Raw genomic sequence first — 72,089 nt, 5'->3', positions numbered from 1 at the left:
CTTTAAAGTCATGAATTTATCAAGGCAATATTGTGAGAGGCAGATTTCACAGCTATCTCGAAGTCTTCCACAACTGCAAGAAGATAATAAGTTGTGGAAAGCCATTAGGCATGCTGTTGAAAGCAAAACGCTAAGTCACTCTCAAGAACAGTATCATTTAAAATCCGGAATATTGTATCGGAGGAAGGATGAAGAAGATGTTTGGAAAGTTTGTGTTCCAAATAAATATTTAGAATCACTAGTATGGTACACTCACTTGAATTGAGGTCATTATGGTGCCGCTAAATGTACAGCCAAAATAGCACACTACTGCTATCATCCAAATTTGGGACGTATAGCTACAAATATTATTAAGAAGTGCAAAATATGTCAGAAGGCGAAACCCATAACCTATTGTCGGATGATAGAATTACATCCTATCATCCCACAACAACCTTTAATGTTGGTGTCATGTGACGTCTGTGGGCCATGTCCCATGACACGTGGACGGTTCAAATATGTATTGGCTTTCTATGATCTCTTTTCAAAATATGTGAAATTATATCCTTTGAAAAATCTCCACGTTCGACCCATGTTACGCAAATTTATCAACAACTATATAACTGAGCTTGGCAAACCTATAATGATCTTGACAGACAACGCTGCTTATTATACAAGCAAAGTATGGAGAGACACTATGAAAGAACAAGGAATCCAGCACATTTACATCTCAAGATTTTACCCTTGTGGAAATCCGGTTGAAAGAATCTTCCGAGAGTTGAACCGATTTTTACGGACGTACATACCCAAACAACATTATAAATGGATCGATTGGATTTATGAATTTGAGAAAGTGTATAATGACTTACCACACTTATCGACAGGTTATTCACCTAACCAAATAGTATTTGGTGAAAGTATTGTGCCAGAATGGATGAAGAAATTACCTGCAATAGAACAAAAGATTACCAAGAAAGAAGATATGGTGAAGAAGGTCTAGGAAAACCTGAAGCATCAAGCACAATTGAGAAAACCCCGTTTTGATAAAAATGTGAAGAAAGTAGTCACATATGATGTAGGGGAAGAAATTTTATTGAGAAATCACCCAAAAGCATCAACCAGGAAAAGACTGAATAAGAAATGGCAATATTTATATACAGGTCCATATAAAATAATGATAATACCTCATGAAGGGAGCTACCTCCTGGCAGATTGTGACACTGATGTAATTAAAGGCTTGTTCCCTCACATAGACCTGAAGAAGTATTATCAATAATGAGCAAAATATATATTCAAGAAACACTGAATGATACCAAGACTACACTCAGTGGACTAAATAAAAGCACCAATGGATAAATACGTACTTATACTAACTTACAAAGAAAATTAAAGAATGTACCGATGATTTCCATGAGATACCTTCTTGGTATCAGCAACAATGACGACGCTGAAATACGATTTATCCTCTCACTGAACGGCGAGGATGGATGATTTGAAAGTGGAATTAAGAGGAAAAGAAAAGGACCAAATCCTCTCTGGTTAAACAAGTGGCCTGATAAGGTTTTGGCCTAGGATGCCAATCGTCGAACCCGGCTGTGATCCCTGCCTTGCACAGTCGGTTGAAGAACTGAGGGCTTCATCCAAGAAAAAAAAAATGTGGTGTGAATATGAAGTGATTAGTGCGAAGTGCTTCTAAGACAACCTATAAACAAATGTGGAATTTAGTTAAGGGCATTTTGTCTAGGCCCATTAACTCAACTTAAATATTGTAGAATGTATGTACTGACTTGTTGAGTGAATCTGAGAGTGAGTGTATTCGCCAAAACAAATACCCTCTCCTGTCACAGTACACACACACACAAAAAAAAAGCCTGTTCTGTCTGGAACCCTCTTCAAGACATCACAGTCTGGGGGGCCGTGTAACATTACGAGTCAAGACAGCTGTAACGGAACTTGAATAGCGTAAAGTTATCGTTAAAAACGCACGCCGCGCGATTTGTTATGATTTGGTCGGTCATAATAGTAGTAACATGCTTTTGAATACAATTAAAATATAACGGCGATACCTGTTTAGCGTTATTGGAAATAATATGTAATAAATTAATGATTAAGGTAGCCGATCCTATAAGAAGAGGTAAAATTGGGCATATTAAGGTGTTTTGCTTTATATCGACTAAGCCGATGATACGGCGTCTTTTTTTTCCGTTTACTCTTAGAAGAAAAAAAAGAAAAACAAGTAACGAAGTGCTAATTGTGCGTTGTGAAAAATATAGGGGCGAATTTTAAATAGCTACAGTGTATAATCAGACTAACAAATGGACATTCAGTTACGCGAAATAGCGGACAGTGATGTGTGGTCATTGAATTGAGTACACCTACAGGGCGGTCAATTCCAGGATAAGTCTATTCGCGTCTCACGGGGCACGCGGTATTGAGACCGGTTTTTTTATTATATCACGGAGAGCGGGCTTCAATTTATGAAAAGGAGAAAAGCTGTATCATTATCATTGACTGTTGGTGTTATGCAACCAAGACTGTTCATCAAAGGGTTTCGGTGAATGAGTAGTGAATGCGAAATGAAACTGTGAACGAAGTTATGTTAAATAAAGCAGAAGAGACAAGACAGTTTGGTCGTATCTGTTATTATTCCATAAACCGTAACATGTAGTCTCGTTGTACGAAGCCTTTATAGACGATCGTTATGACAATTTGCTTTGAAGGGATCTCGTTACGAGTTAAGTTTTGGGGACCTGGTCAACAGGGGATAGTTCGTAGATCTTAACTACTGCAGCTATTCTGGAATCAGGTGCTACCGTGACCGTTGTGTGTTGTCTATGGCTTAAGGTCATCATATCTCATGCTCTAAGATCGACGCGCCTTTCCTCTTGGTATAACGGTGTCTCACGGTAACCACGACAACGCTGACGGCGAAGGAAGATACGGTAGACCTTGATGCCTCAGAACATGTCCTACCAACCGATCCCTTCTTCTAGTCAAGTTGTGCCACAACCTCCTCTTCTCCCCAATTCTATACAATACCTCCTCATTAGTTATGTGATCTACCCATCTAATCTTCAGCATTCTTCTGTAGCACCATATTTAGAAAGCTTCTATTCTCTTCTTGTCCAAACTGGTTATCGTCCATGTTTCACTTCCATACATGGCTACATTCCATACAAACACTTTCAGAAACGACTTCCTGACACTTAAATCTATACTCGATGTTAACAAATTTCTCTTCTTCAGAAACGCTTTCCCTTGCCATCGCCAGTCTACATTTTATATCCTCTCTACTTTGACCATCATCAGTCATTTTGCTCCACAAATAGCAAAATTCATCTATTACTTTAAGTGTCTCATTTCCTAATCTAATTCCCGCAGCATCACCCGAGTTAACTCGAATACATTCCATTATCCTCGTTTTGCTTTTGTTGATATTTATTTTATATCCTCCTTTCAAGACACTGTCCATTCCGTTCAACTGCTCTTCCAAGTCCTTTGCTGTCTCTGACAGAATTACAATGTCATCGGCGAACCTTAAAGTTTTTATTTCTTCTCCGTGGATTTTAATAGCTACTCCAAACTTTTCATTTGTTTCCTTTATTGCTTGCTCAATATACAGATTGAATAACATCGGGGAGAGGCTACAACCCTGTCTCACTCCCTTCCCGACCACTGCTTCCCTTTCATGCCCCTCGACTCTTATAACTGCCATCTGGTTTCTGTACAAATTGTAAATAGCCTTTCGCTCCCTGTATTTTACCCCTGCCACCTTTAGAATGTGAATGAGAGTATTCCAGTCAACATTGTCAAAAGCTTTCTCTAAGTCTACAAATGCTAGAAACGTAGGTTTGCCTTTTCATACTCTAGCTTCTAAGATAATCGGCAGGGTCAGTATTGCATCACGTGTTCCAACAATTCTACGGAATCCAAACTGATCTTCCCCGAGGTCAGCTTCTACCAGTTTTTCCATTCGTCTGTAAAGAATTCGCGTTAGTATTTTGCAGCCGTGACTTATTAAACTGATAGTTCGGTAATTTTCATAATTGTCAACACCTGATTTCTTTGGGATTGGAGTTACTATATTCTTTTTGAAGTCTGAGGGTATTTCGCCTGTCTCATACATTTTGCTCACCAGATCGTAGAGTTTTGTCAGGACTGGCTGTCCCAAGGCTGTCAGTAGTTCTAATGGAATGTTGTCTACTCCCGGAGCCTTGTTTCGACTCAGGTCTTTCAGTGCTCTGACAAACTCTTCACGCAGTATCATATCTCCCATTTCATCTTCATCTACATCCTCTTCCATTTCCATAATATTGCCCTCAAGTACATCGCCCTTGTATAGACCCTCTATATACACCTTCCATCTATCTGCTTTCCCTTCTTTGCTTAGAACTGGGATTCCATCTGAGCTCTTGACATTCATACAAGTGGTTCTCCTTTCTCCAAAGGTCTCTTTAATTTTCCTGTAGGCAGTATCTATCTTACCCCTAGTGAGATCAGGCTCTACATCCTTACATTTGTCCTCTAGCCATCTCTGCTTAGGCATTTTGCACTTCCTGTCGATCTTATTTTTGAGACGTTTGTATCCCATTTTGCCTGCTTCATTTACTGCATTTTTATATTTTCTCCTTTCATCAATTAAATTCAATATTTCTTCTGTTACCCAAGGATTTCTAATAGCCCTCGTATTTTTACCTACTTGATCCTCTGCTGCCTTCACTATTTCATCCCTCAAAGCTACCCATTCTTCTTCTACTGTATTTCTTTCCCCCATTCTTGTCAATTGTTCCCTTATGCTCTCCCTGAAACTCTGTCCGACCTCTGGTTTAGTCAGTTGATCCAAGTCCCATCTCCTTATATTGCCACCTTTTTGCAGTATCTTCAGTTTTAATCTACAGTTCATAACCAATAGATTATGGTCAGAGTCCACATCCGCCCCTGGAAATGTCTTACAATTTAAAACCTGGTTCCTAAATCTCTGTCTTACCATTATATAATCTATCAGAAACCTGTCAGTATATCCAGGTTTCTTCCATGTATACAACCTTCTTTTATGATTCTTGAACCAAGTGTTAGCTAAGATTAAGTAATGCTGTGTGTAAAATTCAACCAGGTGGCTTCCTCTTTCATTTCTTACCCCCAATCCATACTCACCTACTATGTTTCCTTCTCTTCCTTTTCCTACCATCGAATTCCAATCACCCATGACTATTAAATTGTCGTCTCCCTTCACTACCTGAATAATTTCTTTTATCTCATCATACATTTCTTCAATTTCTTCGTCGTCTGCAGAGCTAGTTGGCATATAAACTTGTACTACTGTAGTAGGCGTGGGCTTCGTGTCTATCTTGACCACAATAACGCGTTCACTGTGCCGTTTGTAGTAGCTTACCCGCACTCCTGTTTCTTTTATTCATTATTAAACCTACCCCTGCATTGCCCCTATTTGATTTTGTATTTATAACCCTGTATTCACCTGACCAAAAGTCTTGTTCCTCCTGCCACCGAACTTCACTAATTCCCACTATATCTAACTTTAACCTATCCATTTCCCTTTTTAAATTTTCTAACCTACCTGCCCGATTAAGGGATCTGACATTCCACGCTCCGATCCGTAGAACGCTAGTTTTCTTTCTCCTGATAATGACGTCCTCTTGAGTAGTCCCCGCCCGGAGATCCGAATGGGGGACTATTTTACCTGCGGAATATTTTATCCAAGAGGATACCATCATCATTTAACCATACAGTAAAGCTGCATGCTCTCGGTAAAAATTACGGCCGTAGTTTCCCCTTGCTTTCAGCCGTTCGCAGTACCAGCACAGCAAGGCCGTTTTGGTTAGTGTTACGAGGCCAGATCAGTCAATCATCCAGACTGTTGCCCCTGCAACTACTGAAAAGGCTGCTGCCCCTCTTCAGGAACCACACGTTTGTCTGGCCTCTCAACAGATACCCCTCCGTTGTGGTTGCACCTACGGTACGGCTATCTGTATCGCTGAGGCACGCAAGCCTCCCCACCAACGGCAAGGTCTATGGTTCATGGGGGGGATGATATATGTAAAAACATTTGAAATTTAAGAAACTCAAAAATTACACTTCGTATCGAGGACATGTAATCACTCACGCACTCGTATTAATTTTGTCTTTCTAAGCGTGTCGCTGGTTTCTCTGTCACTAATTATATTTAGTTTTTACTAGATTTGGTCTTATTTGTTCTGGCTAGTGAGTTTGGCTAGGGCAGCTAACCTTCCGTGTTTCACCCCAACGGCTGGGTTTTCCTGACCACGCAGCCAGAGCCTTCGTTTACCTGACCTGCGGTGTAATCTTCTCATACTCAGTGTCTGCCAATCACTGCGTGTCATAGGGTGCCGACATCTATCGATAACACCACGAAGCTCATGCGGCTAGTCTGCCCTGCGTGCCTAGACTTCCACGCCCTCCTGGCTGACAAACACTCTCCGCTTCGGCCGCACCTGTTCCGAATGTCACAACAGGATGTGCGCACACAGTCGTGTCTGTTTTCAAGTATCTCGTCTCAGTTTCTGGGATGGTCCGTCTCAACTGTTAATATCGCATAACGTCAAATTTTGAATTGTCGTATGTAATCAAATCAGTATTTGGTCCATTTATCGGCAAATAACTGCATTTAAGTTACCACGTGAGAGGTTAAGGTTAGATTGTTCTCTCCGGTGTATTTATCCTTGTCTGATGCCTCGCCCCATGGCGTTCCAGGATAGTGAGACTACGATAGCTCTGACTTTGGTTTTCTTTCGTGGCACTAGCGTTCAGCGTGTGTGTTATCTTTCCTGCTTCAGTCCGAGAACCGAGGTTTTAAATTTGCATGTACGTCGCCTGTCCGTTGCAGTTTGCTTTGAAAATGGCGGGGTGACCTCCCGCCGAAACATCGTCGGTCGCTGAAAGTGTTACCTGGCTGAATTCCCGGAAGTTATTTGAAAGTTGTATACGCCAGGAGAAACTCAGGTCTCACAAATGGTCCTCGTTGACTGTCAAAAGAAACAATTAACCAGCCTTGTAACTCTTTCGTAACAGGGAAATAAGTTCACAACTAAACGGAAGCAGTTGAACAACAAAAGGAAGGCTTTCACAGCCAGAGTTTGTTCACTACTAGTAGACTATCAAATGTTTAAGTCCTCGCTCTCCCTGAGCAGAACACATTGGAACAGATTAATACTTAGGTTACAGTCTGTGCGAATTTACAGTTTCCACCGTCTCGCCAAGTGAGTCTGACAGAATAGCCGGCCGCGGTGGTCTCGCTGTTCTAGGCGCTCAGTCCGGAGCCGCGCAACTGCTACGGTCGCAGGTTCGAATCCTGCCTCGGGCATGGATGTGTGTGATGTCCTTAAGTTAGTTAGGTTTAAGTAGTTCTAAGTTCTAGGGGACTGATGACCGCAAATGTTAAGTCCCATAGTGCTCAGAGCCATTTGAACCATTTTTTTTTTTTTTTGACAGAATACCAGCAGGCCCACGAGCTAGTTCCGAGGGCCCTTGGCGCCGACGGCGGCGCGCGGTCGGCGATTCTATATACGGAGCAGACTTCCTCTCTTGGCTGGCTGCGTCGTAACTGCAGTGATCTTCGCGGGCGCTGTCCTAAATGCCCGCACGGTGGACGTACACTTCTTCCTGTTCGGCTACCCGTGACACTGGCGGATGCAGCAGAGGGTTCCTGGTATGAAAGACCTCTCTCGCTGATTTACACCCCCTCTGGAGTGTGGTCCGGCGCACGCGAAGGCCCTCTGCAGGTCGCGCTGCAAATGACGGACTCGGAACGTCGTCTAGTCACAGGGGCTGAGCTGGCAACCAACCTGACGGCGGTGTGTTGCCGTGTGGCGTCGGCGGTTGATACATTTTGCGACACGCCAAACGTTTTGCAGTGTCGTTTTCCTGGTTGACTGGTTTCCCGATTTGAAAACATTCATTGACCAGCATGCCCTGCCCCTCATTTTTCCTCATGGAGGTGAAATTGTACGTTACACGCCCTCATACGGTGGCTGAATTCAAGGACATTATACGAACAGCTACGGAAGAGATCCCATTGAACATGCTGAATGTGGTGACTGAAGCTTATGTTCGCCGCTTGGAGGAATGCACGGAGCGTGATGGTGCGTATGGTGTTGTTCAAAATCAAGTAAATGGCGTATGTAACTTGTAACGTCATATATTTTCTTTTTTTTTCATGCTGAAATTTCTCAGTTTGTTTCGAAGTTCTGTCTTTTTTATATCCTACTACTCGTTGTGCGGAACCCTGTACCACACCTTAAAAGAACGAAGAAATTGCATTTTATTTGCAAACAATATGTAGCATCACTGTCCGCAGTAGCGATATTTCCAGTTTGTACAGTGCTACACAGTGTTACACAGCTGGCTGCAGGCATTTGAAGAGTCGCTGTTTAGCCTTGAAAGTGACCCACAGAAGTGAGAGAGTGTTTCATAACAGTTGCTAAAGAAGTGGAGGAAGAATCAGTCTAAGAGGGAACTACTGGTAGGTGTTGTTAGTTACCAATAGCCGCGCGGGATTAGCCGAGCGGTCTCAGGCGCTGCAGTCATGGACTGTGCGGCTGGTCCCGGCGGAGGTTCGAGTCCTCCCTCGGGCATGGGTGTGTGTGTTTGTCCTTAGGATAATTTAGCTTAAGTAGTGTGTAAGCTTAGGGACTGATGACCTTAGCAGTTAGGTCCCATAAAATTTAAAAAAAAAAAGTTACCAATAATAGCCAACAATATTCAGTTCAATTTGAAATTCTCAGTCCACAGTACTGTACTAAGCTGCAAGAGGAGCGTAATAAAATTGACGCTTCTCATCTATATTTACAGTGCAGGACCCTTCCTGACGCAGAGAGCTGTAGCCCATTTATTTTAGGCCACTTACAAACTGTCCGCCTCTTCAGCCGAGAGATCAACGAGACATAGCCGCATGCAGGGGACCCCGGTTCGGTTGCTTGTCTGCCAGGGATTTCCCCTCGATGCAAGTGCCAGACCGGGGTGCACTCAGCCTGATGATGCCATCTGAGGAGCTACCTGATTGAGAGGGAGCGGCTCCAAAGTCTAAACGTCGACAACGGCCGGGAGTGTGTTATGCTGACCCCATGCCTTTTCTTACTGCATCCGATGATGAATGATTGAGGATGCCAGCAACCGTTCCGAGTTCATACACCGGGTCCTGTCATGTCACTGACGTTATGCACGGTATAGAGTGGCCGGTACTTGGATGGATGACCGTCTGGGTGCTGCTGACAGTTTTCCCTCTGTCAGGAGAGGCAGGAGAGGCAGGAGAGGTGGTGGCGTATAGTCCCTGGTCACCAGTCTTTGCGCCGATCTTATGGATTAAATTCTAAATACCGCTGCAGTGTATCGTGAAGTGAGGGATGCAACACTGTTGTTGGCGCTCCGTCAGTCGGACGGGGGCATTAAACTCGAAGGCCCGCTTGGTACTCTTCGAGAAGAGTAGGCTAGCTGCCGGCACTGGGTTTTCACTCTCTCCCTTCTCTTATCATCTCCAACACGAACTCAACACTACACTACACATACAAACCGTTACAGTCCTCTACACTTATACACTCACAGACAACTCTCATACACTACTGGACATTAAAATTGGTACACCAAGAAGAAATGAAGGTGATAAACGGGTATTCATTGGACATGCATATTATACGAGAACTGACATGTGATTACATTTTCACGCAGTTTGGGTGCAGAGATCCTGTGAAATCAGTACCCAGAAAAACCACCTCTGGCCGTAATAACGGCCTTGATACGCCTGGGCATTGAGTCAAACAGAGCTTGGATGGCGTGAACAGGTACAGCTGCCCATGCAGCTTCAACACAATACCACAGTTCATCAAGAGTAGTGACTGGCGTATTGTGACGAGCCATTTGCTTGGCCACCATTGACCAGACGTTTTCAGTTGGTGAGAGATCTGGAGAATGTGCTGGTCAGGGCAGCAGTCGAACATTTTCTGTATCCAGAAAGGCCTGTACAGGACCTGCAACATGCGGTCGTGCATTATCCTGCTGAAATGTAGGGTTTCGCAGGGATCGAATGAAGGGTAGAGCCACGGGTCGTAACACATCTGAAATGTAACGTCCACTGTTCAAAGTGCCGTCAATGCGAACAAGAGGTGGCCGACACGTGTAACCAATGGCACCCCATACCATCACGCCGGGTGATACGCCAGTATGGCGATGACGAATACACGCTTCCAATGTTCGTTCACCGCGATGTCGCCAATCACGGATGCGACCATCATGATGCTGTAAACAGAACCTGGATTCATACGAAAAAATGACGTTTTGCCATTTGTGCACGCAGGTTCGTCGTTGAGTGCACCATCGCACGCGCTCCTGTCTGTGATGCAGCGTCAAGGGTAACCGCAGCCATGGTCTCCGAGCTGATAGTCCATGTTGCTGCAAACGTCGTCGAACTCTTCGTGCAGATGATTGTTGTTTTGCAAACGTCCCCATCTGTTGACACAGAGATCGAGACGTGGCTGCACGATCCGTTACAGCCATGCGGATAAGATGCCTGTCATTTGGACTGCTAGTGATAAGAGGCCATTGGGATCCAGCACGGCGTCCCGTATTACTCTCCTGAACCCACCGATTTCATATTCTGCTAACAGTCATTAAATATCTGACCAACGCGAGCAGCAATGTCGCTATATGATAAACCGCAATCGCGATAGGCTACAATCCGACTTTTAACAAAGTCGGAAACGTGATGGTACACATTTCTCCTCCTTACACGATCCATCACAACAACGTTTCACCAGGCAACGCCGGTCAACTGCTGTTTGCGTATGAGAAAACGGTTGGAAACTTTCCTCATGTCAGCACGTTGTAGGTGTCGCCACCGGTGTCAACCTTGTGTGAATGCTCTGAAAAGCTAATCAGTTACATATCACAACATCTTCTTCCTGTCGGTTAAATTTCGCGTCTGTAGCACGTCATGTTCGTTGTGTAGCAATTTTAATGGCCAGGAGTGTGCTTCGCGAAGGGAAGGTGCCTGGGGGTGCGGGTGATGAGAAAAACCTTTTCAATTAGGCGACTCAACCTGGTCTTCGAGGTTTCTCAGCCATTCACGCCATACGACTTTACTTACTTTTTGACTGAGGATGATAAGGTGGTTTGTAGACTACAGCGCGGTCTTCAGGGCCTGATCGCGGGGTTTCCGATTTCTATTTCCACCAACACAATGAAGTACTCTCGAAGCTTTCGTTTCTGCAAGTCTCCTAGCTTCACTTTAATGTAACTGTTGTGTTGAAGAGAGTTATCGGCGGAAGGAAAGCTCTTGGCGGACTCTGCAGGTCCTCGGAATCACTTGATCGTAACTCAATCTGTTGTCGAAACAGAGTGCATCTCTGCCAAGACGATCCGCAGAGAAATTTTCTTCCAGCGAATTCGCCGGGAAAAACTTTATTCACTTTTCCTTCCAAATTTCGCTCTTCAAATTTTTTTCTCATTTTTCCCGATGTTGACTGAAGGTAATGGCTTTTGGTATGGTACTAGTACATTTCTTCTTACTTGTTTTAGATGAGACATTTCAATTATGACTCTTATTCAGTAATAAAATTTCCGAGCGCTGTTGTAGAGCAATATCTCCGGGCATTCACGATTTCATGGTTACGTTTAAGACTTTCGAACACCTCACTTCTATTCGTGCGGGCACTTGATGCTGAAAGTTGCGAAAAACATGGGAGTAGGCGCGTTGTTTGGTGCTTAATGCTACTATTGCCATGACCAGTCGGAGATTCACACACACAATCTTTATTCTTCCCTCCGAGCCTCCTGTAGAATATATGCGAGAGGACTTTTTCTGTGCGGGGACGTCTTGCCCGGAGACTCGCGCTGACTCCCTTGTCTCAGAGCGATTCGTCAGACAAGTTACTCAATAAGGCGCGGAGCGGCGGCGCGGCGCGCTGCTGCGCCCTGCTCTGCCCCGAGTCTGCAATCCTCGAGCTGCGCTGAAAAAGCGGTGCATATTTTAAAAATGTAATATCCTGTTTCTGAGGGGATTATTACAGGCGGCGGCGCGCTGGCACTCGTAAAACGCCGCCATTATTGTACGCGCCGTGATATAATAAGCGAGAAGCGCCGGATTTATACCTCCGACGCGAAGGCAATAAAATAGCGAAATGGCGGCCAGGGCTGTTTTGTGGCAGCTCGGCGCTCTTTTATTCCAGATATGTCCATAAAGCCGTTCGAGATGTACAGAGGACAGCAAGGTTCATCCTCAAAGCTAGTATCGAATGCGTGCAGCGTGTGGAAGAGGCTTGTCGTACGAATTTTTTAAGAGTAGTGCTCTGGAATATCTGTAACATTCAGACCGCACATTAAATTGTTCTCGTTTGTTGGCTTTTCGATTAAACTTCAGCTTTTATTGGCAGTAGAGACTGAGGACCTCTCCTTTGTTATTAAGAGCAGGAAGGAAGTGTAAACACCAAATGAACAGCTGTGTAGAACATATGCCATCTGTTTGTAACTGATATTTCATTTTGAGAAGTCATCGACAGCGACATTCTGTCCACTTCCTTCCGTCCCACAAATGTCATATGGGCACTGATATCCATTTTCGGTATTCGACAGTTTAATGGTTCCCAAAGGTAACTGAATGTTTTCATTTCTTGAATTATTCTTTACTTTTTATATAATCCCATTCCCGAGACAGGTTATACAAAGAAATGCATTTTAATTCACGAAAAATAAAAAATGTCAACCTGGCAGTCTGTTATTGTACAGTGATGCTTTCCAGTCACGACAGGACAAGATTTGATATGTCTTTTCCATCCATCAAAAATCCGCAAGTCTGTTCATGGGGAAATCAAGGAAAAATTATAAAAGATTATAAGAATAAATAAAATTATTCTCTTGTGCAATAAGACAAAGCCAAAATACAGAATACCTGTCAGACCATAAATAAACTTGAAAATATGCTGCAGAAAAAAATTGGTATTAGAGCTTACTTTTAAAATGAATTAATGCTTCAGTCTGATACAGCAGATATAACGTTAACATGGATTGTACTTAATCAGGGCAACGATATGGTATTCATATGATATCCAAATGAAGTGAACGCCGTTCTTCCTGCAAAAAAAGTGTTCTTTGTGTCGAACGACGGCTGCGAGCAGCAACACGTCCCCTGGTAGCACGCCAACTATGTTCTGTGAGAGTCGATCAGGAGATACAAAAAGATGTGATCGCTTTATGAAATGAACTGTAAGCTAGTGGAGATACTGATGCACGAGACTATTACCGTTACAGTGAGACTAAAAAACCGGCAAAGTTGCACAGAAGTTTGCTTTTGTTTAAATGGCGACTAGTTTCTGAATTTTCTCAATTAACAAGCCATCACGATGGGTGTACGGTGGCCACATTGCTTGTATGAGTGGCTAACTGTAAGATACTATCTGCTTACAACAGTCCAGTGGGACTGTCAGTCGAAAATAGTATCTTGCACTTAGCTACTCACACAAGTCATGTGGCCAGCGTACACACATTATGGTGTTGTGGTAGGACTTACATGGATGACCTGATAAAAAGACAGAGGTCGCAAACTCATCGCCATTTAAATAAAAACAAACTCCTGTGCATCTTCGATGGTTTTGTAGTTTCATTGAATCGTAGTAAGTCGCTGCCTAGTGCCGTTATGCACTAGGTAGTTTCAAAAACAAATAGTCGATAAAATCTAGTTAAGTGCATATTATAGTACTCTTAGGTGACTTACGTTCTTCCAGAACCCAGTTAGGGATTCTAAACTGTATGGTCTTTATTTCTTCCAAACTAGCGCGTCATGGTGTTCAATCAGTCATGGACGTTTGCCTTGGAAAAGTCATACAGCAGTAATAAAGCACAAATCGATAAGCCGTAACACATAATTTAGATTATGGCGCACTCTGCAATGCACAACCACTTGGGTGTCAACAGATCCTTCGATGCCTGGAAGGTAAGTTCCTGGAGATCTTTAGAGAATGAGGTGTTCATAGATGAGCGGCCGCGAAGATCTTTGTTGTGAAGATACTTTTTGGACGGAACTGCTGTGCTGTGCTGTATCAGGGTGCTTTATGATACACAAATATTTTTAGCATCCGGACATGTGAAATATTAAAAAAGTTTCAGAATGAGTGGTCCAATATTCCGATATATGTGTTCGTACTGCATGACTGTTATACTAAACTCTATTACATGCAGCAAAGGACTGCTCGACTATTAGAAAACGTCTTCTTCATGCTGTCGGAGCCTTCAGCATCGGCATTTTCTGCAGACTGAGGACGGTTACGTTCAATGTCACATCTACCATTAGCCACTGTGGTACTCAGAGTTTGGTCTGAAACTACGCTACTAATTTTTCATAATATATTTGACATAATATTGGTTAACAGAGGGCCATTTATTGTGGCAAGGAAGATGAAACTGGCAGCAGCCTATAACATCAAAATGGTTCAAATGGCTCTGAGCACTATGGGAATTAACATCTGTGGTCATCAGTCCCCTAGAACTTAGAACTACTTAAACCTAACTAACCTAATGACATCACACACATCCATGCCCGAGGCAGGATTCGAACCTGCGACCGTAGCAGTCGCGCGGTTCCGGACTGCGCGCCTAGAACCGCTAGACCACCGCGGCCGGCCTATACATCAATGGTAATACTCTGTACCACTAGTTCACTGAAGTTAGATGGCTGATAGGGCACTCCTAACTTCCAGAAAATATAGGAGAAACAATTATTGATACTCTAAGAGCTCCTCGCGGTAGTTTCACATAATAATAACCAAAATAAGTAGCGTAATTTAATGAAATATCATAGTAACCTATTGGAACTAAAATAACTATCCACTACTAGAATGAGAAAATTGTGCATTGCACTCTTATGTTCAGTTTCCACTATATCGACACATTCAGAGACACTAAACTGCTTAGTTTGCTTGTACCACCTGCGTTATTATGGAAAAATTTTCTTATAAAACAGTCTGTCACACTAGACGTTATCCTGGCAATATTCTGCTGTCTAGGCTGACATTCGAACTATTTCTGCGAGTCCACCGTCATATCTATAATAGCCAAAGACAGAACACGGTTCAGTGTCAGATATCTGAACCATTTCGCTTTGGATCCAACTACGTTACCCATGAGCCATGCCTCCTCATTAACAACCTGTTCGTGGTCGAATCGTTGCTTTTGTGGAGGAAGAGGTTCCGCAGCCTCAAAGAATGGGGCGTGGTGTGGCATTCCTGAGCTCGCTGCGAGGCATTGAATGATAACGAGGAGCTGAGGATACAGTAGTCATGTCGGAAATGGACTTTGGCGTGTCAGTACACCATAACAAAATCATTTTTTGAACGTGGTCCAGTTGAAATATATTGCTGTTTTTCCCATGTCGATGGATACTGTTTAATATTAGCGTCGGGAGACCGCCCGACAAAGCAAGCGTGAAGTCATCAAGAAGAACTCCATGCTGGACATCGATTTTACCAATCAACGTTCGCCATGGACTGTATTAGTCATTACTGATGGAGCGTTATGTTTCTGGCGTGCCAGACCATTTCCACAAATGATGATCCAATACTACTACAAGATCTCCCTTTCGAAAGTCATCTCTGTGGCAGTTTGGGTTTGGGTGTTTTCCCTGGAGTTGGAAAGCTTTGCAGAATAATTGGTCGTCTCGATGCTGCTCAATAGATCCATATTATAAATATCAGTGTGATCCATCATTGTGACTACCTTATATTTCTGAATTCTCTGTTTTTAGCAGTATCAGTCCCCAATACATATTTCAACGATGTTGCAGGAGAACTTTTCAGAACAATGAGATTTGTCTTCTTCCAGTCTCCTTCTCCACCAAACGTCAGTCCTATTGAAAACATATGGACAGAGACGAAACGGACTATCCGAGAAATCTGGCCTGACTCCGCGAGAAGAGCCCGTACTTGCCTTGGAAACGTCGACCCCGCTGCCTACAAGAAGGTCAAAGAAAATGGGAGATTTATTACTCATCTCATAAACCCCTTCCTTGCAGAAAGAGATGGTCACAGCACTGGGAGGCGTATGGATGAGACATTTAGTGGTAAAGAAACAACAAGCTGCGCTTTTTTAAAGGACGACGGTAACTTATTAATAACCATGAACTGATAGTTCTTTTTCAATTTTCCGTTTTTTTAATGATTAGCAAACTAATGTAGTAAAACCAGAAAACGTGTCTCTCACGGAATTCTACACGAACGCTGCCTCACACTGTCGAGTTTCAACCTTTCGAGTCTGGCACTGAGCTACGAAGGCATTATGTTAGTAGTTGCGGCATCGAGATATTTCTTGGCGCTATTGCGCTGTTCACTAGCATCAGCTGCGTTTCTTAGGTCTGTAAGCACTTGAAAGACACGATACAATTTAATGTTTATCGTAATGCCAAGTTTGAGTATGTTAATCATTCAATTACACTCACAATTTCTTTTCCATATTTTTATGGGGACTCCAGAAGACCTTTTAATGCAAATGACTGCTGCATAACATAGCACACGCCATATTTTGCTGTCAGTCTTGTACATGTTGATGTACCCACTTCATTTGCTGATCGTCTGACATACATATCATCTTCAAATATAAACAGCAAACATTGGCCATAGGCACATTCTCGGCATCGTTGTCAAGTCACACCAACAACTGATGCAGCACATGATAGGATAGAACCTATCAACTTTTTGTGGGTACTTGTAACGAAAACTTGAATTGGAAGAAACATATTACTGAGTTTCTCAAACAGCTGAGTTCAGATACTGATGCTCTTCGTAAAAAAAAGCCACTACTGAGAAGAAACGAATCGACCTCATAACATGTTTTGCTTATTTCCGGTCAACAATATCTTATGTCACAATTTTTTGGGATTATTCGTCACTTAGAAAGAAGGTAAAATTTACACAAAACGGAGCAGTGGGAACAAAATGTGGTGTTCACCAGCAGTCGCCTTGTAAGTGCCTCTTCGAGGAATCACGCATTTTAACTGCACTTTCACAATATACATGTGGATTGATGAAATTCGTCACGAGTAATACATGACAATTTGAGAAAAATTAGCGAATAGGGATGTCCATACCTACAAAGATGGATGAAAAATGACCTATGCATCAGCAAAAATTTTTTCATCATTTGCCCAACAATATAAAATGTCTGACAGGTAGTAAAGCAAGTTTTAAATCTAACCTAAAATCATTTTTTCTGTACCACTCCTATTCCACAGACGAATTTTTGTATAAAAACTGGTAGTCTCCTAAAGAGGGTTTAAGTGTAATTGGATGAATAGTAATGAAAAATATTGCGTTCATTAATGTCGAATTTAGGCCAGTGTACCATTTAGGAATATGTGAATGGCGAACGTGCACCCATCCACTTAAACTAATCGTGCATATTAATCCTGCAAACTGATTCGTTAAGGACGAAATTTTAGCGACGCGACTTTCACTGCATCAGGCTGACGTGCTTTCTCCATGGCCGCTCATCGAATCCTTCCGATACACAAGGGCGTCTCCACTTTGATGGGAGTTGTTGTCCCACCAATCGCTTGCCTCCCCCCCTCCCGCCGTCAACCACCATCATATGCTCAGACATCAAATTCTCTGGTATAAGCATTTGACACAAGTAACATGGTGCACAGTTGCCCTACATATGGAATTTAAGTCCACTCTTTAATGGCTAAAACAAACCAAAGTTTCGCCTTAATTTACTGACATCTTGCCTAGTTATTTATGTTGTCGTGCTTTTTCTCTTTTTATGAAAACTATTGTAAATAAACAGAATCCCGGAACTTCTCTTTAGACAGTGCCATAACCAGATCCATCACCTGCCATTCTGCAATTCGGCCGCTGAGGGAAGAGAAATCACTCAGGAGAACTGGAAGATTAAATTTTAATGCGTATGAAAAGATTTTTCAGAAGCTTTTACACTTTTGCCAATTCCTGTCTTGGAGAAAGCGGATATATTCATCACTGAGGAAAAGTAGAAACTCGAAATCCTAAACGAAATTACAGATTTCAGTAATGGATATTTATTCTCCAAGTTCAGTTCAGTACTGTTAGAACAGAACTTATCCGACAATTAAGCAGGGTTCCAACAGCAGTACCAACAGAAATGCTTTAAAATAATTTTTGTGCTATTATTTTACCATCAAATTCTAACAGTCACTCTTACTGTAAAACATTTCGTCGACCAACATCAGAGATGCGACAGCAAGATGTGCAGAAGACACTGCAAGGAACTGATAATACCAGCATCGACACATGCCTTAATTAAACCGCCGTCTTATTTGTAATGCACAGAGGAGTTGATTGTGATGTTTAAGTGCCCCTTGCAAAATTATGAACAGTGGCTGACAGGATCCAAGGAGCCCTAGCAATGGAGCCAACTGAAAATACCACAAGATTATAATCATTTCCTTTGCACAAAATGGGTGCTTATTTAATATTCTTTATGTGAAAAGCAGATCAATGAACGAAGTGAATATTCTCTCGTATTACATCTTACTTTTTTCTTCGTAGGACGACCATAGCACATGACAAGAGTGGACAGAACAGCTTTAATATCTAAGTGTACTTTCGTTAAATGTTTTTGTATTGCCACTGTAGCCTGACGATGAGGTTTATACCTCGAAACGTGTTGCTTCACTAAATAAGTAACTCAGACAAATTTGTGACCGGTAGAGGTCTTTTCGTATTTTTGAGACAGTCTCGGTGGAGTAACAGTCAATATTGCTTTAAAATGTTTTTAATATATTGACGACGACGACGTTATTAGAGACGAGCTCATATCGCACAAGGGTCAGAAAATCGGCCGCTCTCTTGTCGAGGAGTCATCCAAGCATTCGCTCCAATCCATTTAGTGAAACCACGGAAAACCCAGATATACATCGCCAGTTAGGAATTAGAACCTTAGTCCTCCTGATTGTAAGTCCAGTGCCTTAACCACTGCGCCAGCTTGCTCAGCAGGAGAACTCGTTGCTCAGTACTTCAATATGTCGGGCGGACGTTCGTGGAAATTCGTCACAACGCTCAGATTCAAACTTTAGACCATTAAGAATGATCGGATAGGTGTCACCGGTATCAGTACGGAAAAAAGCATTGGTAAGTGTTTGATGGCGATCCACATACTCTGCACTGACAAGATACGTCTTCTGCGGGTAGTTGTTTCAGTAACTAGTAAAAATTACAATCAATTAATCTCTTTATTTTTTCCTTTCCTCCGTCCATCCATTAATCAGGACCACATGCAGTAATGGCTACAAGTGACTCACACCAAGAGCTGCAGTGTGAGGTACCATGTGCAGATGAAGACGGGCTCATTCACCGGTCGCTGTAGCAAGTGTTTCGCCGCGACTTGGGTAATTACTGGTATGCAGCTCAGCTCCCCATAGAACGGCTTCGGCGGATCAGGCCGGCTGCAGCGCGGATAATTACTCGGCAGCCGTCGCAGTGGGCGTGATTACTGCCCAGGAGCGCATTACTGGCCTGTTCCCTCCCTGCTCTGTTTCCCTCTCCTTCGCCCCGCTGTTTCAGCCGCTGATCAAACGCAACGGGACACTGGCCGGTGGGCAATTAGTGGCCCGCTTGCAACGTGCAGCTGATACGCTACATCTCAGCTAACAATGAGGGAGGCGGTACAGGAGTACGCGTCTACAACACTGTCGGAAAAATCCCAGAGAGCAGTGCAGCTGTTGTACTTGAGTCCCACTGTCTCATACTTGACTGTGAACCTACTATAAATACATGTTCCGCGTGCCTCGTTCAGGCTAGAGTGAGTAACGTATACAGAGTGTTCGGAAATTCCCGCTACAAACTTCCAGGATTTGTAGAGGGAAGTGAGTACATAATACGAGGGTTGTCCAGAAAGTAAGTTCCGATCGGTCACGAAATGGAAACCACTGGGAGAATCCGGTAAAGCTTTGCACAGATGTGTTGGGCAGTGTCTTTAGTATGCCCGTCGATTGTGTCGCGTCACTCTTTTCAGTTTTGAGTGAACAGTGAGCACTTAAAGATGCGTAGGGAATAGCGTCTCCCGCCAAGTATGAGGGCCTGGTTAAAGATTTCGCCTGTGTCATGCAGCCCACATAACAAAACTGTCGAACAGTTCCATCTTCATGCCAATTCTCGACCGCCCAGTCCAGGGGCAATGAAGACTCTCCTGCAGCGTTTCCGATGAGAAGTGTGTGATCATCCGCAATATAGTCCGTAATTGGCTCCCCACGAGTCTCATCTCTGCTCACAAGAACTGCTGGCTATGACGCCAAAATTTTTCCACAGGCAACGAGTTGGAGACCAGTGCAGATAACTGGCCGAAAGCACAGGCGGCTGCTTTCTATGATGAGGATATTGGAAAGTTCATACAACACTACGACAAAAGACGAAGTTGGAGCGGCGACTATGTAGAGAACTAGGTGGAAAATGTACCTAACTGTTGCAAATAAAACGTTTCTGGTCCATGTCTGATGAGGATAAATGAAAGGTCTCAGAGTTGCTTGTCCTGGTGTGCAATAGGGTACTATGTCAGACAGTCATCCGATGTCACTATGTAACGTTTAGTTTACGAGACTCCTATAGAGACAGAGCAAGATTTGCTCACACAAATTCTGGCCGCTGCACTAGAAACTGAAGGGACACGAGGTGGGATGGGGAGTGTGTACCAGAACATATTTCGTAGGTACCGTATCTGTGACGACGTTGGTGGTCACCACACCGAGCCGCTGTTTTGATACATCAGTACTGTACTGCACGTACGGTATGCTGGGTTCTTTTTTGTTTTGGAATAACATAAACACATAATGTTTAAGTGTTAATACAAGCAGATGTGCGTAAGTGATAAATGGGTGTTTCGTATGTTTCCTGTCGAATTGTTACATAATAACTGCACTGCGTCACATCTAATTCAATTTCTCAAGCAGAAATGGCTGAGTTAAACAACTGAATTGAAACCGTCGTGGAACTTTTCTAGACAAGGGTTCCTATTCGAGATATTATGTACTCGCTCCCCTCTACATGTCCTAGAAGTTTGTAACGGAGGGACCGATGGCCTTTGTAGTCTGGTCCTTCCAACCCCCACAAACCAGCCAACTAACCAGTTTGTAACGGGTGTTACCGAACTCGCTATATATACACTGACGGGAAAACATTGCGGCACCAAAAATAATTAACGTGGAGTAACGAAATTTCTGTAATACATTTATCTAGATAACATATTTAAGTGCTTAACATTGCAAGGTACGGGGCTAATCCAAAAATTAAGGTCTCCTATTTTTTTATAAGCGCATAGACCTGTTTATTTCTACAATGGTTTACATCAGCTTACAGCTTGAACGTTTAGCTGTTTTTCGGCATAATCACCATTTATGTCGACGCATTTTTGTAGACGCTGTGGCAGTTTTTGTATGCCCATGTCATACCAGCTCGCGGCCATGCTGTTCAGAAAGTTATGAACCTCTTCTCATGTGTAAAGTGGTATGCCCAAGTTTCGTCACCCGTGACAATTGAGTCCAGAAAGTTGTCCTTTTCGGCTGCAAAGCGGTGAAGAAATGCGCGGGAAGCATCAACTCGTTGCCGCATGTGGCACTCAGTCAGCATGCGTGGCACCCATCTTGTGCGCACCTGTTTCTATTAAAGTTCTGTGAGCGGTGCTTCGGGAAACCTCAGGAACCAACGTGCAGAGATCATCCAGGGTGATCCGCCGATCTTCACGCATGCTTTGCTCAACCTTCAACACTGTCTCCTCAGAAACTGACGGTCTCCCGCTCCTTTGTTCGTCGTGAATTTCAGTCCGACAAGCCGCAAACTCTCTACACCACTTACGAACATTTTTGACATCCATGCACGACTCACCATACACTTCCGTCAATTGGCGATGGATTTCAATCGGCGCAGTCCCCTTTGCGTTCAAAAACCGAATAACTGCGCGCAAATTTGCACTTGGCGGTAACATCCAATTGGAGCTCCAATCTCAACGGCTGCCAAGCGAAGACTGAGCGCCTCAGCGCGGCGTGCGCCTGTTTATGCACAGCACGTGAAGCACTCTTCATAACAGTAATCAATAGCCACACAAACAGAGTTCTGTACTTATAAAAAAATAGGAGAAGGGTTACCTTCGTATAAGGTTAATGTACGAGCGAGATAAGCCATTGCAAATGTGAAGCGCTAATAAGGTTATAACCGGCGTAACCACTAGACTGTTGAATGCAAAATGGTTCAAATGGCTCTGAGCACTATGGGACTCAACTGCTGAGGTCATTAGTCCCCTAGAACTTAGAACTACTTAAACCTAACTAACCTAAGGACATCACAAACATCCATGCCCGAGGCAGGATTCGAACCTGCGACCGTAGCGGTCTTGCGGTTCCAGACTGCAGCGCCTTTAACCGCACGGCCACTTCGCCGGCTTGTTGAATGCAAGAACGCAAATATGCACGAACTGTGTTGTACGGGTGTCGGACGTCAGTTCGTGAGCTGGAGTTACATGCCTGTTGCACTTGATCGGCCTTACAAACGGGCATTCAGTACACAAACGTGCTGTTTATGGATGACGCTGGAGTTGTCCCATGATGGCCCATGTGTACTCAACTGGCGACAGATCCGGTGATCGAGCAGGCCAGGGCAACATGTCGACACACTGTAGAGCAAGTTGGGTTACAGCAGCGGTTTGTGGACGAGAGTTACTTTGTTGGAAAAAACTTCCTGAAATATTGTTCGTGAGTGCCAGCACAACAGATCGAGTCACCAGACTGACCTACAAATTTGCAGTTAGGGTGCGTGGGGTAAGCACGAGAGTGCTCCTTCTGTCATACCAAATCGCACCCCCAGACCATAACTCCAGGTGTAGGTCCAGCATGTAGAACACAGACAAGTTGGCTGCAGGTCCTCAGCTGGCCTCCTCCTAATCAATACACGGCCATCACTTTCACCGAGGAAGAATCAGCTTGCATCAGAAAACACAAAAGACCTCCACACTTCCCTTCAGTGACACTACTAAAGCACAAATGGTGGTGGTTTTGAGTCAGTGGAAATCACGCTATAGTGTGTCTGGCTCGGAGTTGTGCTTCAGGTAACCGTTTTGTAACAGCTCGTTGTATCACTGTGGTGCCAACTGCTTCTCAGATTACTGCTGCAGATGCAGTACGATGCGCCGGAGATACACGTCGAACACTTCTCTCGGTTGTAGCTCGTGGCCGTCCAGAGCCCTGTCCTATGGCGAAAGTACAGTCTTGTGACCACCGCTGCCAAAAATAATGTACAGTGGCTACATTCCAGTCAAGTCTTTCTGCAACTCCGCGGAAGGGTCAGCTTCTCGTATCTCTGTTATATAACCTCGTTCAAACTAAACAACGAGCTGTTGATAATGGGGTCTTCGTGATCTTAATTTCATTCTTGACTGACATCAACTCATCGGGTCCAGTCTCAAAAGTAACTAACAGGCACTGTACGAACATCTTCACATACTGCATGTATCCTTGCGATAAAGTGTTCCGCTGACTCCACTTAGGGTTCATACTCACATTCTTCAGAAGACCCCACAAGAAAAAGTCCAGCTGATTGAGGTAAGGCGACCGAGGCGGCCAAGTTACAGGGCCATTACGACAACAAACCTATGTCCGCTCTGGGTTCGGGCACTTAGGCTAAAGTGTTGGCGTTTTACCACATAAATCTATAGGCTCCAAGTGGAAGCTACTCGGATAATTCTCGAACGAAAGTGTGTAGCTACCAGGTGTGAGTTGAGGAGGAAGCATGTATTGGCCAATCAGGTGATCGTGTATCATGCCAGCCCATAAATTTATGGTGAACTTTTCTTGATGACCTGATTCGTTGGTGGCGTGGATTTTCTCTTCCCCCCCAAATTTGATAACCTCGCGGTTGACGGACGCATCGCCCGTGAACGAAACACAAACAGCGTAATATGGCTGCGTGGCGCAACGCTCTAAAACGCACTGCCCAAACTCCACATGGGCCTTCAGCATTATTCAACATGGTGGCGTTGCTGTCAGGGATCCTCCGAGACATAATCCTTAGGTAGCGGTCCTCCAATGCAGTAGCAGCCCTTTGGCGGCCTGAGCGAGGCATGTCATGGACAGTTCCTGTCTCTCTGTATCTCCTCCATCTCCGAACAACATCGCTTTGGTTCACTCAGAGACGCCTGCACATTTCCCTTGTTGAGAGCCCTTCCTGGCACAAAGTAACAATGCGGACGCGATCGAACCGCGGTACTGACGGTCTAGGCCTGGTTGAACTACAGACAACACAAGCCGTGTACCTCCTTCCTGGTGGAATGACTGGAACTGATGGCTGTCGGACCCCCTGCGTCTAATAAGCGATGCTCATGCATGGTTGCTTACATCTTTGGACGGGTTTAGTGACATCTCTGAACACTCAAAAGGACTGTGTCTATGCTACAATATCCACAGTCAACGGCTGTCTACAGGAGTTCTGGGAACCGGGGTGATGCAAAACCTTTTTTGGTGTGTGTATTTGCTTTTCAGTCGTGGGGTACCGACTAACGTGGACAATAGTTTCCCCAAACGATGAACCACAAGTCACAATCGTGCTACTATCAAATTCTCAAAAGTGGACTTTTTCACATGAATCAAAATACAGTCCTCTTACAAAGATCCAGGAATCGAATGGGAAATTCGGTGCATAATCGTCCCTTCCATACAGAATTAATGACGTAGATAATGTTATCTGTTCTTCGTTTAAGTGACTTTTGGAATAAAATCCCACAGTAATAATAGTGGCTTCGAGATACTGTGTTGCCTCTGCCCGACTGCAGCACCAGTTTAGTTCGAGCTACACTCACTTGCCGTCAGCCCATCAGCAGTGCCAGTACGGTGCGGTCTGCTCGACCACAACGGAGCTCGGCTTGAGCTATGGAAATTTGCTGGCCATTGGATTCCAGCGCCTGTCTGGCACGTTTTCTGTCTGACCTTCCCACAAATTTCCCTTCACACCTCTTAAACATTAACTCCGTACCTAAAAATCTGATATGAGCTTCACATCCTTCATCACAGGTTGCTTAGGAAGTCGGCGGTAGCTCGGCCCGGCATCCCGATGGTGGCAGGTTCTGCCCGCTGGCGCTGCAGTCGGGCTTTCTTAAGCCTATCTGCTGTACAAACAAGACTGTTTCGTGAACCAGTCTACCTATCACTGAAAAATGTAGTTTTTGAGATTAGCCCAAACATTCAGACAGAAACCACTGAAGGTAACTTTCTCTTGTACTGGCTCAGTTAGTAGTAAGTACGTACTGTCGGACGACTTGTGAGGTGACTCGATAGTTTTACATAGAAGCCATTGAGTAAAGTATTATAGCTCGTGTTCATAATGTTGCAATTTTAGCGACTGAGAGAGTATTAAAAAGAGAGGGAGAGAGTGAAAAGAGAGAGAGAGAGACGCATACTGCTCCAGTAGGCTGTTGGTAGTTTCGCACAGTGGGAAGACGTTCAGGGAGACGGCCATCTCACGGGGCAGCTCCGCAGCGCGTCTGGTGCTTAATGACGTGTGAGGAGTCGGCAGGGCGCGCCAGCCAGCAGTGGCACAGTGGCAGCGGGGCGGTGGGGGTGGCTCCCTGGTGGCGCGCTGCTGCCGGGGCCTGGGGCGGAAGCGCAGATAGCCACGCTTAATGGTCCGGCGCCGATGCGAGGCGGACAGGCCGCCAGATAAAAGCAACGCGCCGACACTGTTTGCTTTTCACTTTCTCTCCGAAGGCGGAGTTCACGCCCTTTCTTTTTTACAATACGGTGCCTCCTCAGAGCCCACTAGTTTACTCCAGTTGCTGAGTCTCGCTCACATTTATTATGAAACACAAGTAACAGTACACCAAGTTTTATAAATGTTTTCATTGCCGTAGTATGCCTGTTTTCTAAACACTTTGTTTACCATCACAAATGAAAAACCTCGAGACTGGAGACTGAGATTCTTATGTTGTCTTACTTAGCAAAGTACACAGGCGGGTATGTGGAAATTTAGTTGCATGTAAAGTACCGAGTATAAAATTGTGGAAAATTTCTTTCAGTAACTCAAGATACGTGTAACTAGCCTAAAAGTTCCATGCGGTTTATAGCTAGCAGCAAGATAACGTTCACATCTTGCCACCATATTTCGGCTGGCAACCATTCAGTAATCTTTAGGTGAAACTGCTATTTCTTTATTGTCATTTCGTCCTCCTCACCCGATATGAGTGAAGTGTGGGCCGCCAGTTGTACAAAAATTCTGCTCTTCTCCCAAAACTTTAAAAAAATATAAATATAGACGAAACAAATATGACTGGAAGGTGAAAACAGGAATCTATAAAAGGCTGAATTTAATTCGCATTTAAATAACATTATAACTATACGCATTCTTTCTTATTTATATTAAAATCGAGGTCCTAAAAGATAAAAATAAAAATAAAAAACATATATTTAAAATACGTTGCAGAATCTGTGATGAACCTCTTTTTCCTTACAATAACTTTCGCTGCCCTTCCACTAAAAAGCTGAAAGACCTCCACTGGCAAAAGATAAGGATTCAGGGAGACAAAATGTGTTGATGGGTGCGAGTGTAAATATAAGGTTACTTGGGGGTGTGTCTATGGAGGTGAAGATACAGGTTGGGTTGATGCTGGGAAGAGAAAGTGAGGAGCAATCTGGTGCGTGGGCACAACTGTGGTATCACGACTAGAAAGGAAAAGAGGGGGGCGGGTGCCCTGATGAGTAGGGGGATAGATCAGGAACAACTATTAGTTGATGGGACGGACAAATATCGTGGCGGATTTCATTGCCTTGGAAGGAGAGTCAGTTGAAGATGCGCTGGGATAGGGTATGGAGGACGTGTAGGTGACAAACTGTGGGACGCCGCAGCATATCGCGATTTGTGATTAGGGGTAAAGCAATAGGGTTGTTGTTATCGAATTTGCGAAGAGTGTAGGTGTTGAAGTTGTCAATGTCTGTGTGTGTGTGTGTGTGTGTGTGTGTGTGTGTGTCTGTGTGTGTGTGTGTGTGTTTGCGTGTGGGTGTGGGTGCGTGTGGGTGTGGGTGTGGGTGGTCGGTGGTTGGTTTGGGGGAGGGGGATGGTAGAGGTTCCACGTGGGGACGAGGGAAGCGCATGGGGAAAAATTTGGAAGAAGGGGTACAGCTTGTGTGGAACGGATAACCAGGCAACTAATGGCATAAAAGATGAGAGGGCAGATGAATGTTTGCTAGGTGTGAAATACGCGTACTGTACACGCTCGCCATCCCCATGTTCGGCCGGTTAGAAGTATTAGTCTGTTATGGGATTTCTGTTGGATGACTAGTGGGTGAGGTTTCTGTGTTAGTTCCCTGTCGAGGGCTTGCCGAACGTATTTTAGTGTATTAGTTCACTTGACAGGGCGGTTTTAAATGGTTGGGCAAAACATGGATACGGAAGGTATAGATGGTTCGTCCTATAATTATTGTTTGTGCTCTGGAGGGCTTCATCTTCAGGAGTCTCTGGTTATACCACATGGAAAACTGGTTAAGATGGAGTTGGAGGCATTGTTGGGATTTATAGAGTGTTTGGTAAAGGAATAGGACTGCAGTGTCATCAGCGTACTGCAGGAGATGGACGGTAGGGTGTGGTTTTGGCAGATCAGCAGTGTGGAGGGTACAAAGGAGAGTGAGAGACTGCTGGTGCACGCCGCTAATTTTATACCAAAAATTGGCGCCGTGGCGCGCGTGCACATGGATTTTCGCTGCCTCACCACCTTTCGTTTAGACCTTTTTTCGAGCATTGCTCCATCGCGACGCGAAGTCCCATGCGCCGGCCGAAGTGGCCGAGCGGTTAAAGGCGCTACAGTCTGGAACCGCACGACCGCTACGGTCGCAGGTTCGAATCCTGCCTCGGGCATGGATGTGTGTGATGTCCTTAGGTTAGTTAGGTTTACGTAGTTCTAAGTTCTAGGGGACTTATGACCACAGCAGTTGAGTCCCATAGTGCTCAGAGCCATTTGAACCATTTTGAAGTCTCATGCGTAACGGTGATACTGTATGCACACCCTGGTTCGAATTACGGATCCTCGGAGTTTTTGATTCGGTGGTCAAAATAATAACAGTAATCGTCGCTGGATGTATCATTAGGCGTAAAATTTTATCTTTCTGAAGATACTAAAGAAATACGCATGCGTATGCGACTCCGCGTCGAGTTCTTGTGTAAAGTTGGTGTCGTGCACCAGCAATCTCTAGTGTAAACTCACCCGAGGATGGTAGAATGGTTGTCAGCTGAAACATCATGGCAAGATGTCGAAGTCATTCAGTTGCCACTACGAAATCCCATGGCGTACTCATTACGTCGCGAAAACTTCAAGTATCAGAGCCTAAAATCTGTAGCATTTTATCCAAATTCTACATTAGCCAAAACTATCCCTAACGATAAAATTTCAAAGGCTGATCATAGTTCTTTGTCGGGAATTTTGACCTAAGAGAACCTTGCTCTCCAATGGCTAATTACGGAATAATTCGTTCTGTTTGTTGTGCCAATTACCTTTGTGAATGTATTGTACTGAGATACCTGCACACACCACTGCAAATGCGAGTAAGACAGAATGTGTGTCGCATTTGTAAAAAAAAAAAAAAAAATAGTTTACATTGGGTTTTGGTTCTTGCTGATGAAGAAGCAATTACGTATCTGCTTTTCTCTTCAGTCTCAGTGTGGAAAAAACTAAAAATCTGGGAAAGAGGCTTCTGGCGTTCTGCGATATTTTTCATCTGGCTGTAGCGAACACGCCCTACCAAAATCACAAGATTAGAAGCTGTAAGGAATATTAGAGCTCAACGCTCGTCGGCGACTATTTCATTAGGTACAAAGTACAATATCTGACATGGAAGCGATGGGGAAAGAAATTGCCCTTGTTCGTTTCAAAGAGGTCATCCGGGCATTCGCCTTAAGTGGTGTAGTATGGATATCCTGACACACCTCGAATGGAAGTCTTCAGAAAAGACGGAGAGGCATAGGAAAATTTCACATGGACCACATAATTCTTGACAAGGATGTAGTAATGCAATATGGAAATTTCACACATATGGAGGTGCAGACATAGATTAAAACCTTCGTGATAATGAGCATTAGACTGAAATTCAGTATGGTAAATGCAAATGCGAACATGATGAAATTAGGATGCTGAAAATTAAGAAAGGAATTAGAAGAATGGGGCATTCTTCGGTATGCTTTTTTAGAAGACAAAAAGAATGTATTAATGAAGTAAAGGTAGGACAGGTCGTCTTAAGTACAGTGAGAGCAAAATCAGGAAAACCTAACGCAGCCTGAGAAACTCTTTTTGTTCCGAATGACAAAGAAAAGGGAAGAATACTGTTTCTGTTGTGCTAAAAACGAGACAGGAAAGTACCAGAATAACTGTTTACGAATGTAATTAACAGGAAGAGCAAGCGGTGAAATCGAGCTTGGGGACGTGTACGTGTAAAGAAATTGACAAAGGGGTTTAAATTTGCCTGTTAAGCAGCCACTTTCGGTTTTTCAGTATTTTTTGCAACAACTCGCTAACTTCACTTTGCTGATACTTTGCAAAGATATTCTGTAACCAGTATCGATACATACGATGAAGATGACAACCATTCAGACATCTTCAGGTGAGAATTTAACACTGGAGATATCTATTTCACATCTGTAACTTTGTACCGAAAATTTGAAGCGGAGACGCCTTCTCAAAGGCAGCCGCTACATGAGCGACCTCTATCGAGTTACGCGCCCACTTCGAATATTGCTCCACCTATGGTCCGCAGGCGCATGCGAAATGGTGATATCACAAGCGCGCTCTCTGTTGACATATCGGCTTACGGGGTTAAAATTCAGACGTCAAATTAATAAAATTAACTGTCACTGAACGTGTCAGCGATCATAAAATGTTTCCTTTCTGCAGACATTAAAGAAATCACTGTGTGCCGCGCCTTATCCAGTTGAAAGCGCTGATCACGGTTAATAAGATCTTCGGCCAATAGTACTTCCACTGATACCATAATAACTGAATCACCGAAGGATCTCGTCAAGGCCAAGATTTCCGTGGCAAAATTATCCATGGAATGTCCTGTGGAGATACAATGATCGGCTATGTCTGACTTACTGGGCTGCGAATGACGAGTGTGGTGAACACGTTCAACGTACCTTTCCCCCACTGTATGCGTTGTCTGATCAATGTAGGCTTTGCCACACTGAAAGCTATTCTGCAGATCCCAGCTCTGTGCAATTCCAGATCGTCCTTTGGTGAACCGAGAAGTATGCAAGTCTTTGCAGGTGCCCAGAAGATTACTGTGACATGATGTCTGCTTAAGCAGCTGCCTAAGTCCGACGAAACATTGCCGGTGTATGGGAGGATCTCTCTGTGCTTGAACCTCTATTTCTCCTCTTGATACTGTTGGAGGTCACGTTTCTTTCTTCTTAAGACTGCGCAGATCTAATGTGATGATATATAGTATTTTTGAACAGAGATTATAGGTTCTAGCTTCTCTGCAAGGGTGTCTCCATCAGACGCAACATGTGCCCAGTACACCAATGTTCGAAGGACGCCTATAGTTTTTGATCGTTGGTGGCGGCTACACGCCTGAAGATACAAGTCTGCATGTGTGGGCTTACGGTAAACGGAATCCCCCGACGAGTCATTCATTTCCGACTGACCGAGACATCCAAAACGGTAGATATTTGATATTCTCGTGGATTGAATTCAGGTGCTACAGAAAACGCGATAGCTCTTCTGCAGCGTGGGGCCACATTGCTGAAATATCATCTACATATCGCCAGAAGACTTTCGGTTTAATTTCTGCCGAATCAAGTGCCCTCTCCTCAAAGTGTTCCATAAAACGAATGGAAAAACTGTAGAAGCCGACATCGGGGAAGACCAGTTTGGATTCCGCAGAAATGTTGGAACACGCGATGCAATACTGACCGTACGACTTATCTTAGAAGATAGATTAAGGAAACGCAAACCTAGGTTTATAGCGTTTGTAGGCTTAGAGAAAGCTTTTGACAATGTTGACTGGAATACTCTCTTTCAAATTCTGAAGGTGGCGCGGGTGAAGTACAGGGAACGAAAGGCTATTTACAAGTTCTACAGAAACCAGATGACAGTTATGAGAGTCGAGGGGCATGAAAGGAAAGCAATGGTTGAGAAGGGAGTGAGACAGGGTTTTAGCCTATCCCCGATGTTACTCAATCTGTATATTTAGCAGGCAGTAAATGAAACAAAAGAAAAATTCGGAGTAGGAATTAAAATCCATGTAGAAGAAATAAAAACTTTGAGGTTTGCCGATGATGTTGTAATTCTGTCAGAGTTGGCAAAGAACCTGGAAGAGCAGTTGAACGGAATGGTCTGTGTCTTGAGGATATAAGATGAACATCAACAAGAGCAAAACGAAAATAATGGAAGGCAACCGAATTAAATCAGGTGATGCTGAGGGAATTAGATTAAGAAATGAGACACTTAAAGTAGTAGATGAATTTTGCTACTTGAGGAGAAAAATAACTGATGACGGTCGAAGTAGAGAGGACATAAAGTGTAGATTGGCAATGGCAAGGAAGGCGTTTCTGAAGAAAAGAAGTTTGTTAACATCGGGTATAGATTTAAGTGCCCGGAAGTCTTTTCTGAAAGTATTTGGATGGGGTGTGGGCATGTATGAACGTGAAACATGGGCGATAAACAGTTTAGACAAGAAGAGAATAGAAGCTTTCGAAATGTGGTGCTACAGAAGAATGCTGAAGATTAGATGGATAAATCGCGTAACCAAGACATGAATACAGCAAGCAGATTCAGAGGGATGTAGGTTGTAGTAGTTGCTCGGAGGATAGAGTAGCAGGATAGAGCAGCACGGAGATCTGCATCAAACCGGCCTCTGGACTGAGGACAACAACAAGAACAACAACATTGAGTGCTATCGACAGAGGCTCTCGAACTGATTTCATATTTTTATGTTTCCAGAAAGCTTTTGAACTGTTCGTCACAAGCGATTTCTTATCAAATTGAGCGCCTACGGAGTATCGTCTAAGTTGTACGTTGGGATTGGTGAACAGAAATGACAGCTGGCGTCCGACAAGGAAGTGTTATAAGCCCTGTGCTGTTCCTTATCTATATAAAAGTTTTAGGAGACAATCTGAGCAGCCATCTTAGATTGTTTGCAGCTGATTTTGTCATTTTCCGTCTAGTAAAGTCATAAGATGATCAGAACCAATCGCAAAATGATTTAGACAAGATATCTGTGTGGAACGAAAGGTGGCAGTTGACTCTTAAGGAATGAAAAGGGCGATGTCAACAAAATGAATGCTAAAAGGAATCTGGTGAATTTCGGTTACACGATAAATCACACAAATCAAACGGCTGTCAATTAAAAAACATTTTTGGGAATTAACAGTTATGGTGACTTAAATTGGATCGATAGTATAGATAATGTTGTGGGGAATGCGAACCAAAAACTGCGTTTTTTTGGCAGAACAGAAGATGCAGCAGATCTGCAAAAGAGACTGCCTATGCTATTCTCGTCCGCCCTTCTCTGACGTTCTGCTGAGCGGTGTGGGATCCGCATCAGACTGATGGAGAACGTCGAAAAAGTTCAGAGAAGGGCAGCTCGTTTTGTATTATCACGAAACAGGGGAGGCAGAGCCACGGATGTGATACGCGAATTGGGGTGACACTCATTAAAACAAAGGCGTTTTTCGTTGTGGCAGGATCTTTTCATGGCGTCTCGAACACCAAATTTCTCCATCGACTGAAAAAAAATATTGTTTTGGTGCCCATCTGCATAGGAAGAAATGATCATAATAAAATAAGAGAAATCGGAGTACGCACGGAAGAATTAAATGTTTGTTTTCCCGTACGCTTTTTGAGAAGGGCAGAAAAATGGGTTGAAGACGGTTCGATGAAATCTCTGCCAGGAGCTTAATTGTGAATTGCGTGGTAGTCATGCAGGTGCAGATGTAGGTGTTGGGAAGCTAAATGGCAAGAAAAGATCGAAGGTCCAAAATGTGATGTAAGTGGAAAAAGAAGATGATATGAAGGAAAGAGATGTGTGGCAATGTAGTCAGAGATCAACAGAGCGTTTAATGACGTAAACCCAAACAAGTCAGCGAGAATGGATGAATGATTTCGCAACTGCTGTGGGAGGTGTAGGGAGCAATTTGCTATCAGATTTCCAGAACAGCGTTACACGTAACCAGTGAAAGCAGGACCAGATAACTGAGGAAATCAAGGGGGAATCAACCCGACATGTCACGAATGTAAACTGCTGTTCCATAGAAGAGCAGAAAGGGCGACAGGAAAGATACTGGACGAAGTTCCGTTTCAGAGAAAGAATATGTAATAGAGAAGCAATTCTTATTTTCACTCAGTAAAGCAGAGAAAAACGAAGAAAAATATATTTTTGAGATCGTTTAAACTATACCGTGGAATAATATGTATTAATTTATGATATGAGGCATAGTGCAGCGGCGGAGCAGCAGACTGCAACTTCACAAATATAAAGTGGCAGCAGTAATGGTGAGATATCGAGAAAGACAAGTTATGATAGACTAAACACAGAGTTGCAACGGGTGTTTGGCTTCTATATCGAAGAAAATGGTTCAAATGGCTCTGAGCACTATGGGACTTAACATCTGTGGTCATCAGTCCCCCAGAACTTAGAACTACTTAAACCTAACTAACCTAAGGACATCACACACATCCATGCCCGAGGCAAGATTCGAACCTGCGATCGTAGCAGTCGTGCGGTTCCGGACTGAGCGCCTAGAACCGTCTAAATCGAAGAAGCAATGAGAGAATTGAAAGAAAATTTCGGTAGAGGATTGAAAGTATGGGGTGTATCTCTATGAAGTCAGGTACATTTTCTCTGATGTTTCAGGGCCTTTTTTCCAATTTCGCTTTTGCAGTGTGTAGATGCCAAAAAAATACCACTCAGCGCATGTTTCATGCGACGCCCAGTATCATCGGAATGCGCGTCAGAAACAAAATGATTTTTAAAGCGGAATTTTATGTGCCCATTCGATAGAGAGGTTCAAAGTTAGTCTAGTGCGAAGAGTAACAAGTAGTCCAGCAGTGAGATGGTAGGACATACCGTTCCGTGCTGTCTGCTACCGTCATACAGCGGCGCTACTCAGTCCCTGCTGGAGCACTGGTTATTGTTTGTGTTTTAGTCTCCCTGTTGGTACAAACTGATAAAGCGAACATCGTACTACACGATTTTGGGACCATTCTATAGAGTGGGCTAGTAAAATTCCGCTTTAAAAATAATATTGATTGCAACGGGAAGCAAACAGACGCTTTTCGATGACACTGGGCGTCGTATGAAGCATGTGATAAGGAGTATTCATATCAGTCGACCCCGTTTACAAATAGCAAAAAAGAAATTGCAGATACCTGCCTAAACACTAGAAACGCACCTGACAACTGTTAGAAGAGACACCCAGTGTACGTCTATTGACTTTCGTGGCTGTTGTAATTGATGCTAAAATCTTGTGAGTCGTTAGGCCATGTCGTAGTACACTTCAAACTTCTTCTATGCTCGGTGTTTCCATCCTTGTGTTGGGCTCTTCAGGATTCCACTGGTGTTTGTGGAAGACTGAACACTGTCGAAAGACAGTGTCGCGTTGACTTACAACAGGCCATCTGCCGTGCGCTTCGGAGAAGTGGAATTACTAGATAAAACTTTTCGGGTTGCTGTTGGTGGGCCGCTGTCATTGGGTAAATACTGAAAGCAGATACTGAAAGAGGAGGGAACTCCAAAATATTTTTCTTGTTGCGCCGCCTCCTTTGTTTCACAGTAGTTATGTTCCTTGCTTGTTGTACGTAGCTATATTGTCTGTATCTGCTGAAATTATTCACATTCTTCGATATCTGGACAGCTTCATTGACTTTCATTCTGCAAATATTATTCCTTTGGCTGGCTACCGCTGTCCTAGTTTCGCCGATAGACAGGGTATTCGGAAATTCCCGTTACAAACTTCTTGGACTTGTAGATTGGAGTGAGCAGGTAATATTTTGAGATGGAACCCATGTCCGGAAACGTAACGTTTTCTAGCTACAACCATTTGAAAACATGTTGGCATCGCGATCATTTTTATAAGTGATTGATTAGGTGCGACCCAGTACATCATTTGTTTTACAGCTCCACTCATTAATAGCTAAAGAAATTGTTCGTGTACTCGTTGACGGGTTCGCTTCCACACGATGCAGTACGACCTCTTCCTGTTCGGGTGTGCAGCGTTCCCTTGGAGCACCACAGTCACGCCTGCTGGTAGTGAAGGTACCCGTTCTCGAAGCGGTTGCGTAGTCGTGGCGAAACGGGCATGCGATGGGGTCGGACTTTGTGGCGAACGATCATGATAAAGGCGGCGAGCAGCACTCCCATTACCGTTAGCTCCGCCATTCAGAAGGATCATGGCGGTGTATTGTGCAAACGTGTACTCAACCACGTTGCTCTAACGCTCACAGACACGTGAATAAAGCTCCAACCAGGTCACAGAGGTACGATAGGGGTCAAATGGCATCAGCCGATCTGTCGTAAGTAACTCCCCACGGTGTCTACCCTGTGGCATACCTACCTAGCGGACATGTTTTCAAACGGCTGCAGTACGGAAACAGTACGGTTCCTGATATGGGTTACTATTCTAAACATCATGTATTCATTCCCCTCTACAAATACTAAAAGTTTGTAACGGGAATTTCCAAACAGCCTGTATACATTGCCACAACCGTGCGCCGACTTTATATACTCCTGCAGTGTGGAGGCCGTCAGGCAGGTCCAATGCAGGTCGGAACTTGTCTTTTGTAGACTGAGAAAATAGATTTTGTACGACTCTTCGGAATAATTCTGCCTATGCGGTCGAATACACTTGTCTGAAGAGTTTTACCCTGTAATTCCAATTTTCCAAAATGCTGGAAAAATACCTTGGTATAAATGAATGCGACACTGTCTTTCGACAGAGTACAGTGGAACCAACAGGGTCCTGTCCCAGATGAGGGATCGAAATGTCAAATACTGAACACGTTTCAAGAGGAGTATGACGTGGCCGGACGACTCATACACTCCTGGAAATGGAAAAAAGAACACATTGACACCGGTGTGTCAGACCCACCATACTTGCTCCGGACACTGCGAGAGGGCTGTACAAGCAATGATCACACGCACGGCACAGCGGACACACCAGGAACCGCGGTGTTGGCCGTCGAATGGCGCTAGCTGCGCAGCATTTGTGCACCGCCGCCGTCAGTGTCAGCCAGTTTGCCGTGGCATACGGAGCTCCATCGCAGTCTTTAACACTGGTAGCATGCCGCGACAGCGTGGACGTGAACCGTATGTGCAGTTGACGGACTTTGAGCGAGGGCGTATAGTGGGCATGCGGGAGGCCGGGTGGACGTACCGCCGAATTGCTCAACACGTGGGGCGTGAGGTCTCCACAGTACATCGATGTTGTCGCCAGTGGTCGGCGGAAGGTGCACGTGCCCGTCGACCTGGGACCGGACCGCAGCGACGCACGGATGCACGCCAAGACCGTAGGATCCTACGCAGTGCCGTAGGGAACCGCACCGCCACTTCCCAGCAAATTAGGGACACTGTTGCTCCTGGGGTATTGGCGAGGACCATTCGCAACCGTCTCCATGAAGCTGGGCTACGGTCCCGCACACCGTTAGGCCGTCTTCCGCTCTCGCCCCAACATCGTGCAGCCCGCCTCCAGTGGTGTCGCGACAGGCGTGAATGGAGGGACGAATGGAGACGTGTCGTCTTCAGCGATGAGAGTCGCTTCTGCCTTGGTGCCAATGATGGTCGTATGCGTATTTGGCGCCGAGCAGGTGAGCGCCACAATCAGGACTGCATACGACCGAGGCACACAGGGCCAACACCCGGCATCATGGTGTGGGGAGCGATCTCCTACACTGGCCGTACACCACTGGTGATCGTCGAGGGGGTACTGAATAGTGCACGGTACATCCAAACCGTCATCGAACCCATCGTTCTACCATTCCTAGACCGGCAAGGGAACTTGCTGTTCCAACAGGACAATGCACGTCCGCATGTATCCCGTGCCACCCAACGTGCTCTAGAAGGTGTAAGTCAACTACCCTGGCCAGCAAGATCTCCGGATCTGTCCCCCATTGAGCATGTTTGGGACTGGATGAAGCGTCGTCTCGCGCGGTCTGCACGTCCAGCACGAACGCTAGTCCAACTGAGGCGCCAGGTGGAAATGGCATGGCAAGCCGTTCCACAGGACTACATCCAGCATCTCTACGATCGTCTCCATGGAGGAATAGCAGCCTGCATTGCTGCGAAAGGTGGATATACACTGTACTAGTGCCGACATTGTGCATGCTCTGTTGCCTGTGTCTATGTGCCTGTGGTTCTGTCAGTGTGATCATGTGATGTATCTGACCCCAGGAATGTGTCAATAAAGTTTCCCCTTCCTGGGACAATGAATTCACGGTGTTCTTATTTCAGTTTCCAGGAGTGTATTTCAACTTTCGGAATAAAGCTGCAAGGGGAACAGGAGGAATGCTAACTTTCGCATGCAACCTACAGCTTCTGGGCGAAAGCACGGAAGACTAAAGAGACTTAAATGAAACGTACAGCGTACATAGTACAGAAGATGGCTTAAGGCTAAACAAAGCCAACAGGAAGACGACAAAAACGACCAGAAAGGAAGATAGAGACATGTTTAATGTCTGTGGTGAGAAGGCCTTATTAGTAAAATAATTGAAACATTTTTCTTAGGAAAGAGGTTTACATAATACGGCCAAGTTAAGGAAGATGTTGATGCAAAAGATTATGAAATGTGCCTCTTGAGCGCGACAATGATTTGCATTTGAAGTGTAGACCATAAGAAAAGTGGAAGAGGAGAAACAGAAAACATCTATAATGCTGCACTAGTGAAGATTGTTAAATTTTTATTATGTGTGCAGTGTAAGAAATGTAGAGAGGTGGTGCACGTCTCGTTTACTGAAGATGATCCACAAGAGCAGTTAAAACCAAGTGCAAGTCCAGTGCGCAGAACTTAAAGCCCAGGCGCAGTCGTCGTCGTTTGACAAGAGGCGGGATCGTACCTTCTGGGCCTATCGAGCGCAGACACACAAATCTGCTGTAGCTCGCTGTTCGGCCCTTCACATGCGGCCCCGGAGACCAGCGGTTGGCGCCACGATGCCCTATCTCACCCCACGTGGGTCTGGAAACCTCGCTGTCGGAATGGCTGACTGATGCAGCACGGACTGAAGAAGTACTGCAGGTAGGCGCAGTGTTGGCCACTCCATCGATGAGAAGTTACTCTGACGCGAGAATGACCAGTAGCGGGGAAGAGAACGGTTAGAAAATAGAAAACAAATTACGAGGGATGCTGTATGTCATACTGACACAGAGATGGAAAGCACAGCACAGGAAGAGGCGGATAGTAGAGTCAAATAAGCACAAAAACAGACTAACTCAAAAATAACAATAAATTACAGATAAAAAAAATACAGTGACAAATTCGTTTCGGTGATTCGTGGCGCAGGGAGCAGTGGGGGATAGGAATTTGCTGGGGTTTTATTGGAGTGAACCACTAAGAAATTTTATGTAAATTTCTTAATAAAAACTCAACAAATCCGAGATACAGCACGCATATTACTATGTATCACATTACAACGTACCATAAAATCTTCTGCCCTCCGAATATCTTCAGCTTTTCAATAAGAGGGCACAAAAAATACATAATTAATAATAGAGCAACTGTAAAAAGATGACAAAAAACCACAATAATCAAATCTTAGCCGAGCCGGCCGGGGTGGCCGAGCGGTTCTAGGCGCTTCAGTCTGGAACCGCGCGACCGCTACGGACGCTAGTTCGAATCCTGCCTCGGGCATGGATGTGTGTGATGTCCTTAGGTTAGTTGGGTTTAAGTAGTTCTAAGTTCTAGGGGACTGATGACCTTCGATGTTAAGTCCCATAGTGCTCAGAGCCATTTGAACCATTTTTTGAAATCTTAGCCCCAAACACAAGAGCCCAAAATACGACCCACCAAGAGCGAAATCCTTAAACTAAGCAAATATGACCCTTAGAACAGACCATAATCAACAAAAACTCGTCCATCATGTAACCCATTGTTGACCACAGAGCACTAAAAATGAAAGAGCCATTTAATCAAGGCCAGCAGTAAAACAGATCAATATTTCATGGAACGCAATAAGTAATAAAATACAGATTCTTATGGTTTATCAGACTAGGTCCTAAAAGAGCCTCGGTGTGCGTGCAGTGTGACGTCTTGCGCAATTTAAACGAAACTCAGTGATCTGCATGACAAATATTTGCACTGACCTTTCAATGTCGTAGCCAAATACACACCGCTGCTAACAACAGCCTGTATTCTGACAGCGCCACGTTCCCTGAATCCACGGAGCCAATAACAACCTGCTGGTCCAGACTGGAACCGATACTCCGTGTCGACAGCAAGCCTTCACACTCCCAGATACCGGTCCCATCAGGCTCCATCTCCTGTTTTGCTGCAATTGCTTGCACTCCGCCTTGTCTAGCTCACAGCCCTCTTACATAGCCGCTAGCTGTCGTGGCTTCTTGCTGGCCATATTCATACTGGCTGCTCTCTACTGAGGACACACGTAGCTCACGTGTGGTGACGCCCTCCATCGACCGCCACGCTCCAGGAGACTGGTATCATGCTGGACCCACCCCGGAAGCTTGCGAGAAAACAAATGTGCCGAAAATCACGGCGCTATATCCCCCCTCCAACGAAAATACTCAGTACCCGCTCCATACATCAGGGGGAAAAAAGCTCCGCAAGAACAATATTTATAAAAAATACAGTTTTAACTCAACGGGTAATTACAACTGCCTACTGCCAAGGCACAAAAATATGACATTACATATCAGCGTAGTTACATGCTGGCTTCAGTTGGGAGACTTGGATCCTGTAATCTATAGCTGCAGCCATATCGTTCGATACCACTGTGACCAGAGTAACGAAACTGATAATTTGACAAGGCCATCGCAAGTGCGGCAGAAATTTCCCAATAAGTTTCGCGTTCGCTTTGCTAGTTTTCTCAGTATTCCTTAAGTATACTGCGTCCCTCACCTTGGGCTACCAAGATGTTCCTGCACGCTCTACGCCATTTCTCCCTTATCAACCCTGGGGATATGTCACTAGGCAAAAGCTCAGCAACTGACCGTAGGTTAGACGATACTGAGTTTCTTAGAGCACGCAAACATCAACTCTGACGGAGTATCTTTTTGAATCTGCGGCGTAGTGATGTTAAAAGGATACATCAACCACCAAAGCATATTGTCTGAAAATGGTTCAAATGGCTCTGAGTACTATGGGACTTAACATCTGAGGTCATCAGTCCCCTAGAACTTAGAACTGCTTAAACCTAACTAACCTAAGGACATTACACACATCCATGCCCGAGGCAGGATTCGAACCTGCGTCTGTAGCGGTCACGTGGTTCCAGAGTGAAGCGCCTAGAACCACTCGGCCACTGCGGCCGGCCCATATTGTCTCAACGAGAATGGTCTACGTGATGACAAGCAACTAGAGCTGCTCGCAGATAGCGATTAACCCCTCTGCAAACTAGGGGTTCTGATGATAGGGAGCGGTCGTTGAATGTTTGACCCCTCGTCCGAAACAACTTTAAAGGCCCTGGACATAAGTGACATCGCATTATCAGACACTAAGGTTTGAAACGGACCGAACGTTCCAAACACCCACTTACACCAGAATATAGCCACCTGCACCTTCATGGTATGCGTGGGAAACAGCCACGCAAACTAATGGAAGATGCCACACTATTGTGTACTTATTTCCTGAGCGAGAGTGAGACAAGGGGCCCACAAAATCAACACATATTCCTTCTAGTTGTTTCGCAGCAAGTTTTGGAACCAACTTCCTCTGCTTGGTATTTTGAGGCAGGTTCATGATGTAACAGATTTTGTATGTCTGCAGCATGGTCATAATGTACAAACCCTGTATTTCCGTGCGTCTCTTCCACAATCATCACACGTGTCATGCATACGCCCAGATGTCCACCAACTGGCGACTCTTGGTGATAGGCTAACAACATAGGTACCAACCCATCGGGAACCGCTATGTGAGGTCGGTGACTACCCATAACCTTACAATAAGCGATACTATTCCTTAATGTATAGGGTCTAACCTCCACACTATAGAAAGCCTGTCCTATATGTAACTTAACAACTTACCTTCTTCTTCCTGGCAGCTCGTGATTCTTTTAAACAACGAGAAAAGGTCTCCCAATATCAAATTAATTATCTGAGCCTCATAGAATTGCTCCTCTAACTTGTCTTTGCCATAATCCTCAACGCTGCCTTGGAACGTCCTACTCAATCCATGCGCAATCACGTTATCAGTCCCCCTTATATGTCTCGCTTCAAACTGAAATGCCAAGACCCAGATAGTCTACCTTTACTGTTCTCCTGTACGCCTAGGTCTGGCCAATACTCAGCTTAAAGCCTGGTTATTTATTTCTACTTGGAACAGTTAACATTCTAAGTAGAAGCGAAACATGTCCAGAGAAAACTACAAATTCAGGGCTTCCAGATCATAAACAAAGCACTTATTCTCCACAGAAGATAACCTCTAAGACAGGTACAACACTGTCTGCCTTATGACTCTTCTTACAGAAGCATAGCTGCCGCATCAGAGATGGAGGCATCAATTTGAACGATGAACGGTTTGTCGAATCAGGAACAGCCAACAAGGGAGTGCATACTAGGGCGTTCATCAGTGTTTCAAAAACCGCCTGCTACGACTAAACACACTCGAAGTGTCGTCCCTTTTTTCGCAGTTCATTCAACAGTATGGCTAGCTGAGAAAAAGTTAAGGCTTAACTTTCTAAAAAAAAAATTACTGTACTGATAAAATTAGCTACGTTCTTAGAATTTCTGGGAAGTGGACGCAGCCTTATAGCCTGAGTAAGAGCGTTGTCCATTCGAACCTCCCCTGGGGGAGCAATATGCCGTAAAAAGATTTCCGGGAAATCAATTGAGACCCTGTCAGGTTTAACAGTTAACACCCGCTTTCTAAGCCGAGTAAAAGCTTCCCGGAAATGATGAACATTTTCTTCCTGGTTCCCACTAAAAATAATTAAGTTGTCCAGATATGATATTAAACTTAAACTTAATTTCAAAAAGTAACAAAACTAGCAACTGGAACAGGACAGCAGCATCTGTAGCAAGACTAAACGGAACACAATTTAACCAAAAAAGATTTCAATTAGTGACGAAGGCTATAATGTGTTTAAATCTCTAATCCAACGGAACTTGATACTATGCCTGATTCAGATACAAGTGGGTAAATATTGGGGTGCCACAGAACCAGTCGAAGCAAGTACTTAAATCAGGTAACGGTGAGCACAAAGGACCTCTTTGTTTAACTTCCTATCATCCACCGCTAGTCTCGATTTTCCCGATGTCTTGGATACCAAAAATATCGGTGCAGAATATGGAGATTTAGAGGGACATATGACACTATGACCTAACAGTTCCTCTATGAGTATCTTTCATTGTTTCATCTGAGGTAGACACAAACAGTGAGGTGGCTCTCTGACAGGAACAGTTTTCCTCACCCCAGGTCCATATTCAATAAAGTTAGTTAGCTCCCGCCTGTCTATCAAGACATACGTGAACTCGTTGCACATCTCATTCAACTGTTCTTTCTGGTCCGGGGAAAAATGATCTAGCTGTTCTCTATCATCCGCTTCTTCCTTCTTCTTGACAGACGCCACTGGTAATTAATTACATTGGCAAAATGAGAAGGTCCTATTTTACAGAATACAAACGTAAAATACTCATGTCCCCAATTAGGGATTAAGTCAATCATCCGAAGGACATCGGATTACAAAAATAAATCTGTCGATAGTCCTTAGTAACCTGTAATTAAGGGCGGCTCATTATTAATTTCGCGACACGCAAACGGCGTCAGGCTTCGTTGTTGAGCTAGCATGGTCCTGTTACCACCTAGAGGAACGACCGAGCTGATCCTGTGAACCGCACACTTTTGATACCGTGATCTTGACTTACTGGTGTCCATTGTTCTCTGTGGACAATCCCAGCTAAGGTGTCCTTTGGCCCTATGGGAGAAAACAACTAGTGGGGCTCGCGCCTTGAGCTCATGAACAGTTTTCTTTATGACCGCTAGTTTCCTCACCTCCTGTCCCTTCCCCCTCCCCCGCCCCACCACCATGATCAGCATACGTAATAGCATCAATTTTACAACCCAAATCTTCAAAATCTTAGAATGTTTAGGGCAGCTGTGCAAACATTATGTCATCAGCCTAGTATACTGATTCCCTTCACACTATTTGATACTACATCTGCCTCAGCGTATGAATGACAAAATACTTTGGTGGCCATTTTTACGCAATTTATATATTCTGCAAATGGCTCCTTCACACCCTATTTAGTCACGCAGGGTAGCCGTAACCCTGAGACGCCTTGCCATGGTTCGAGCGGCTCCCCCCGTCAAAGGTTCGAGTCCTCCCTCAGGCATGGGTGTGTGTTGTCCTTAGCGTTAGTTAGTTTATGTTAGATTAAGTAGTGTGTAAGCCTAGAGACAGACGACCTCAGCCGTTTCGTCCCATAGAACTTACCACAAAATTTCCAGTTTCCACTCCCTATTTACACGCATAATGAGTGTCTTTTAACCGCCTCATAGCCCTATGGAGAATCACTATTATGCACAAGTGACACCATTCAATGTCAATGCTATTTGCACAGTCCTTGACTGCAGTCCCTCTGATACGTGGCAGAGCGGTTCTAAGCGCTTCAGTCTGGAACCGCGCGACCGCTACGGTCGCGGGTTCGAATCCCGCCTCGGGCATGGATGTGTGTGATGTCCTTAGGTTAGTTAGGTGTAAGTAGTTCTAAGTTCTAGGGTACTGATGACCTCAGATGTTAAGTCCCATAGTGCTCAGAGCCATTTGAACCATTTTGAACTAGGTTAAATCATTCAGCTAGTTCAAACAATGAACGACCACAGCCACTTGGAGATAACCTCACCTTCCAAAACAGTTAATAAACAGCTCAGTTTCATTTGAAGTTAACGGTATTGTAGCACAATCACTCCACCGATGCTAACCGCCCTAGCTCGTGCACTGCCTGGCCTGGGTCAGCTCGGGCATCGAACCTGCAAGATCCTGTTGTGAATAAAAATATCGAAGACCACTTCGTCCTTTCTCAACCAATTCTCACCGGGGACTTCTACGACCGTCATTCTTGCAACAAGACAGCAAAAGAACGCAAGTACACAGAAATTAATCACCACCTTACGTACTAACAACAAAACATACGACTATGTTCCGCTTCCAGTAGTGGCGCAGGAAAAAGTGGGGGTGGAAATTGGCTGTGGGATATGTTGGCGCTAGTCCTTAACAATTTCTTTAGCTTTATAATAAGAAGGGACAAACAATACATCATAAATAATGGAGCTTCCGTAAAAAGATGACAAGAACAACCACTGAAATCAAATCTTACGTCAAAAAACATTATTCCAAAATATCTACAATTAATTATCAGAAGAACAGACCATTATCGACAGAATACACCTGCGAAGTAACACCCTGCTGACCACAGCCTAAAATAAATGACACAGCAATTTAGTCTACGCCAGCAGCAAAGCAGCTTAATGTTTCTTGGAACACAATAAGTAATAAAATACACATTCTCAGAGTTTAAACACTAGGCCCTACAACTTCCTCGTCGTACTAGCAGTGTGACATCTTGCACACTTGAGATTGACCAAGACAGACTATGTCGTCTGGACGACAAAGCTTTGCACTGAGCAATACCGGAACAACCTCCTTTAACAGTCGTAGCCGAACGCACGTCGCTGCTAATAACAACTTGTATTCTGGCAGCAGCACGTTCTTTGTACCCACGAAGCCAAGCGCCGTCCACTCGCCCAGATCGGAATCGACGCCACGTATCGACAGCAGGCCACCACAAGCCTAAATGCCAGACTCCACTAGGCTGCCTCCGCTGCTTTGATGCAAGAACTTCTGTCCATATCGTCCAGCTGATTGTCCCCTTAGAAAAATTATACATGACTGTGCTTAAACTGACACACAATATTTTTTTAGCGCAACGCAATATGACTTTCAGAAATCCCTACAAAAGAATGGCCCTGACTAACATTAACCTATACTTTTCACAAATCACTTACCTCAGCAAAAATCTTCGATACTCGAACTACTGCAACACAGCGAGCGCAACTACTGCCAGTTACATAAAAGATTCAAACTACAGAAGGCACTAACTACTGATAGGCATAGTTAGCAAATGAAAGATTTTAATAGAGAACAAATGATGTATTTACCTTAATAGTCATAATATATATAGCAGTTCATGACATCCAGTCTTACAAATTTCAAAACTCCGCCATCTCTCTCCCCACATCCACCACTGCTGGCGGCTCACCTCCAACTGCGCAACGCTACGCGCTGTTAACAGCCAGCTGCCGCTGCCCAACCCTACAATGGCAGACAACAATGCAAACTAGCCACAGACTGCACACAGCACAGCCAGTGATTTTCACACAGAGCGCTACGTAACGTTGCCAATAAGAAAACATAAACAGCCTACTTACAACAGTAACCATCTGCCATGCGATCTTGCTGGGCGCCTTCACACCTACACTTACCCGCCGAGGACCCACGCAGCTCCCGCGTACTGCGCTCGCCAGCGGCAGCCGCACTGCAGTCGACCACTGCGCGACCCGCCCACAAACCATGCTGGTTGGTACTTACTTCCATATTTTCAATGGGTCTGACTGCTGTTGACTGACAAAGCTTGGCATAACGCAGATTTTGCGAGTCAGCCCTACGAGGGCCAAAATAAAGCTCATCTGTTAGTATTAGCAGCCAACAACTGCCGATGCACCGTTCTGGACATCCTAAAAGTATATTATATGAATGCGTTATGTCTGTTCCTCTGGATATGTCCAAAAGAACAGACACTGCTCATTCATACAATTGAATTGCTTAGATGAGCAATGGACCCATCTTCTTCAGTGCAGAAACACAAGGGTGTCCGACTTCCTGCAGGAATCCTAGAGTAGCGAACATGGAGCACCTCTACTGCGGACAGATGGCGCTCGGTGGAAATGTGGATCGGCGTGAGATGTGCCGAGACAGTCTACGCAGTTGCGATAATACTCTTGTATCCCTGATGGCGCAGTGGTTAACGTACTTGCCTAATAAATGGGAGATCCCTGGTTCGAATCCCGGTTTAATACTCATTTTCACTCGTCGCCGCTGTTTCCGCGTAATGTCCCGATGCAGCTGACATCAGAAATCCCTTTCCATTCTCCCTCCTCCACCTTCAGTTCACTACAAAGATATATTTAATTGGATTATTCTCTTCACTTCTTATTTTCACAAATAGTTGTATCTCCTTGGACATCAGTAGGGTATAAAAAACTACGTGCACAAAATTTTATACTGGTCACAGCAGATAAGGAGTGTTTTTTATGTGACGTACATATTTCTCCTATGGGTCCATGGAGATTTTGTCGCTGGTGATGATCGGAGCTTTCAAACTGTCGTGTGATTTAGACACGTTGCTGACTTACGAATTTCTTTTTATGGGGAGATGAAAAATTTGGTGCATGGGGTACCAACATACACACCAGAAGGCTGATTGTCCATTATTCCACCATTATTTGTGAAAAACACTCGCACATTATCTAACGGTGAGCACACATTCGTCGATCCAGTATTCTGAGCGCTGCATTTTCCCCTGTAGCTAGGCAGCCACTCTTACATATGTGTATCTCTGGTTGCCTAGCTGTCGTGAGGAGACCGTCAGAATGTACACCTTGCGGCCGGACAACCGCGGACGAGGTCTCCCGGCCAATAATGCAGTATAATCATTTCGTTTCATTTCGCTTTCTATTTACTCGTTTGTCTCTATCTCTATATCTCCTTCCCTCTCTTTCTCTCTCTGCATGTGTATGAGTGCGTGTTGACATTCTTAAGCTTCTGAAATATACGACCCGATTGTAATGAAATAAAAATACAATAAATTAAAATCATATTAGAATTCCGAAAACGGTCACGTTCACTCATCAGGGTGCTCTCTTATAGCACCTTGCCAAGACTGCTGATACAGCATCAAGGACAGACGGAAGCACGCATTAGTGTGTTACCTATTTTCTCGTAGGTTAGCTTGTCCTTGGTATGTCGACGAAACTCCATGTGTTCTGATTTGCCTTACGCCTAGCAAGAATATCCAATAATTTCCAAGAGCCCCAATCTCACTATCTCTAGCGGCGTGATATCCCGTAAAGATCGAATATTGTGATTTGCTTTTTATATCTACCACTCCACGGGGGAAGTGGATTATGTCTCGAAGGGTGCGAATGGTATTCAAATGGCTGTGCATGCAATGTAGTTGTTGAACGGTGGATTGCGTTCCGTTAAGCAAGTATCGAGATGGGGTAGAGGCCTCGTCTCTGCGACTTCTAATTGTTGGAGGCAAACACCATCCATGTGACGATATTTCTCTGCCAGAGTACGTTCTGTGTTACCAGTTACCTATGTGTGTATGTGTGTGTGTATGTGTGTGTGTGTGTGTGTGTGTGTATGTGTGTGTGTGTGCCACACACACACACGCACACACACACACACACACACACACACACACACACAAACAGAAAGAGAGAGAGAGAGAGAAAGGGGGAGAGGGACAGGGGCGTTCATGTGCTCTTGTAATCGTGTAATCACTCAAGAAATACAATGCAAGTTCATCCCGTGATCTGCTGACCGTGTTATATTAACAGCTCATATGTTCATTTTTAACATGTATTTTTGTGCCTTTGCTGTGTTATTTTCGTGTGTTGTTGCACCACTCACGACTAAGCATTTGAATCAGGAATAACTAGACAGTTACATTTGTAAATCCGTTTCGTATCACTTATATGTAAACACCGCACTGTATTCTAAATTTCTAGAAAGGTGTGTTAGTATTATGCTTTTCGCCATCTTTTTCTCTGCCCTGTCTTCGATATCCAAACAATATTGTAAGCGTTTTTCCTTTCCTTCTCGTTTGTAGCAGTAAATTAGTCCGATATACTATTAAAAACATCTCATAGTTGGCGACAACTATCTCGTTATATATTGGCGACTACCCTGAGATGAAGCGGTTGGCACGACCGAGAAATTCGTGGCGGGCCGCATCAAATCATTGAGAAGACTGATGACATGAGACATGGTAAGAATGAGAGATTTTTACTGCTTCTTTGCATGTCATTTGCTTAAGTCCGATACCAATTTTAGCAGTTTAAAAAGTATAAGCCGTACGACTTGTATGACACTTAAATATTTCTAAAGTAAAGGCTGCGTCAATATTATTACGGCGAAATAGTAATTTTAGTTAAGTCACCAAACTTTGCCAAAATTTGACAGCTCCCTTGTTTTCTTCTTAAGTGCTGTGCCATTCTTTTTAATTTTGCCTTTGATGTGGACGATATTTTTCGTGACGTAGATAGGAGCAAAGTAAATTAAAGAGAAATTACATGCAGAAATTTTTACAACACACTTCTAGCGTGTGTGGCAGCTGAGTGACTGCGATTGAAGCATTGAAGGTCCTTACTGTGGTAAAATTTATTAAGTACAGTTGTTCTTCCCACTAGCGCTTGTTTACCGAGCAGTCTTTAAGAGAGAGCTTATTTTATGAAGGCATAAAAGGCAAGCCACAAGAGATATTTGGTCGACGGCTTGTCTCCAGCAAATCAGACGTACGTGCAACTTTCCGACTCAGGACTCACTCCGGAATTACCACAATTGTATCGGTCGGTTTCTGCAGCGGTTACTGTACAACGAACCGTCAGAAGTGTATAATGGCCCGATGGGATATCGCACAAACCTGCTAACTTGCTGGTTATCTCATGTTGCTTTGATCGCAGGAAGAAATAATGGAGGTAAGATTTGCGATCTGAAAGAGGCTGGGAAAAATCGTATTGTCACGTAGTCATTCGATTCATATACAGGACGGTTGTCAATGAATGCCAACGTTTGGTACTGACAACGGATTTCTTATGCAAATAAAAGAAAAGGGAAAGTACAGACGCAGTAGAACTGCCTTATGGAAGGAGATCGCTTTTATTTATATCAGAAATCGAATTTTCTCGAATGAACCAATTATTTCGGTGAAGAATATCTCTTACCATCTTTCAGCACACTTAGAAGTCAAACGCCAATTACAGCGTATCTCAGCTATATGGACTCTACACGACGCACAGACTGCGACAATAATTACCAAAGCGGTTATAAAGTTTTAATTATAACCTCTAAAACATGAATTTACGTAACTGTGACGACTGATTTAGTAGGACTAGAGTTTGGAGACGTAGTTAAGTTCGATGCTGGTGATATTTTAATTAAAGGGAGCGGGAGGGAAACCTGCTGCTTCGGCAGCGAGAAGAATAGCTCACTGGATAACGGTTTCTGGCGATCGAGAAGGCGACTGGCCGCTTGCTCGGTGACGAGAGCCCTGGAAACGCTGGACACAGAATTCATACAGTTGTCCGAAATATTTGTCAAGACGCCTTGCTATCTTCGGAATCACTGCGGAACCATAGTGGCTGTGGGAACTCTGAGGCTATTTTGCATACTCAGAATGGAGATGTGTCTGCAGCCGTGGACAGCAATAGCTGTGGCTCCCGGGCCATCGTTATACAGGGAAGGAGCAAGAAAGGCGTTGGGGGTAACAGGGAGCTGAATGACCAACGACACGTCATCGCTGTGGTTGCTTATGAGACAGCCAGTCAAAAGAGGGCAGAGGCCTAGATTTGTGTAGCAGGGTACAGGAGTGAAAAGAGTGGGCGAGGAGCTGGAAGCAGCTACGAAGGACGAGGGTAGCGGTTCGGCAAGGAGCAGAGCAGAACGGAGAGGCGCAGCGCTCATTGTCAAAGGTAAAGCGCCGTGGTAAACTTTCTGTAGTTTCATTTACGTGTGGAAGCAAGTAATTCCGAGCGGTCCAAGGCTGGAGGACGGATAGTTTGTGAGTTTTACTAAATGTCAGGAAGGATGGAAGTGTCTAAGGATGTAACAGAGGCTACATTAAACCTTATTTATCATACTTTATTAGACAATATAAATACACAGACTAGATGAAACCTTTAGAAACGGTTAGTAAAGGATATTAATAAAACCCTAATCACTTTTAATTTATATTGCCTCGTCCCTTTAACAGATGATCTATGCCCCCGTAAATGTTATATGTCCTATGTACCGTTATTTCTTTTTCAGTGGCTACCGTAATCTTGGTGTTATGTTAAGCTGTTTTTATATACAGTGTCCGTATTGCTGAACTGGTTTCTCTTCGTTCGACAATCCTTATGTACGAACGCTGTATCTTTGCGATAGCCAGATTTTTTTTCCTTTATTGCATTTCGATTCTTGTAAAAAACTTAAAAATGGCCGAAAGTTGTGGAATTTAAAATATAAAAACACGGCGTTGCCGATGCGGATGAAGAGACACAGTAAGTAGACAGGCACAATTAAAAAAGCCATGGCGACAATCTGGTTTCTGTTCGCACGAGATAAAAAAACACAACGAGCGACAGTTTGGTGGCTGTTCGCAACACTGACAGGGGACGAACAATACTGAACATTCACTGTAAACAGCACTATAGAGGCGACACGGCGGCAGATGGGGGCGGGGGGAGGACCCGGTCCGATGAGGGGGAATAAAGGAGGGAGGGGAGGAAAAGAGAAAAAGTGTGTGTGTGTGTGTGGGGGGGGGGGGGACATGGTCAGATGGGCCGATGATTTCTGTTCAGAATAATTCCACATGTCTCAAGGGATGAACCTTTTATAGCGAGGCTGGCGATTCAAGATAATTAGAGTTATCGGTGTTGGAGAAGTGTACATTAAAGATGGCAATTAACTTGATTTAAGTAGTATATTTACGGGAGGGAGCACTCCATAGCCAATATTTTGTTTGTTTTCAGGTGCATCTGCACACTTTCTAAAGACTGTAAGTCCCGCTCCTCAGTACCGTAGCATGCCGCAGTTAGAGCAGCCAAAACAAAATGGCGCCGCCCGTTGGTGAATTGGAGTATCGTGCGATGATACCGTTTTCATCTACATCTACATGATTACTCTGCAATTCACATTTAAGTGCTTGGCAGAGGGTTCATCGAACCACAATCATACTATTTCTCTACCATTCCACTCCCGAACAGCGCGCGGGAAAAACGAACACCTAAACCTTTCTGTTCGAGCTCTGATTTCTCTTATTTTATGTTAATGATCATTCCTACCTATGTAGGATGGGCTCAACAAAATATTTTCGCATTCGGAAGAGAAAGTTGGTGACTGAAATTTCGTAAATAGATCTCGCCGCGACGAAAAACTTCTTTGCTTTAATGACTTCCATCCCAATTCGCGTATCATATCTGCCACACTCTCTCCCCTATTACGTGATAATACAAAACGAGCTGCCCTTTTTTGCACCCTTTCGATGTCCTCCGTCAATCCCACCTGATAAGGATCCCACACCGCGCAGCAATATTCTAACAGAGGACGAACGAGTGTAGTGTAAGCTGTCTTTCTGCATTTAAAGAAGAACAACACAGCAACGATCCATGCTGAGTTGGGGGAAGTGTACGGTAACAGTGCACCGTCATGTGATACAGATAGTTCCGCAACTTCTCACACCCATTCAGAAAACCTGTCAAAATAAGGCATTGGTGAAAAAGTTGTAGCAGTGGTTAGCCAGTCCACCCCCGTAACTGTCGTGGACGAATGCTGGGTTTATCGCTGCGACATCGAGACAAAGGAACAAATCAAACAGTGGAAACACGGAGATTCACCACCGCCAAAAAAAGGCGAAGACGCAGGGTCCTCGGACAACGTGATACGTTGGAGTGCAAAGGTGTGCAATGGGTAACTTGCTATCCATGGGGGTGTGTTTTACTCCCATTAACGCCACAGCTCACTCTGCGCAAGACACAGACATGCTGCTACTTCTTTTTACCCCCCCTCCCCGCCCCCAGTCCTAGCGTAATCCTGTGAAATAGTATCCAGTCACTCACTCCTCTTTCCTTGGCAGAAGAATCCATTACGTGGAAGGCATTCACACGTGCATGTCAGCAAGTTTCCTGTCCTGTACTTAATTTCTGAAAGGCAATAATTAAAATTTTATGACTTCTCCTCGTACATCTTGTTTCACACGTGTCTGACATTGACTTTTATTTTCGTCTTGTGCCATTGCAACGTTTCCACTGGGCAACAAGGGCTATCCCATTAATTGATACACACATTTGATGCACACATGACAGCACTCACAAACCTATTGCACTATGATTATGTAGCGCTATTGTTTCTATCATCATTACAGCATAGAGAATCTATGGGAAAACTTCATCCACCAAACACCAGAAGTAATGCTAACCGTAATGATGTATTCAGAACTGATTGTTGTCTATCAGTAGAAAGCTGACTGCCAAAAATGTCCCAGCCGAGCTGAGTATACAGGTGATTCAGCTGCCTTTACCGCTGTCGTTTTATGCAGCATGCAATGTTAGTCCTGACCTTCATAAACCATGTGCAAAATGTTCATATTCTCTTGCTCGATGGGTGCAGACTACTAGTCCTACAGAAAAAGGAATAGAACCTCTTTGTAGAATATTTAATATAGTTAAATTTTGTTTTGGGATACCTTTTCTCTGGATACCACGATTTTAGAGTTAACGTACAAAAGTGACCTTCATACCCACAGCCACCCCACATCATTCATCGCACAACAGCCAGTATTTCTAGTACGTTGTTGCTGGAAAAACTGTCGGGATTGTTGGTAAGTTGTTCCTGAGACTTCCTCCTACCCCTTTACAAAAATTTGCGACTGCACGAACTATTACCCACATTCGACCACTTTTAGTGACCATTGACTGGCTTTACTGCGCTACTGGCTTGGTCGAGCAGTCACTGACGCTTGTGTAAATTTTACTCAACAGTTTTGTAGATTTTAACAACATAAAATAAATAATTACATCGTTGTATTCGTTGGGGTTTCTCACTAACAACCTACTGTGCTCATAAAGGTTAACTTCGGATTGGATCGTCAACGCAATTAGTTTTAGCGTAAAGTTTGCGAAATTCGTTTTCCGTTCATTACCATCACAGGGACATTTAAATCAATAATACTACAGAAGTAGGCGACTAAGATGGTGGCGTAATACCCCAATCAATAGAAACGAAAAAGGTTTAATATCGGGAACAGTTCGTGCACTCGAAAATTTTTGTACAGTGATAAGAGGGACCGCCGCGAACTACGTTCTGGAAGTCCTGACTGCCGAGGGATAAGTGTGGGGTGGAGGTGCGTTTGAAAGTCGCTTTTATACGTTTTTCTTGAATAACTCGAAAACCGTGGCCTCCAGTGAAAACATATCCCAGTGCAACATTTAACTACATGAAGTTCCTCTACATTAAATTTCGTAGAACTAACGGTTTGCGTGTAGCGAGCGAGAGTGTATGAAAATTATGTGTGTGGTTTATGAAGGCCAGCTATAGTATTGTGGGCTGCACAAAACGACAGCGGAAGGGGTAGATGACTCACCCTGTATGTATAGAGAACACTATACTGAGGAAAACAATACACAGGGAATTTCATAAACATAGCATTCGTGGTTCAAAAATGGTACAAATGGCTCTGAGCACTATGGGACTTAACATCTGAGGTCATCAGTCCCCTAGAACTTAGAAATACTTAAACCTAACTAACCTAAGGACATCACACACATCCATGCCCGAAGCAGGATTCGAACCTGCGACCGAAGCGGCCGCGCGATTCCAGGCTGTAGCGCCTATAACCGCTCGGCCACACCGGCCGGCAGCATTCGTGGTCACACAGTTCTTGGAAAGCACACAAATCCACATAAAACATTTCAGTGGAACAAGAACACAAAATGTGAAATATTTGTTAATGCGAATACCGGAATGGTTTCCAAGATCAATATCAGAGACACAGTCTACCCAAACTGTATGTTTATACACAGCATGGGCGACATTCTTCTGCATTGATCAAGCGGGCATTGTGGCATCAGAAAGAACCAAGTGCGAGACCCCCTATACTGACATAGAATCGCCAGATGCGGACTACGCAATGACAGCGGAAGAACACGGAGAAGGAGGAAAACATAGTGTTACCGATTGGAACACCGATCACATTCGACGGGTGAGGTCGCAGATGCGTAGAAGCAGGTGCGCTGCACTATACAGCAGCAAAAGCTTTTGTGAGCACCTCATAGAAGGAAAAAAAAGGTTAACGTGTTTGCGTATAGTGAGAGAGAGAGAGAGAGAGAGAGAGAGAGTGCCGAGCTAAGCGAACAATAGCGAACCGTCTGCACCTGCCGTCGCAGCTGCAGCAGCGGAGAGAATGGAATCGAACTGCTATCTGCGTCGCGTTGCCCGGTGCTAGAGGGGGAGGGGGGGAGGGCGGCGGGGGTGGTTCGCGGCGTGGCTGCAGCCAGCGCCTGCTGCTGTCTGTACACGCAGCGGCGCAGTACGGGGCGACAGCATCACCGGACGGGAGATCAGTGGCCGACGGACAAGACTGACAAAGGAAGTTCGCCGACTTTGCCCATATATAAAAAAAAAAAAAAATTCAACGCACCACCATCGAATTATCCGAATGGGACGGAAGTGACGCCAATGTTCAGACAAACAAATGATTACAGTCTCAGAAAAATTGTATGATTTACTCGGTTTGGTATTGATTGATAGAGCTGTTGGATGTCCTCGTGAGGGACATCGTGCCAGATCCTGCCCACAATTGGGCTGTTAGATCTACAAAACATCGAGCTGCTTGGTGGGCCCTACCTGCAGTATTCCGAACGCTCTCAGTTTGCGAGAGATCTGGCGACCTTGCTGGCCAACTTGTTGTAGCTGGGACTCACTGTCATAAAAAAAACTTTTTGAAGGAGATCATCTTTACGACAGTGACTGTTTTTATTACACACTATTGCGATTTCGGCCACAGGCCATTATCAAGTGCTGGTATTACGGCTGTAAGCCATGTCAACGTAATATAAGGTGACACATTCGTATGTGTACATTAAAAGGATTGACAACGACATACGAATGTGTCAGCTTACATTACGTTGACACGGCTTAAAGCCGTAATATCAGCACTTCATAAGGGCCTAAGGCCGAAATTGCGATAGTGTGTAACAAAAACGTATAACAATTGTAACGGCTCCATGTGAGCCGCTACGTGGCTTGTTACAAGCGTCACATGCTCAAAACACACCCGGGTGCCCTTCCGACACTCAGGGAATTTTAATCCGGAATTATGTTATACTATCACTCTTAGTATATTCTGTAAATGTGAATTCAGGTCGTCTGCTGACGTTTGCGTTGGCTTCTCTGCTGTGGGTTCTCTGAATGTGGAGATGCAATTTAGCCAGCCATTGTATCAAGTAGACTGCGACTGCACTTGACCAGAGAGACATAAGTTCCCCGCGGGTTAACAGGCCCTGTTAGGTTGGCAAATAGCCGCTGTGCAGACTCTCTGAGCCTTTCCGGCCACTGCGTGTGGACCCCGGACGAGGGGAGACGGTTGGGCATTCCCTGCTGAGAGTCTGGTGAGTACAGACGCTCTGCGTGATGGCTCCTATAGTTATCTTAGTTAGGACATGGTTGCAGAAAATTGCTATTTTTTTTTTGGTATCACTGATGACGGACCAGCATTCAATATAACCGTACCATTAAGTGAAGTGAGTGATCAAGGAGTTATTTTCATGATTTTATTAAATAAAATGTTGTTATATAAAATTCTTTGTCTCACAGCAACGTCTTATTTCCGTTACCATTCCAGTTAAGTTATTCAAACTTTCATCTTAAAGTTAACCAATAATCAGAAATTTTGTAGTGATATTTGCTCATGCAAACGGTCGTAGGCGTCTTTCACAAAAGATACAGGTGCCATTTTCAAGTTGAGGATGCCTGCCAAGGCTTTGCGGAAAGCAAGCAAGTATCGTGCACAGCCACTGGGGTAAAAATGATCTCCTTGCTGGCCAAGGTAAGGTCTGGCAAGCACGAAGACAAGCGGTAGAACCGCTCGCCTTGTGCAGACGACCGTTATCTTCCTGAAATGTAGGCCAGGGTGGCTTGCCACGAAGGCCAACAAAACGGGGCGTCGACTATCGTCGACTTACCGCTGTGTTGTAAGGCTTCTGCGAGTGGCGACCAATGGGGTCCTGTTATGAAACGAAAAGGCACCCCAGTCCATCACTCCTGGTATGGCCGTATGGCGGGCAACAATTAGGTTGCTATGCCATTACTGTTGTAGGTGTCTGCAGGCACCTCTTCACTGTTCATAGGGGTTCAATTCGAAGTGGGACTCATGGAAAATTAGCCATCCTACTGGCACAAAAACACCAGGAAGCAGTAATAATAATTCGCAGGCAGTTAATGCTCACTTACCACAAAACGAATCCACCACAGTAACTTCAAGTATAAGGTACGCCACATTACTCACTTGAAAAAATTATTTTTTGAGGTTATAATTTACGTCCAAAATTTCTTACAAAGGTTTTTTGTACTTGTTTCAGTCCATAGATTCCGAGATATACCTCAATTATAATACACAGCCGAAAAAAAATTGGTACACCCTTTTAGAAATTTCCAGTTCACTCAAAATTTGTTGTTACTACAGTGCATATGGAGTACATGAAATAATTACATTCACAGATTAATAGCACAAGCGGTTCTGAGGTAGCATGTATCGACCAATGCTGGAACACCCATGGGCGGCAATGCAGGCACTGACTCTGGCATTCAGTCGATCGTACTGATGGCGAACGCTGTCCTGGGACACGTCATACCCCGCCCGCTCGACCTGTTCACGTAGTTATGTAGGAGTTGTTGTCGGAGGAGGCGCACGAGCCTCTTGTCGCCCCACATCATCGACAAGTGTTCAATTAGAGACAGGAATGGAGATCGTGCTGGCCAGGGAAGATACTGCACATCTTGCAGAGCACGTTGAATGTCATGGGTAGTTTGTGGGCGAGACTTATCTTGTTGAAACGAGACGTCATGTCCCTGTTCCAAGGAGGGCAAAAGAATGGGTCTAACAACATTCTGCACGCACCGAGCGCTGATCAGCGTCCCCTCCAGAAACACCAAAGATGAACGAGAGTTGTAGCTCATAGTAGTCCAGAACATAAGGCTGGGGTGGGGCTAGTGTGTCTTGGACGAATGCACTCTATGGGCTTGCGCTCACCAGGTTTACACCGTACGTGCAAACGACCACCACTTGCGTGCAGGCAGAAATTGTTTTATTCGCTGAAGACTACTGAGCGCCGCTCCATCTCCCAAGTGATCCTCTGACGTCGATGCTGTGCCATGAGTGGGAGACGGGATAGAGGTGTGCGTACCTGTAGTCCCACCGCTAATAACTGGTTCACACCAGTTCATTTTGGCACGTCTGGGCTCATGAGCCCTTTTATCTGTGCTGTGGTAGGTGTACGATGTACCACTGCTTCCCTTACAATAAGACGATCCTGGCGAGTGTCTGTGCTGTGTGGACGTCCAGAGCCTCGCCTGCTGATGTGCGATGTTCACGTGACCAGCATCGTTGCACAACTGACGCGGCACGTCCAACTTGCGCGGCAATTATTCGAAAGGACCATTCCTCCACTCGGAAGGCCACGATTTGACGCCTTACAAACTCTCTCAGATGGCTGTAGGAAGCACGAGCGCGTCTCCATGGCATGGTTGCCAGCTTGCTTCTCACGTTTGCTCCACAGTGAACCTTCTGGCTGTGAGCATTCTCTGTTAGAGGGCAGACACACATGGCGCTCCGGTAGCTACGCCACTACGCTATCCGCTGGAGGCCGACGCTGAAGCCATTATCAGTACATCTGCTATCCTCCAGGTCGTATATGCCGCCATCGGATCAAAATCGACGTCTTCTTTCCAAGTGTACTAATTTTTTTGCGGCAGTGTATTTTTCGTCCTCAGGACACCTCAAACTTTCTCTTCTTGGACTAAACTTACCAAGTTCTCACACCCCATATTTCGTGTGCAAGAATGATTTTTGTCCGAAGTTGTACGTTAGGCACTGAGATCCACTGCATTGTGATCGCGCACGTACACGATTTAAAGAGATCGGCTATCTTCGGCCAATGTCACTCGTCGGCGAAATCGGTCGATGTTGATTCCACTGTGACCATAGCCTACTCCGTTGGTATTTTCAGGTCGTCGATAGCCAGAGCTTCCGGTATGCTTCCATCCGACGCCTGCAAGCGACACTCGTTGATATTATCGGAGCTTGCTGGTACTAACTGTTCTTTCTTTCGCTACTGCCTTTATCCCACATTGTGCGCAGGGTCGGCAGGGTTAAGTACGGATTTGGCATGGTGAATTTTAAGGGGTGGCCGGATGCCCTTCCTGCCGCCACCCCATACTCACCGGGGCGGAATTAGTGTACCCCAGCTGCCTGCGTCTAGTGTAAATCGTGAAATAGTGGGAATATCTTTCAAATGTCTGCGAGTCGTCTAACCGAGGTGGGACGTGGGGACCAGCCCGGTATTCACCTAGGAGGATGTGGAAAACCTCCTAAAAACCATATCCAGGCTGGCTGGCTGGCACACCGGCCGTCGTCGTTAATCCGCTGGTCTTGCTGGTACTAACTGTATGTAGACTTATTTCACCTTTGATGTCTGCTGGGCGTTCTTGTTTACTATCGCAGGTAGGCGCGAAGGCCGCCAGAATACAGGGATGATTATTCCAATGGCTCATGTGAAACTGCAGCCATGGAAGATGATCAACAAATTCCGCAAAAGTGATCTACAGGGATCAGCAGAATCATGGTACTGTAATTTATTCATCGTCTTACACAAAATGCAGAACACTGCAAAATATTGTACTGGAAAAGTTACAGATAATACAGATACATCACATTTATACGAGAGCTATCCACAAAGTACATTACGTTTTGGAATTAAAAATAAATAAAGTATTGGAATTTTTTTTTATTATGTACAGATGAAAGCCACACTTAAATACTACTTTTCTACATAGTTGCCATTTAAATTAAGGCACTTATCGTAGCGATGGACGAGCTTCGAAATTCCTTCGTCGTAAAATTCGGCCGCCTGCGCCTTCAACCACGTGGTTACCTCTTCTTGAAGCTGTGCGTCGTCATCAAAACGCTGCATAGCCAACCACATCTACATTGCTGGGCATAAGTGGAAGTCGCTCGGTGCCAGGTCGGGACTGTACGGCGGATGAGGAAACAACTCCCACTTAAAAGATTCGATAACTTCACGAGTGGCATCTGCCGTGTGGGCCCGGGCGTTGTCGTGAATCAGCAAGATCTTTGAGCCCAACTTTCCCCTGCGCTTGTTTTGTATTGCTCTTCTGAGGTTGTGCAGAGTTTGGCAATACCTTTGAGAGTTTATTGTAGTGCCTCTTTCCAGGAAATCCACAAAAATCACACCTTTTCTGTCCCAAAAGACAGTCGCTATCACCTTCCTTGCCGACATTGTCTGCATGCATTTCTTGGGTTTTTGGGGGTAATTTGTGTGCCCCCACTGCATTGACTGCAATTTTGTCTCGCAGTTCACATGCTTAACCCATGTTTCGTCACCAGTAACGATGCGATCGAATAATGAGTCGCCATCTTTCTCGTAAGCGTCCAAAAACGTTAACGCTGCAGCCATTCGCTGATTTTTGTGAATCTCTGTCAAGATTTTTGGTATCCATCTTGCACAAAATTTGTGGTAACCAAGCTTTTCGGTAATGATTTCGTGCAACAAACTTCGTAAAATTTGTGGAAAACTCATAGAGAGTTCCGTTATTGTGAAATTACGGTTTTCACGGACCGCGGCATCGACTTTTTCGACAAGTTCGGCAGTCACTATGCTGGGTCTTCCACTTCGCTCTTCGTCGTGAACGTTAGTTCGGCCATTTTTAAATTTCATGACCCATTGACGCACTCCACCTTCAGTGATTATGTTGTTCCCATACACTTCACAAAGCTGCTGATAGATTTCTATCGGTGTACAGTTTTTTGCAGTCAGAAACCTTATTACAGCACGCACTTCACACTTCGCGGCATTTTCAATTAACGCTGACATTTCAAACTGTCACAGTAACTCAACGGAGTACAGCACGAACCTCTCATTAGCACGGCACGATGCCGACTGAGCGGCGGAATGCCATGACACCAAGATGGCCGCGCTAGCCCCGCCCCTAACGGACACAAACAAAAACGCAATGTACTTTGTGGATAGCCCTCGTATATTGCGTGAGTCGGAAAAGAATTGGACCTTCGCAGGCTGAGAAGGGATGAGATGTTATTTCAGTGATTACAGAATGGAGTGAAATTTACCATGAACTTCACAGTATGAGCCAATTTATCAGTCTGACGTTGCACATGTCTGTCCTGAATAAATACATTGATTAGGTTGGCAAGCTGCATAGCGACTTTAGCGGAATCAGCGGCGGGTAGTGAAAACGTGTGCCCGACTGGCACTCGAAACCTGGGTCTCTTGATTACTAAGCACTTGCGGTAACCACTTTGCCACCTAGACACAGTGTTAATCGCTAATTCGCGGACTATCTCGGCACGTTCATCGACAGACAGTCACTTCCACATACGCCCACCACTTACCTGCAGTCCCTTTTTGATGCAGCTGACGTCATCAGTTCCTTCCCTTTCCTTTCCTTTCTTCCCCATCCACCATCAATTTACCTAATTTGTAACACAGCTGTGGAGCTGTGATTTATACTCAGGTGATTTATAATCAGGTGATTCATGTCACAAGGTTTCTGAAGTAATTATGGCCGCAAGACGGGAATTAACACACTTTGAACGCGGAGTGGTAGTTGGGGCTGGACGTATGGAATATTCCATTTCCGAAATCGTTAGGGAGTTCAATATTCCGAGACCCACAGTGTCAAGAGCGTGTCGAGAATACCAGATTTCAGACATTACCTCTCACAACGGACAAGCAGTGGCCGATACCCTTCACGTAACCACCGAAAGCAGCAGCGTTTGCGTAGAGTTTCAGTGCTAACAGGCAAGCAACACTGCGTGAAATATGAGCAGAATTCAAAGTTAAACGTACGACGAACGTACCGTTCAGGAGAGCGCGATGAAATTTGGCGTTAATGGATTATGACAGCAGACTATCGACGCAAATGCCGTTGCTAACAACATGATATCACTTGCAGCACCTTTCCTGGGCTCGTGACCATATCTGTTGGACCCTAGACGACTGAAAAACCGTGGCCTGATTAAATGAGACCCGATTTCAATTGGTAAGAGCTGATGGTAGGGTTCTAGAACGGGTTGCCCCCCCCCCCCCCCCCCCCGGCAAGCTGTGGACCCCAGTTGTGAACAAGGCACTGTGGAAGCTGGTGGTGTTTACATGGAATGGGCTGGATCCTCTGGCCCAGCTTAACCGACTATTGGCTGGAAATGTTTGTGTTCGTCTACTTGGAGACTGTTTGGAACTATCCTTGGACTTCATGTTCCCAAACATCGATAACGTGTCACCCAGTCACAGTTGTTCGCGACTGATTTGAACATTCTGGACAATTCGAGTGAATGATTTGGCCACCCAGATCACCCGACCTGAATCCAACTGAACCTTAACGGGACATAATCGTGAGGTCAGTTCGTGCACAAAATCCTGCACCGGCAACACTTCCGCCATTATGGGTGGCTATAGAGGCGGAATGTCTCTGCAGGGGACCGCCAGCAGCCTTTTGACTTCATGCCATGTCCAGCTGCAGCACTACGCCAGGTAACAGGAGGTCCGACACGATATTAGGAGGTACTCTGTGTCTTTTGTCATCTCAGGGTATTTTATATAGGTTGGGATGGATGTCTTAAGCTGATGTATCCATTCCTCGGGCAAATAGGTCCACAACTGTTGTAAGTGGTCGTAGCTATCGTGGATACTGGCAATTGGACGTCACTGATGACCGAACTGCTCCCGCACATGTTTCACTAGGGACAGATCTAGGGATCTTGCCTGACGTACCGTTGTGCTGTCAGGGTTCCCGCAATCACTACCGGCCGTGACTTGAATTCATACACACGATGGCTCCCCAAATTCACCCTGCTGTGCCTCTTCTAAACCTTGGAAGAATGGGACGAGTCCCCAGGTCGCTGCCATGCTCGCCGACGATGGTCGTCTGGGGTAGTGCAGGGCCGCGAATTATCGCTGAACACAATGTGCGCCGTTCATCAACACTTCATTCTTTCCGATCACGGCACCACTCCAAACGCGTTCGTTAGCGTCGTGCTGTTAACGGCAACTTACGCAGGAGACAGTAATTCGCTGACCTAGCTGCTACTAGTCTCCGACCAATGGTGCGGGATGACACCGGGTGTTTCTGGGTGCCCGTTAACTTGTTCTGGATTGTCAGGTACAGATGTGAAAGGGCTGCGATGTGCACTAAGCACAATACGGTGTTCCTCCGTTGTGGTGATCAGACGTGATCCATTATACAGACAATGTGTAATTCTTAGAAAGGTACGTGATGATGTAAGAATTATTGTGATGCTCGCATCAAAACGCAAAGCTGCCTACATATCAAAATGGCAGTTAGCTGAAACGCGTAATCTAAATCATAAATAATAAAGAGCGTCCAAGAATAAAATAATTATGCATCGTTAGAGTCGCTGACGTATAACATGGTTCAAATGGCTCTGAGCACTATGGGATTAAACATCTGAGGTCATCAGTCTCCTAGAACTTAGAACTACTTAAATCTAACTAGCGTAAGGACATCACACACATCCATGCCCGAGGCAGGATTCGAACCTGCGACCTTAGAGGTCGCGCGGTTCCAGGCTGAAGCGCCTAGAACCGGTATGCCTCAACGGCCGGCGCTGATGTATATAAAGACTCCCTGTCTGCCGTTAGAGAACAAGTAACGGACTGATAGCAACATTATCCTCCCCTTCTGGGTGCTTCACTTCTTTTTGTCATGCAGTATACATGGAGGTCCTAAACTATACGTCAAAAATGTAACGGCGGATAGAGGGGACCGAAATAAGCAGATATGGTATAGGAATATGTGTGCGGCAATGCCACCTTGAGCCGGTAGAAAGCGCTGATGACTGCAGTGTATAAAAGGGCTTCGCTAACTGGATTCATCATTTTACGCACGCACGACGCACTCCGCTGTTCGACTCGCTGCGGCTCACTTCGTTACCGTCGTTCGCGTACGCCACTAGCCGCAATATATGGTTGGACGCAAGGGAAGCAAGATTGCAGCAGCGCTAGAGCTCCTCATCGATGCGATAGAGAGCAACCGCGGCGACAGCCGAAGCGCACACAGCGGAAAGGGAAGGACGTTCAGTGCTGCAGATGCCAGCAACTGGGGCACACTGCGCGTGTTTGCAAGAACGCCGTCGCGTGCTTGAAGTGCGTGGCAGCTCACTACACACGGAGTTGCGCCAAGCCGCTAGGGGTGGCCAGCGCATGCGTGAATTGCGGCAGCTCACACGCCGCAAACTCACGTAGCTGTAGCTATCTGGCCGGCCGAAGTGGCCGTGCGGTTAAAGGCGCTGCAGTCTGGAACCGCAAGACCGCTACGGTCGCAGGTTCGAATCCTGCCTCGGGCATGGATGTTTGTGATGTCCTTAGGTTAGTTAGGTTTAACTAGTTCTAAGTTCTAGGGGACTAATGACCTCAGCAGTTGAGTCCCATAGTGCTCAGAGCCATTTGAACCATTTTTGTAGCTATCTATCTCAAGTAGATTCACCGCCAGCACGCCGCGACACGCCCTGCGGCTGTGTCTGGTGCCAAGACGGCCATCGCCCCCCCCCCCCCCCCCCCACTCTGGTGAGGGGTGCGAGCTGCGCCGACTCTAAGCCGCCACTGATGACGTCATGGCCGGCTTCCCAGCCGCCTTTGCAGCCGAACGGGCCGCGCTTAAGGAAGAGCTCGCAGCTGTTCATCGCCAGCTCCAGCAGTTGCGCGAGGAGCTGCGTGTTGTCAAGAAGGTGCCTGGCCCCGCCACCGCTGCCCCTGCGGGGCGTCCGGTGTGGGTGGACGCTACCATGCAGACGCCCATCGACTGCCCCCCGCTGTGGAAGCAATCCCACGAACCGGGGAAGAGACGCCGTCCGCTACGTACGCTTCCTCCCCCATCGAAGAAGAGGCATTTGAGGTGGAAGGGCCGCCCCTGTGCCTGCCACTCCCAGATGAGCGCAGTGTGCGGCCGTTCCTTAAGAAGATTGCCGCGTCCATAAAGGATGGGTTATATCCGCACCGGGACAACCCATATCATTTCACGCCCCGGACATTCCCAAGCCTCCCCTTCCCCACACCCGTGGCCTGTTGCACGAGGCGGTGTCTCGGAAGGAGCTGCGAGCGATTAACGCCCTCCCTATCTGCACCCCCAGCGACTGGGAGAATATCCACCAGGTGGCTGAATGAGGAGTGGCGCTCCGGCAGACGTCAGCCTGCCCCTGAGGACCTCGCCGCCGTAGCCTACTTCCAAACCCTACGGGAGTAGCATGATGACCATCCGACAGAGAGGCGACCGTTACCACCAGAGCTCAGAACGGAGGAACAGCAGCGATGCTGCTTAGACTCCTGCTACACCGGACTTGCTGTACAGTCCATGACATAGTGAGACCGGATTCATCATTTCCCGCACGGACCTCGAGCAGCATGCATCGTTTCACCAATGAGGAGCTGGCCGACATGCATTTCATGTATGGGGCTGCACAAGGAAATGTATTAGCTGCGAAATGCATGTACGGGGAGCGACTCCTGAATAGAAACATTCGAGAGTTTTCATCGAAAGTTACGCACGAGTGAATCATATTATGCTTCCAGGCTTGGAAGACGGAATGCATCCGTATCATTTACAAAGAGTGCAAGCAGTGACCCCTGACGATTATCTGCCATGTCTCGACTTCGCTTGTTGGTAACTACAGCAGACTGCATCCAATGAAACCTTCCCTGCAGATGTTTTATTTACAGATGAAGTTACCCTTACGTGGTCGGGTATTTTGAACATCCATAATTGTCACCTGTGGACTCATGGTGACCCACATTGCACAATAGCACACGCCTACCAAGAAGTGTTTTCCATTAATGTTTGGGCAGGCATTGTGCACAATAACTTAGTAGGACCGTACATTCTACCTAGTCGTTTCACTGTGCATACATACATCATTTTCCTATAGTAGGTCTTACCTAAACGTCTGGGCGATTTTTCTCTAGCTGTCCGCAGACAAATGTGGTTCCAGCACAATGAAGCCTTAGCTCACTTCAGTCGAAACGACGGGAATCGCCTAGACATTGTCTACGGTCAGCATGGATAGGATGGGGCGGTCTAGTTCCCTGGCCTCCGCATTCTCCCGATTTAACCTATATGGATTTTTTCTTGTGGGGTCATTTGAATAGCCTGGTGTACGAGAGTCCCGTCACATCTGAAGAAGATCTAGTCACCCTCGTGTCTGTTGCTGCTGGACATGTGATCGACACGCCTGACGTTTTTTCTAGTGTATGCCGATCCATGCATCATTGCTGTGAATTGTGTATCCCTGTTGGTTGCCGCTCTTTCGAGAACCTTGTGTAAACTATTAATAAATTTCTGACTTCACTTCTCTTTATGTGCGTTATCAGTCTGCTGTGACTCATACTGCTGTACAAGCTAGCACTGTAGTGTGTCATTACTGAACACACATTCCTGTACGAAATCTACTTGTTTAGGTTTTCTCTACCTGCCTTTACATTTCTGACAAATAGTTGAGGACCACCCTGTATATGTAGTTTTTTTCCAGTCTAATATTTTACCAGTAGTCTGCGTATTGTATAACAGATACATAATTTTCCTGTACTATGTTCCTGTTGGTAACTATCGATCAGTTTTACGGAATAGGTCGGTCATCTTTCTATGTCTGCAGTTTCAAATGAGCCATTGGAATAATCACTCTTATTTTCTGGCCCTGATCTGAACCAAGACTGGGCTCTGCGCCCGCCTACGGCAGTAAAAAAGATCACTCCGCAGACATCAGGACATAAAACGTATGCATACAGCTAGTCCCAGTAAGCTCCGACAATACCAACGAAGGTGTCCTGCAGCCATCGGACGGAAACATACAGGTAACACATAGTCTTCGTACAAGTATGTACCATTTAACAATATACTTTGTTTTGATGTCTTAAAGCATTTGATTCGATTATTATAGCCAAAATGAGTAATCTAAATCATAATGGTAAAATCGACCGAGACTGAAAATTTTGTGTGTTAGTGCCTAGAGTTCATTACAACATCGCAAAAAGATGTTCAAATGCGTGTGAAATCTTATGGGACTTAACTGCTAAGGTCATCAGTCCCTAAGCTTACACACTACTTAACCTAAATTATCCTAAGGACAAACACACACCTATGCCCGAGGGAGGACTCGAACCTCCGCCGCGATCAGCCGCACAGTCCATGACTGACAGCGCCTTATACCGCTCGACAGCATCACACACATTAATTATTTTAAGCCTGAATTATCAGAAAACGATGCCCGGGTATTTCAGTAAATAAAACGTAATTATATCCCTGTTTGTATGTAACCAACAGGGGTACATATTGTGCACCTTTTTCCATAGTGTGTACATTCTTCTTTAGCTAACTTGAATTGTGGATCTCCGTGTGCCTGTTTCTTTGTTCCCTTAGTTCATTACTGATATTCCATAAATTCTTATACTGCTTTGTCTTCAGTTGCTAAATTGAGCTCGGCCCCTTATCCTGTGCAGACGGCAATGGCTTGCCGCGTTCTTCACGAATCAATACGAATTACGAAGCCTCCCCTTGTTACATGTTGCAGACAATTCCTCCTTCGTTTCCTACAGAATTAGAGCCAAAGTTACTCCTTCATCAGAGGCGGTAGTATTTCTCCTGCAATTGTACCGGAACGGAGATAATCAAATTTTCGATTACAGATTCTGTGCGAGACTGGTACTGGTGTACCTACTGCAAATTACCAGTTAATAAACGTCGTATCTTTCAGTTTGTTTGTCAGGCGCCTTTGCTAATAGCTTAAAGAGGTCTCAGGTGCTTTGTACAGATAGCTCCTGAAAGGTCTACGTTCAGTAATCAGTTTACATAGTATACCGATTTTTCTGTTAATCTTTTCAGTCACGGGCTTGAGACTAAAGACGCTGCTTCCTCCACATAGTTACTCAGATGACAGTGCTATGGCACGAAAATGATCTGTGTTCATGTTTGGTTGACTATGAGAAGGCGTTCCGTGTAGTGCAGCAAGTGAATCTGAAAGACGCAATAAAGAAAATGGGCTTCAGATGGCAGTTATCTCGAAATCAAAAGGCGTCAGTACGAGCTGAAAGATGCCTGAACAGTTCATTGTTGTCGAGCATTACAGCAAGGTTCATCATCACTTCCCATAGTCCTCTTTCTATTTTCTGTACATGTATGTCATGTGCAATTTAAAAGAAAGAAAACTATGTGAATGTCCGCGTAACGAAGTATTCAAAATTCCGCTTTTACAGCATACTCCCACATTTTATAATATCTTAAAGGTAATAACAAAAAGACAGGAAACGCCATTTACTATATATTTATGCTTGTTTATATTAAAATGAAGCCAACAGGTCGTTGCAGCAGCTCACACAAAGATAGTATCGTGGTTAACGTGTCACAGAATGGTAAAAAGGAGCTGAAAACTATAACTTGATTTCCGAAATACGTGGTGTCAAGATAAATCGAATTAATGAAAATCCTGGCTAGAAGCAGCAACAAATGTTCAATTAGTCGCATTCACCGTATAGACGGCTAGTGTTCTGCCTTCAGAGAACACCGGAGAACTCCAATATTTGCTCTTGCCACTTACAACAGCTTGGATGCCAAGATAAAAGTAGCGAAGCGAAAATGATTCTACTCAGAATGTACACTACGGTTGCGGGGAGGTTCAGGTTGGTATACGTACTGTACTGCTTAAAGAAGAGTGGGAATATAAACTAGTATCAGGTCTGGACGTGCGTGGGTCACCTACAGTAAGATGAAAGTTCTGTTTGCAACCAAAGATGCAGTTTGGCTAATGGTCAGGTGCCACATGTAGGTACGTTCAATGATTATGAACAAATGCTAGGAAAATCTAATTACAAGCTATGTACAAGCAGTTAGAAACTTCGGATGTGTGGGTATACTGGCTACTGTCATCCATCTAATGGCCAGAGAAGAGAACGCTGTGTTAGATGCGTACGAAAACTCCTTACTAAGTAACAGTAACGAAATTGTAGATTATTGTGTAAAATGAAAATTATTAAAGATGTGGAATTTATCTATGCCTGGGGTCAGTTAATGTTTCCTGTTACTGTAAAATTAGGGAGATTTTGATAAAAGAGTAGGTTGCTCAAGTCCAATCAAGATGCAACATGTGAGGGCTGTAGGTTGATTCTCCACTGAAGTTACTGTAACTCACAGTAACTGGTAAGGCTAATGGAGGACACGACAAGTGTCTGTCGTAGAACAGCAGATTATGAACGAAGACAAGGGATCATGCAGCAGAAGATGTAACACTACAACCCAGTGCCTCGTGTATTTTTCAGCTATTTGATTTCTCGAGTTCATAATCATTTTTTGTAAATATATGTATTAATGAACTTTGTCAATTATTTGTGTTTTTGAAAATGTAATGTATATTTACACGATAAATAAGAATTATATATGTCAAATCATTGTAGTAAATACATTGGCCATGTCAGGGAAGTTTTTTATTGCAAGGAAGGAAAGAAGATTGGTTTTAACAAATCATCGACATCGAGGTGATTAGTGACGCAGCACAGGTTCGGACTGGGTGGAAGATGGGGAACGAAATCGGCTGTTCCAGTTAAAGGGATCGTCCCGGCATTTGCTTGGAACGATTTAGGGAAATCACGGAAAAACTCAATCTGGATGGCTGAACGCGGGTTTGAACCGTCGTCTTCCCGAATGCGACTCCAGTGTACTGACCGTTATTATTGTGTAACGCATAGGGTATATTATTCGTGTAAATGTAACCCCGTGTACGCGAGTACCCGCAGTCGTAGAGTGAAGCCAGAGAAGTAGTTGTGAAGCATTATGAAAAAGCAATCAATTGTCGAGTAACAAGTAAATCAGTTTTAGCCACGATTAAGCATATTTACAAACAGACAGCATTATAGCGCGTTACTTAACACAGTAGAGTTTCCATAAATTATGGCTAGTCATTGTTTATTATTGGTGATCATTAAGGTAACTGACATCATTGCATTCCAAATTAATGTCTTTTGTGTTCATGGTACACTCGTCTTGAGCATGTAAGCTAACGAGTGTGCATTTTGACAAGTTTCTGCTTCGTCTTTGTCACACGATATTTGCGTGATTCCAAAATCATTACAGTCATTTACTAAATTAACTTTTTGCTCGTTTTTGGAACTGGCGACAGTTTTATTCTGCATTCTAAATTCACTTAAACCATAGTGCGGCATTCAAAAATTACGGCTAACTACAGTGAGATTTTAATTTATTGCCATTTTTTACATTTCGATCGTTGTACGTAGTAATAAACACTCGTGTGATAGCGATCAGATTTCAACTATCTACACTCCTGGAAATTGAAATAAGAACACCGTGAATTCATTGTCGCAGGAAGGGGAAACTTTATTGACACATTCCTGGGGTCCGATACATCACATGATCACACTGACAGAACCACAGGCACATAGACACGGGCAACAGAGCATGCACAATGTCGGCACTAGTACAGTGTATATACACCTTTCGCAGCAATGCAGGCTGCTATTCTCCCATGGAGACGATCGTAGAGATGCTGGATGTAGTCCCTGTGGAACGGCTTGCCATGCCATTTCCACCTGGCGCCTCAGTTGGACCAGCGTTCGTGCTGGACGTGCAGACCACTTGAGACGACGTTTCATCCAGTCCCAAACATGCTCAATGGGGGACAGATCCGGAGATCTTGCTGGCCAGGGTAGTTGACTTACACCTTCTAGAGCACCTTGGGTGGCACGGGATACATGCGGACGTGCATTGTCTTGTTGGAACAGCAAGTTCCCTTGCCGGTCTAGGAATGGTAGAACGATGGGATCGATGACGGTTTGGATGTACCGTGCACTATTCAGTGTCCCCTCGACGATCACCAGTGGTGTACGGCCAGTGTAGGAGATCGCTCCCCACACCATGATGCCGGGTGTTGGCCCTGTGTGCCTCGGTCGTATGCAGTCCTGATTGTGGCGCTCACCTGCACGGCGCCAAACACGCATACGACCATCATTGGCACCAAGGCAGAAGCGACTCTCATCGCTGAAGACGACACGTCTCCATTCGTCCCTCCATTCACGCCTGTCGCGACACCACTGGAGGCGGGCTGCACGATGTTGGGGCGTGAGCGGAAGACGGCCTAACGGTGTGCGGGACCGTAGCCCAGCTTCATGGAGACGGTTGCGAATGGTCCTCGCCGATACCCCAGGGGCAACAGTGTCCCTAATTTGCTGGGAAGTGGCGGTGCGGTGCCCTACGGCACTGCGTAGGATCCTACGGTCTTGGCGTGCATCCGTGCGTCGCTGCGGTCCGGTCCCAGGTCGACGGGCACGTGCACCTTCCGCCGACCACTGGCGACAACATCGATGTACTGTGGAGACCTCACGCCCCACGTGTTGAGCAATTCGGCGGTACGTCCACCCGGCCTCCCGCATGCCCACTATACGCCCTCGCTCAAAGTCCGTCAACTGCACATACGGTTCACGTCCACGCGGTCGCGGCGTGCTACCAGTGTTAAAGACTGCGATGGAGCTCCGTATGCCACGGCAAACTGGCTGACACTGACGGCGGCGGTGCACAAATGCTGCGCAGCTAGCGCCATTCGACGGCCAACACCGCGGTTCCTGGTGTGTCCGCTGTGCCGTGCGTGTGATCATTGCTTGTACAGCCCTCGCGCAGTGTCCGGAGCAAGTATGGTGGGTCTGACACACCGGTGTCAATGTGTTCTTTTTTCCATTTCCAGGCGTGTATATTCTATCGGTAAGAATTGATCTTCGGATTGGATGTCATCTTTCCACTAACAGCGGAACATTAGGTACTCGTGTCACAATGAAACTTTACATGCATCGTAGAGTGTAGGTACATTATAGGGAGAAAGGTTTCATGGGCTGATTTGGAAATGATACAGTAAAAAGGCCACGAAGAGAGACACAGAAAAAATATTTAAAATTACAGATAACAACAAGTTCGATTTGTTTTCTGAAACAGAATGGCAAAAATTAAGCTAGCTTTTAAGAATGACATGGCGCAACTGACTCAGACTATTTCCATTAAGGCTAAGCTGGAACAAAAATTGAGTAGAAAGTTAAAAGTGCAGTTGTCATAAGTCGTGGTGAGGCTGTAGATCAGATAACACGGGAAAAGTAGGTGTAATATACCTTCCTGTGAATCCAAGTGGTCGGGCCGGCCAGTGTGGCCGAGCGGTTCTAGGCGCTACAGTCTGGAACCGCGCGACTGCTACGGTCGCAGGTTCGACTCCTGTCTCGGGCATGGATGTGTGTGATGTCCTTAGGTTAGTTAGGTTTAAGTAGTTCTAAGTTCTAGGGGACTGATGACCTCAGCAGTCTGGTCCCATAGTGCTCAGGGCCATTTGAGTCAAGTGGGCGCAGCATGCACAAAACTGAAGGATACTTTGGTAATGTTTTAATTAAGAGGATTAGGTGCTCATAGTAGAAGGAATAGGATATTCCCTAGCTAAGAACCAGATTACAGTGCCCTAGATGACCTGACCTCAACAGCAGCAGCAGCAGCAGCAGCAACGCACACAAGTTTAGTTTCGCGCGAGATGTGCTGAACCGTGACCGGGTCCTGGTCAACATAGCTGCAGCCATGTAAACAGAGAGTTGGGCGGGTTACAGCTGACTCCAGCAGAGTCTCGTACACGTGTTGCGCCCGTTGCAGTAAGTGGGAGATGGGGATATACTAATCGTGTGCCTGCATCTGAATAAGAGGTGAAGCACAAAATTACGTAGTTCATCCCATCAAGTACAAGGAAATTATTACGTTAAAAGATAATAATAAATGTGACTGCTGAAATCAAGCTGTCATATTATTTTTTGGATTAGGACCAGCTTTCAGACAGATATCCT

The sequence above is a fragment of the Schistocerca americana genome, chromosome 1 (assembly GCF_021461395.2).
Source record: "Schistocerca americana isolate TAMUIC-IGC-003095 chromosome 1, iqSchAmer2.1, whole genome shotgun sequence".
NCBI lineage: Eukaryota > Metazoa > Arthropoda > Insecta > Orthoptera > Acrididae > Schistocerca > Schistocerca americana.
This window is presented reverse-complemented; position numbering follows the sequence as displayed.